General features: G+C 31.7%; 1 long non-coding RNA gene across 2 annotated transcripts; it reads left to right on the top strand.

The window, feature by feature from the left end:
- Positions 1-12,697: 12,697 nt before the first annotated feature.
- LOC128079808 (uncharacterized) lies at positions 12,698-45,876 on the top strand. 2 transcript variants are annotated; one of them, XR_008206318.1, is made up of 3 exons: positions 12,698-12,727; positions 31,829-31,869; positions 45,514-45,876. It is a non-coding gene; the product is annotated as an uncharacterized LOC128079808 (long non-coding RNA). The 2 variants fall into 2 exon arrangements; XR_008206317.1 differs by lacking the exon at positions 12,698-12,727 and adding an exon at positions 21,699-21,732.
- The last annotated feature ends 5,297 nt before the right edge of the window (positions 45,877-51,173 follow it).

Here is a 51,173-nt window from a genome sequence, read left to right as displayed (position 1 = left end):
ATAAGAAGAGGGATTTCGTTGAAAATAAGCGATATTTTAGGGTAAAAACAGGGATTTCTATGAAAATAAGCGATATTTTAGGGGAAAAACAGGGATTTCTATGAAAATAAGCGATATTGAAGGGGAAAAACAGGGATTTCTATGAAAATAAGCAATATTTAAGGGAAAAACAGGGATTTCTATGAAAATAAGCGATATTGAAGGGGAAAAACAGGGATTTCTATGAAAATAAGCGATATTTCAGGGGAAAAACTGGGATTTCTATGAAAATAAGCGATGTTGAAGGGGAAAAACAGGGATTTCTTTCTAAATAAGCAATAATTCAGGGGAAAAAGAGGGATTTCTATGAGAATAAGCAATATTTAAGGGGAAAAACAGGGATTTCTATGAAAATAAGCGATATGTTATGGTTAAAAGCTGGGATTTCTATAAAAATAAGCGATATTTTAGGGGAAAAACAGGGATTTTCATGAAAATAAGTGATATTTTAGGGTTAAAAACAGGGATTCCTTGGAAATAAGCGATGTTTGAGGTTAAAAACAGGGATTTCTGTGAAAATAAGCGATGTTGAAGGGGAAAACAGGGATATCTATGAAAAGAAGCGATATTTTAGTGTTAAAAACAGGGATTTCTATGAAAATAAGCGGTATTTAAGGTGAAAAAGAGGGATTTCCATGAAAATAATTGATGTTGAAGGGAATAACAGGGATTTCTATGAAAATAAGCGATACTGAAGGATAAGAAGAGGGATTTCGTTGAAAATAAGCGATATTTTAGGGGAAAAACAGGGATTTCTATGAAAATAAGCGATATTTCAGTGCTAAAAACAAGGATTTCTATGAAAATAAGCGATATTTAATGGGGAAAACAGGGATTTATGTGAAAATAAGCGGTGTATTAGGTTAGAAACTGGGTTTTCTATGAAAATAAGTGATGTTTGAGGTTAAAAACAAGGATTTCTATGAAAATGAGCGATATTTCAGGGGAAAAACAGGGATTTATGTGAAAATAAGTGATATTTAACGGGAAAAACAGGGATTTCTATGAAAATAAGTGATATTTAATGGGAAAAACAGGGATTTCTATGAAAATAAGCGACATTTAAAGGGAAAAACAGGGATTTCAGTGAAAATAAGCGATATTGAAGGGGAAAATCAGGGATATCTATGAAAATAAGGGATATTTTAGGGGAAAAACAGGGATTTCTATGAAAATAAGCAATAATTCAGGGGAAAAACAGGGATTTCAATGAGAATAAGCGATAATTCAGGGGAAAAACAGGGATTTCTATGAAAATAAGCGATATTTTGAAGGGGAAAAACAGGGATTTCTATGAAAATAAGCGATATTTAAGGGGAAAAACAGGGATTTCTATGAAAATAAGCGATATTTTAGGGGAAAAACAGGGATTTCTATGAAAATAAGCGATATGTTGAAGGGGAAAAACAGGGATTTCTATGAAAATAAGCGATATTTTAGGGGAAAAACAGGGATTTCTATGAAAATAAGCGATATTTTAGGGGAAAAACAGGGATTTCTATGAAAATAAGCGATATTTTAGGGGAAAAACAGGGATTTCTGTGAAAATAAGCGATATTTGAAGGGGAAAAACAGGGATTTCTATGAAAATAAGCGATATTTTAGGGGAAAAACAGGGATTTCTATGAAAATAAGCGATATTTCAGGGGAAAAACAGGGATTTCTATGAAAATAAGCGATATTTAATGGGGAAAACAGGGATTTATGTGAAAATAAGCGGTGTATTAGGTTAGAAACTGGGTTTTCTATGAAAATAAGTGATGTTTGAGGTTAAAAACAAGGATTTCTATGAAAATGAGCGATATTTCAGGGGAAAAACAGGGATTTATGTGAAAATAAGTGATATTTAACGGGAAAAACAGGGATTTCTATGAAAATAAGTGATATTTAATGGGAAAAACAGGGATTTCTATGAAAATAAGCGATATTTGAGGAAAAACAGGGATTTCTGTGAAAATAAGCGATGTTGAAGGGGAAAACAGGGATATCTATGAAAAGAAGCGATATTTTAGTGTTAAAAACAGGGATTTCTATGAAAATAAGCGGTATTTAAGGGTGAAAAAGAGGGATTTCCATGAAAATAATTGATGTTGAAGGGAATAACAGGGATTTCTATGAAAATAAGCGATACTGAAGGATAAGAAGAGGGATTTCTATGAAAATAAGCGATATTTTAGGGGAAAAACAGGGATTTCTATGAAAATAAGCGATATTTCAGTGCTAAAAACAAGGATTTCTATGAAAATAAGCGATATTTAATGGGGAAAACAGGGATTTATGTGAAAATAAGCGGTGTATTAGGTTAGAAACTGGGTTTTCTATGAAAATAAGTGATGTTTGAGGTTAAAAACAAGGATTTCTATGAAAATGAGCGATATTTCAGGGGAAAAACAGGGATTTATGTGAAAATAAGTGATATTTAAGGGAAAAACAGGGATTTCTATGAAAATAAGCGACATTTAAAGGGAAAAACAGGGATTTAGTGAAAATAAGCGATATTTCAGGGGAAAAACAGGGATTTCTATGAAAATAAGCGATGTTGAAGGGGAAAAACAGGGATTTCTTTCAAAATAAGCAATAATTCAGGGGAAAAAGAGGGATTTCTATGAGAATAAGCAATATTTAAGGGGAAAAACAGGGATTTCTATGAAAATAAGCGATATGTTATGGTTAAAAGCTGGGATTTCTATAAAAATAAGCGATATTTTAGGGGAAAAACAGGGATTTTCATGAAAATAAGTGATATTTTAGGGTTAAAAACAGGGATTCCTTGGAAATAAGCGATGTTTGAGGTTAAAAACAGGGATTTCTGTGAAAATAAGCGATGTTGAAGGGGAAAACAGGGATATCTATGAAAAGAAGCGATATTTTAGTGTTAAAAACAGGGATTTCTATGAAAATAAGCGGTATTTAAGGTGAAAAAGAGGGATTTCCATGAAAATAATTGATGTTGAAGGGAATAACAGGGATTTCTATGAAAATAAGCGATACTGAAGGATAAGAAGAGGGATTTCGTTGAAAATAAGCGATATTTTAGGGGAAAAACAGGGATTTCTATGAAAATAAGCGATATTTCAGTGCTAAAAACAAGGATTTCTATGAAAATAAGCGATATTTAATGGGGAAAACAGGGATTTATGTGAAAATAAGCGGTGTATTAGGTTAGAAACTGGGTTTTCTATGAAAATAAGTGATGTTTGAGGTTAAAAACAAGGATTTCTATGAAAATGAGCGATATTTCAGGGGAAAAACAGGGATTTATGTGAAAATAAGTGATATTTAACGGGAAAAACAGGGATTTCTGTGAAAATAAGTGATATTTAATGGGAAAAACAGGGATTTCTATGAAAATAAGCGACATTTAAAGGGAAAAACAGGGATTTCAGTGAAAATAAGCGATATTGAAGGGGAAAATCAGGGATATCTATGAAAATAAGGGATATTTTAGGGGAAAAACAGGGATTTCTTTCAAAATAAGCAATAATTCAGGGGAAAAACAGGGATTTCTTTCAAAATAAGCAATAATTCAGGGGAAAAACAGGGATTTCTATGAAAATAAGCGATGTTGAAGGGGAAAAACAGGGATTTCTATGAAAATAAGCAATATTTAAGGGGAAAAACAGGGATTTCTATGAAAATAAGCGATATTTTAGGGGAAAAACAGGGATTTCTATGAAAATAAGCGATATTTAAGGGGAAAAACAGGGATTTCTATGAAAATAAGCGATATTTTAGGGGAAAAACAGGGATTTCTATGAAAATAAGTGATATTTTAGGGAAAAACAGGGATTTCTATGAAAATAAGCGATATTTAAGGGGAAAAACAGGGATTTCTATGAAAATAAGCGATGTTGAAGGGGAAAAACAGGGATTTCTATGAAAAGAAGCGATATTTTAGTGTTAAAAACAGGGATTTCTATGAAAATAAGCGATATTTCAGGGGAAAAACAGGGATTTCTATGAAAATAAGCGATGTTGAAGGGGAAAAACAGGGATTTATGTGAAAATAAGCGATATTAGGGGAAAAAGAGGGATTTCTAGAGACTATGAAAATAAGTATTTAAGGGGAAAAACAGGGATTTCTATGAAAATAAGCGATATGTTCAGTGGAAAAACAGGGATTTATGTGAAAATAAGTGATATTTAGGGGAAAAACAGGGATTTCTATGAAAATAAGTGATATTTTAGGGAAAAACAGGGATTTCTATGAAAATAAGCGATATTTTAGGGTAAAAACAGGGATTTCTGTGAAAATAAGCGATGTTGAAGGGGAAAAACAGGGATATCTATGAAAAGAAGCGATATTTTAGTGTTAAAAACAGGGATTTCTATGAAAATAAGCGGTATTTAAGGTGAAAAAGAGGGTATTTCCATGAAAATAATTGATGTTGAAGGGAATAACAGGGATTTCTATGAAAATAAGCGATACTGAAGGATAAGAAGAGGGATTTCGTTGAAAATAAGCGATATTTTAGGGGAAAAACAGGGATTTCTATGAAAATAAGCGATATTTCAGTGCTAAAAACAAGGATTTCTATGAAAATAAGCGATATTTAATGGGGAAAACAGGGATTTATGTGAAAATAAGCGGTGTATTAGGTTAGAAACTGGGTTTTCTATGAAAATAAGTGATGTTTGAGGTTAAAAACAAGGATTTCTATGAAAATGAGCGATATTTCAGGGGAAAAACAGGGATTTATGTGAAAATAAGTGATATTTAACGGGAAAAACAGGGATTTCTATGAAAATAAGTGATATTTAATGGGAAAAACAGGGATTTCTATGAAAATAAGCGATATTTTAGGGGAAAAACAGGGATTCCATGAAAATAAGCGATATTTTAGGGGAAAAACAGGGATTTCATGAAAATAAGCGAATAATTCAGGGGAAAAACAGGGATTTCTATGAAAATAAGCGATATTTAAAGGGAAAAACAGGGATTTCTATGAAAATAAGCGATATTTTAGGGGAAAAACAGGGATTTCTATGAAAATAAGCGATATTTAGGGGAAAAACAGGGATTTCTATGAAAATAAGCGATATTTTAGGGGAAAAACAGGGATTTCTATGAAAATAAGCGATATTTCAGGGAAAAACAGGGATTTCTATGAAAATAAGCGATATTTAAGGGGAAAACAGGGATTTATGTGAAAATAAGGGTGTATTAGGTTAAAACAGGGATTTTCTATGAAAATAAGTGATGTTTGAGGTTAAAAACAAGGGATTTCTATGAAAATGAGCGATATTTCAGGGGAAAAACAGGGATTTATGTGAAAATAAGTGATATTTAACGGGAAAAACAGGGATTTCTATGAAAATAAGTGATATTTAATGGGAAAAACAGGGATTTCTATGAAAATAAGCGATATTTTAGGGGAAAAACAGGGATTGCCATGAAAATAAGCGATGTTGAAGGGGAAAACAGGGATTTCTATGAAAATAAGCGATATTTTAGGGGTTAAAAACAGGGATTTCTATGAAAATAAGCGATATTTAAGGGAAAAACAGGGATTTCCATGAAAATAATTGATGTTGAAGGGAAAAACAGGGATTTCTATGAAAATAAGCGATATTTTAAGGGGAAAAAACAGGGATTTCTATGAAAATAAGCGATATTTTAGGGGAAAAACAGGGATTTCTATGAAAATAAGCGATATTTTAGGGGAAAAACAGGGATTTCTAGTGAAAATAAGCGATATTAAGGGGAAAAACAGGGATTTCTATGAAAATAAGCGATATTTAAGGGGAAAAACAGGGATTTCTATGAAAATAAGCGATATTTTAAGGGGAAAAACAGGGATTTCATGAAAATAAGCGATATTTCAGGGGAAAAACTGGGATTTCTATGAAAATAAGCGATGTTGAAGGGGAAAAACAGGGATTTCTTTCAAAATAAGCAATAATTCAGGGGAAAAAGAGGGATTTCTATGAGAATAAGCAATATTTAAGGGGAAAAACAGGGATTTCTATGAAAATAAGCGATATGTTATGGTTAAAAGCTGGGATTTCTATAAAAATAAGCGATATTTTAGGGGAAAAACAGGGATTTTCATGAAAATAAGTGATATTTTAGGGTTAAAAACAGGGATTCCTTGGAAATAAGCGATGTTTGAGGTTAAAAACAGGGATTTCTGTGAAAATAAGCGATGTTGAAGGGGAAAACAGGGATATCTATGAAAAGAAGCGATATTTTAGTGTTAAAAACAGGGATTTCTATGAAAATAAGCGGTATTTAAGGTGAAAAAGAGGGATTTCCATGAAAATAATTGATGTTGAAGGGAATAACAGGGATTTCTATGAAAATAAGCGATACTGAAGGATAAGAAGAGGGATTTCGTTGAAAATAAGCGATATTTTAGGGGAAAAACAGGGATTTCTATGAAAATAAGCGATATTTCAGTGCTAAAAACAAGGATTTCTATGAAAATAAGCGATATTTAATGGGGAAAACAGGGATTTATGTGAAAATAAGCGGTGTATTAGGTTAGAAACTGGGTTTTCTATGAAAATAAGTGATGTTTGAGGTTAAAAACAAGGATTTCTATGAAAATGAGCGATATTTCAGGGGAAAAACAGGGATTTATGTGAAAATAAGTGATATTTAACGGGAAAAACAGGGATTTCTATGAAAATAAGTGATATTTAATGGGAAAAACAGGGATTTCTATGAAAATAAGCGAAAAATAAGCGATATTGAAGGGGAAAATCAGGGATATCTATGAAAATAAGGGATATTTTAGGGGAAAAACAGGGATTTCTTTCAAAATAAGCAATAATTCAGGGGAAAAACAGGGATTTCAATGAAAATAAGCGATAATTCAGGGGAAAAACAGGGATTTCTATGAAAATAAGCGATATGTTGAAGGGGAAAAACAGGGATTTCTATGAAAATAAGCAACACTGAAGGGGAAAAACAGGGATTTCTATGAAAATAAGCGATATTTTAGGGGAAAAACAGGGATTTCTATGAAAATAAGCGATATTGAAGGGGAAAAACAGGGATTTCTATGAAAATAAGCGATATTTTAGGGGAAAAACAGGGATTTCTATGAAAATCAGTGATATTTAGGGGAAAAACAGGGATTTCTGTGAAAATAAGCGATATTTCAGGGGAAAAACAGGGATTTCTATGAAAATAAGCGATATTTAAGGGGAAAAACAGGGATTTCTATGAAAATAAGCGATATTTTAGGGTTAAAAACAGGGATTTCTATGAAAATAAGCGATATTTCAGGGGAAAAACAGGGATTTCTATGGAAAATAAGCGATATTTACAGGGGAAAACAGGGATTTATGTGAAAATAAGCGGTGTATTAGGTTAGAAACTGGGTTTTCTATGAAAATAAGTGATGTTTGAGGTTAAAAACAAGGATTTCTATGAAAATGAGCGATATTTCAGGGGAAAAACAGGGATTTATGTGAAAATAAGTGATATTTAACGGGAAAAACAGGGATTTCTATGAAAATAAGTGATATTTAATGGGAAAAACAGGGATTTCTATGAAAATAAGCGATATTTCAGGGGAAAAACAGGGATTTCTGTGAAAATAAGCGATATTTTGAAGGGGAAAAACAGGGATTTCTATGAAAATAAGCGATATTTTAGTGTTAAAAACAGGGATTTCTATGAAAATAAGCGATATTTAAGGGGAAAAACAGGGATTTCTATGAAAATAAGTGATGTTGAAGGGAAAAACAGGGATTTCTATGAAAATAAGCGATATTTTAGGGGAAAAACAGGGATTTCTATGAAAATAAGCGATATTTTAGGGGAAAAACAGGGATTTCTATGAAAATAAGCGATATTTCAGTGCTAAAAACAGGGATTTCTATGAAAATAAGCGATATTTAATGGGGAAAACAGGGATTTATGTGAAAATAAGCGGTGTATTAGGTTAGAAACTGGGTTTTCTATGAAAATAAGTGATGTTTGAGGTTAAAAACAAGGATTTCTATGAAAATGAGCGATATTTCAGGGGAAAAACAGGGATTTATGTGAAAATAAGTGATATTTAACGGGAAAAACAGGGATTTCTATGAAAATAAGCGACATTTAAAGGGAAAAACAGGGATTTAAGTGAAAATAAGCGATATTTCAGGGGAAAAACAGGGATTTCTATGAAAATAAGCGATATTTTGAAGGGGAAAAACAGGGATTTCTTTCAAAATAAGCAATAATTCAGGGGAAAAACAGGGATTTCTATGAGAATAAGCAATATTTAAGGGGAAAAACAGGGATTTCTATGAAAATAAGCGATATTTTAGGGGAAAAACAGGGATTTCTGTGAAAATAAGCGATATTTTAGGGGAAAAACAGGGATTTTCATGAAAATAAGTGATATTTTAGGGTTAAAAACAGGGATTCCTTGGAAATAAGCGATGTTTGAGGTTAAAAACAGGGATTTCTGTGAAAATAAGCGATGTTGAAGGGGAAAACAGGGATATCTATGAAAAGAAGCGATATTTTAGTGTTAAAAACAGGGATTTCTATGAAAATAAGCGGTATTTAAGGTGAAAAAGAGGGATTTCCATGAAAATAATTGATGTTGAAGGGAATAACAGGGATTTCTATGAAAATAAGCGATACTGAAGGATAAGAAGAGGGATTTCGTTGAAAATAAGCGATATTTTAGGGGAAAAACAGGGATTTCTATGAAAATAAGCGATATTTCAGTGCTAAAAACAAGGATTTCTATGAAAATAAGCGATATTTAATGGGGAAAACAGGGATTTATGTGAAAATAAGCGGTGTATTAGGTTAGAAACTGGGTTTTCTATGAAAATAAGTGATGTTTGAGGTTAAAAACAAGGATTTCTATGAAAATGAGCGATATTTCAGGGGAAAAACAGGGATTTATGTGAAAATAAGTGATATTTAACGGGAAAAACAGGGATTTCTGTGAAAATAAGTGATATTTAATGGGAAAAACAGGGATTTCTATGAAAATAAGCGAAAAATAAGCGATATTGAAGGGGAAAATCAGGGATATCTATGAAAATAAGGGATATTTTAGGGGAAAAACAGGGATTTCTTTCAAAATAAGCAATAATTCAGGGGAAAAACAGGGATTTCAATGAGAATAAGCGATAATTCAGGGGAAAAACAGGGATTTCTATGAAAATAAGCGATATTTTGAAGGGGAAAAACAGGGATTTAAGTGAAAATAAGCAACACTGAAGAGGAAAAACAGGGATTTCTATGAAAATAAGCGATATTTTAGGGGAAAAACAGGGATTTCTATGAAAATAAGTGATATTTAAGGGGAAAATCAGGGATTTCTATGAAAATAAGCGATATTTTAGGGAAAAACAGGGATTTCTATGAAAATAAGCGATATTTTAGGGTTAAAAACAGGGATTTCTGTGAAAATAAGCGATATTTTAGGGGAAAAACAGGGATTTCTATGAAAATAAGCGATATTTGAAGGGGAAAAACAGGGATTTCTATGAAAATAAGCGATATTTTAGGTTAAAAACAGGGATTTCTATGAAAATAAGCGATATTTCAGGGGAAAAACAGGGATTTCTATGAAAATAAGCGATATTTAAGGGGAAAACAGGGATTTATGTGAAAATAAGCGTTGTATTAGGTTAGAAACTGGGTTTTCTATGAAAATAAGTGATGTTTGAGGTTAAAAACAAGGATTTCTATGAAAATGAGCGATATTTCAGGGGAAAAACAGGGATTTATGTGAAAATAAGTGATATTTTAGGGAAAAACAGGGATTTCTGTGAAAATAAGTGATATTTAATGGGAAAAACAGGGATTTCTATGAAAATAAGCGATATTTCAGGGGAAAAACAGGGATTTCTGTGAAAATAAGCGATGTTGAAGGGGAAAAACAGGGATTTCTATGAAAATAAGCGATATTTTAGGGGAAAAACAGGGATTTCTATGAAAATAAGCGATATTTAAGGGGAAAAACAGGGTTTTCCATGAAAATAAGTATTTAAGGGGAAAAACAGGGATTTCTATGAAAATAAGCGATATTTTAGGGGAAAAACAGGGATTTCTATGAAAATAAGCGATATTTTAGGGGAAAAACAGGGATTTCTATGAAAATAAGCGATATTTCAGGGGAAAAACAGGGATTTCTATGAAAATAAGCGATATTTAATGGGGAAAACAGGGATTTATGTGAAAATAGGCGGTGTATTAGGTTAGAAACTGGGTTTTCTATGAAAATAAGTGATGTTTGAGGTTAAAAACAAGGATTTCTATGAAAATGAGCGATATTTCAGGGGAAAAACAGGGATTTATGTGAAAATAAGTGATATTTAACGGGAAAAACAGGGATTTCTATGAAAATAAGTGATATTTAATGGGAAAAACAGGGATTTCTATGAAAATAAGCGATATTTTAGGGGAAAAACAGGGATTTCATGAAAATAAGCAATATTCAGGGGAAAAACAGGGATTTCAAAATAAGCGATAATTCAGGGGAAAAACAGGGATTTCTATGAAAATAAGCGATATTTTAGGGGAAAAACAGGGATTTCTATGAAAATAAGCGATATTTTAGGGGAAAAACAGGGATTTCATGTGAAAATAAGCGATATTTTAGGGGGAAAAACAGGGATTTCTATGAAAATAAGCGATATTTTAGGGTTAAAAACAGGGATTTCTGTGAAAATAAGCGATATTTTAGGGGAAAAACAGGGATTTCTATGAAAATAAGCGATATTACAGGGGAAAAACAGGGATTTATGTGAAAATAAGCGATATTTTAGGTTAGAAACTGGGTTTTCTATGAAAATAAGTGATGTTTGAGGTTAAAAACAGGATTTCTATGAAAATAAGCGATATTTCAGGGGAAAAACAGGGATTTATGTGAAAATAAGTGATATTTTAGGGGAAAAACAGGGATTTCTGTGAAAATAAGTGATATTTAATGGGAAAAACAGGGATTTCTATGAAAATAAGCGATATTTTAGGGGAAAAACAGGGATTTCCATGAAAATAAGCGATATTCAGGGGAAAAACAGGGATTTCTATGAAAATAAGCGATATTTTAGGGGAAAAACAGGGATTTCTATGAAAATAAGCGATATTTTAGGGAAAAACAGGGATTTCATGAAAATAAGCGATATTTTAGAGGAAAAACAGGGATTTCTATGAAAATAAGCGATATTTTAGGGGAAAAACAGGGATTTCTATGAAAATAAGCGATATTTTAGGGAAAAACAGGGATTTCTATGAAAATAAGGGATATTTTAGGGGAAAAACAGGGATTTCTATGAAAATAAGCGATATTTTAGGGGAAAAACAGGGATTTCTATGAAAATAAGCGATATTTTAGGGGAAAAACAGGGATTTCTATGAAAATAAGCGATATTTTAGGGGAAAAACAGGGATTTCTGTGAAAATAAGCGATATTTTAGGGGAAAAACAGGGATTTCTATGAAAATAAGCGATATTTTAGGGGAAAAACAGGGATTTCTTTGAAAATAAGCAGATAATTCAGGGGAAAAACAGGGATTTCTATGAGAATAAGCGATATTTAAGGGGAAAAACAGGGATTTCTATGAAAATAAGCGATATTTTAGGGGAAAAACAGGGATTTCCATGAAAATAAGCGATATTTTAGGGGAAAAACAGGGATTTCTATGAAAATAAGCGATATTTTAGGGTTAAAAACAGGGATTCCTTGGAAATAAGCGATGTTTGAGGTTAAAAACAGGGATTTCTGTGAAAATAAGCGATGTTGAAGGGGAAAACAGGGATTTCTATGAAAATAAGCGATATTTTAGTGTTAAAAACAGGGATTTCTATGAAAATAAGCGGTATTTAAGGGGAAAAACAGGGATTTCCATGAAAATAATTGATGTTGAAGGGAATAACAGGGATTTCTATGAAAATAAGCGATACTGAAGGATAAGAAGAGGGATTTCGTTGAAAATAAGCGATATTTTAGGGGAAAAACAGGGATTTCTATGAAAATAAGCGATATTTCAGTGCTAAAAACAGGGATTTCTATGAAAATAAGCGATATTTAATGGGGAAAACAGGGATTTATGTGAAAATAGGCGTTGTATTAGGTTAGAAACTGGGTTTTCTATGAAAATAAGTGATGTTTGAGGTTAAAAACAAGGATTTCTATGAAAATGAGCGATATTTCAGGGGAAAAACAGGGATTTATGTGAAAATAAGTGATATTTAACGGGAAAAACAGGGATTTATGTGAAAATAAGTGATATTTAATGGGAAAAATAGGGATTTCTATGAAAATAAGCGAAAAATAAGCGATATTGAAGGGGAAAATCAGTATTTCAGGGGAAAAACAGGGATTTCTTTCAAAATAAGCAATAATTCAGGGGAAAAACAGGGATTTCAATGAGAATAAGCGATAATTCAGGGGAAAAACAGGGATTTCTATGAAAATAAGCGATATTTTAGTGCTAAAAACAGGGATTTAAGTGAAAATAAGCAACACTGAAGAGGAAAAACAGGGATTTCTATGAAAATAAGCGATATTTTAGGGGAAAAACAGGGAATTATGTTAAAATAAGTGATATTTAAGGGGAAAAATCAGGGATTCCTATGAAAATAAGTGATATTTAATGGGAAAAACAGGGATTTCTATGAAAATCAGCGGATATTTTAGGGGAAAAACAGGGATTTCTGTGAAAATAAGCGATATTTTATGGGGAAATAGAGGGATTTCTATGAAAATCAGCGATATTTTAGGTGAAAAACAGGGATTTTCATGAAAATAAGGGATATTTTAGGTTAAAAGCAGGCATTTCCATGAAAATAAGCGATATTTCAGGGGAAAAACAGGGATTTCTATGAAAATAAGCGATATTACAGGGGAAAACAGGGATTTATGTGAAAATAGGCGTTGTATTAGGTTAGAAACTGGGTTTTCTATGAAAATAAGTGATGTTTGAGGTTAAAAACAAGGATTTCTATGAAAATGAGCGATATTTCAGGGGAAAAACAGGGATTTATGTGAAAATAAGTGATATTTAACGGGAAAAACAGGGATTTATGTGAAAATAAGTGATATTTAATGGGAAAAACAGGGATTTCTATGAAAATAAGCGATATTTCAGGGGAAAAACAGGGATTTCTTTCAAAATAAGCAATAATTCAGGGGAAAAACAGGGATTTCTATGAAAATAAGCGATATTTCAGGGGTTAAAAACAGGGATTTCTATGAAAATAAGCGATATTTTAGGGGAAAAACAGGGATTTCATGAAAATAAGCGATATTTTAGGGGAAAAACAGGGATTTCTATGAAAATAAGCGATATTTTAGGGGAAAAACAGGGATTTCTATGAAAATAAGCGATATTTTAGGGGAAAAACAGGGATTTCTATGAAAATAAGCGATATTTTAGGGGAAAAACAGGGATTTCTATGAAAATAAGCGATATTTAATGGGGAAAACAGGGATTTATGTGAAAATAGGCGTTGTATTAGGTTAGAAACTGGGTTTTCTATGAAAATAAGTGATGTTTGAGGTTAAAAACAAGGATTTCTATGAAAATAAGCGATATTTTAGGGGAAAAACAGGGATTTATGTGAAAATAAGTGATATTTAACGGGAAAAACAGGGATTTCTATGAAAATAAGTGATATTTTAGGGAAAAACAGGGATTTCTATGAAAATAAGCGATATTTTAGGGGAAAAACAGGGATTTCTGTGAAAATAAGCGATATTTTAGGGGAAAAACAGGGATTTCTATGAAAATAAGCGATAATTCAGGGGAAAAACAGGGATTTCTATGAAAATAAGCGATATTTTAGGGGAAAAACAGGGATTTCTATGAAAATAAGCGATATTTTAGGGGAAAAACAGGGATTTCTATGAAAATAAGCGATATTTTAGGGGAAAAACAGGGATTTCTATGAAAATAAGTGATATTTTAGGGTTAAAAACAGGGATTTCTATGAAAATAAGCGATATTTTAGGGAAAAACAGGGATTTCTGTGAAAATAAGCGATATTTTGAAGGGGAAAAACAGGGATTTCTATGAAAATAAGCGATATTTTAGTGTTAAAAACAGGGATTTCTATGAAAATAAGCGGATATTTAAGGGGAAAAACAGGGATTTCCATGAAAATAATTGATGTTGAAGGGAATAACAGGGATTTCTATGAAAATAAGCGATATTTTAAGGATAAGAACAGGGATTTCGTTGAAAATAAGCGATATTTTAGGGGAAAAACAGGGATTTCTATGAAAATAAGCGATATTTCAGGGGAAAAACAGGGATTTCTATGAAAATAAGCGATATTTAATGGGGAAAACAGGGATTTATGTGAAAATAGGCGTTGTATTAGGTTAGAAACTGGGTTTTCTATGAAAATAAGTGATGTTTGAGGTTAAAAACAAGGATTTCTATGAAAATGAGCGATATTTCAGGGGAAAAACAGGGATTTATGTGAAAATAAGTGATATTTAACGGGAAAAACAGGGATTTATGTGAAAATAAGTGATATTTAATGGGAAAAACAGGGATTTCTATGAAAATAAGCGAAAAATAAGCGATATTGAAGGGGAAAATCAGGGATTTCTATGAAAATAAGGGATATTCAGGGGAAAAACAGGGATTTCTTTCAAAATAAGCAATAATTCAGGGGAAAAACAGGGATTTCAATGAGAATAAGCGATAATTCAGGGGAAAAACAGGGATTTCTATGAAAATAAGCGATATTTTAGGGGAAAAACAGGGATTTAAGTGAAAATAAGCAACACTGAAGGGAAAAACAGGGATTTCTATGAAAATAAGCGATATTTTAGTGCTAAAAACAGGGATTTCTATGAAAATAAGCGATATTTTAGGGGAAAAACAGGGATTTCTATGAAAATAAGCGATATTTTAGGGGAAAAACAGGGATTTCTATGAAAATAGCGATATTTTAGGGGAAAAACAGGGATTTCTATGAAAATAAGCGATATTTTAGGGGAAAAACAGGGATTTCTATGAAAATAAGCGATATTTTAGGGGAAAAACAGGGATTTCTATGAAAATAAGCGATATTTTAGGGTTAAAAACAGGGATTTCTATGAAAATAAGCGATATTTTAGGGGAAAAACAGGGATTTCTATGAAAATAAGCGATATTTAAGGGGAAAACAGGGATTTATGTGAAAATAAGCGTTGTATTAGGTTAGAAACAGGGTTTTCTATGAAAATAAGTGATTTTGAGGTTAAAAACAGGATTTCTATGAAAATAAGCGATATTTTCAGGGGAAAAACAGGGATTTATGTGAAAATAAGTGATATTTAGGGAAAAACAGGGATTTCTATGAAAATAAGTGATATTTAATGGGAAAAACAGGGATTTCTATGAAAATAAGCGATATTTTAGGGGAAAAACAGGGATTTCTATGAAAATAAGCGATATTTTAGGGGAAAAACAGGGATTTCTATGAAAATAAGCGATATTTTAGTGAAAAACAGGGATTTCTATGAAAATAAGCGATATTTTAGGGGAAAAACAGGGATTTCCATGAAAATAAGCGATATTTTAGGGGAAAAACAGGGATTTCTATGAAAATAAGCGATATTTTAGGGGAAAAACAGGGATTTCTATGAAAATAAGCGATATTTTAGGGGAAAAACAGGGATTTCTATGAAAATAAGCGATATTTCAGGGGAAAAACAGGGATTTCTATGAAAATAAGCGATATTACAGGGGAAAACAGGGATTTATGTGAAAATAGGCGTTGTATTAGGTTAGAAACTGGGTTTTCTATGAAAATAAGTGATGTTTGAGGTTAAAAACAAGGATTTCTATGAAAATGAGCGATATTTCAGGGGAAAAACAGGGATTTATGTGAAAATAAGTGATATTTAACGGGAAAAACAGGGATTTATGTGAAAATAAGTGATATTTAATGGGAAAAATAGGGATTTCTATGAAAATAAGCGAAAATAAGCGATATTTTAAGGGGAAAAACAGGGATTTCTATGAAAATAAGCGATATTTTAGGGGAAAAACAGGGATTTCTATGAAAATAAGCAATAATTCAGGGGAAAAACAGGGATTTCAATGAGAATAAGCGATAATTCAGGGGAAAAACAGGGATTTCTATGAAAATAAGCGATATTTTAGGGGAAAAACAGGGATTTCTATGAAAATAAGCAACACTGAAGGGGAAAAACAGGGATTTCTATGAAAATAAGCGATATTTTAGTGCTAAAAACAGGGATTTCTATGAAAATAAGCGATATTTTAGGGGAAAAACAGGGATTTCTATGAAAATAAGCGATATTTTAGGGGAAAAACAGGGATTTCTATGAAAATCAGCGATATTTTAGGGGAAAAACAGGGATTTCTGTGAAAATAAGCGATATTTCAGGGGAAAAACAGGGATTTCTATGAAAATAAGCGATATTTTAGGGGAAAAACAGGGATTTCTATGAAAATAAGGGATATTTTAGGGGAAAAACAGGGATTTCTATGAAAATAAGCGATATTTTAGGGTTAAAAACAGGGATTTATGAAAATAAGCGATATTTTAGGGGAAAAACAGGGATTTCTGTGAAAATAAGCGATATTTTAGGGAAAAACAGGGATTTATGAAAATAAGCGATATTTTAGGGGAAAAACAGGGATTTCTGTGAAAATAAGCGATATTTTAGGTTAAAAACAGGGATTTCTATGAAAATAAGCGATATTTTAAGAGAAAAAACAGGGATTTCTATGAAAATAAGCGATATTTTAAGGGGAAAAACAGGGATTTCCATGAAAATCAGCGATATTTTAGGGGAAAAACAGAGATTTCTATGAAAATCAGCGATATTTTAGGGGAAAAACAGGGATTTCTATGAAAATAAGCGATATTTTAGGGGAAAAACAGGGATTTCTGTGAAAATAAGCGATATTTTAAGGGGAAAAATCAGGGATTTCTATGAAAATAAGCGATATTACAGGGGAAAACAGGGATTTATGTGAAAATAGGCGTTGTATTAGGTTAGAAACTGGGTTTTCTATGAAAATAAGTGATGTTTGAGGTTAAAAACAAGGATTTCTATGAAAATGAGCGATATTTCAGGGGAAAAACAGGGATTTATGTGAAAATAAGTGATATTTAACGGGAAAAACAGGGATTTATGTGAAAATAAGTGATATTTAATGGGAAAGGGATTTCTATGAAAATAAGCGATATTTTAGGGGAAAAACAGGGATTTCTATGAAAATAAGCGATATTTCAGGGGAAAAACAGGGATTTCTTTCAAAATAAGCAATAATTCAGGGGAAAAACAGGGATTTCAATGAGAATAAGCGATAATTCAGGGGAAAAACAGGGATTTCTATGAAAATAAGCGATATTTTAGTGCTAAAAACAGGGATTTAAGTGAAAATAAGCAACGATGAAGGGGAAAAACAGGGATTTCTATGAAAATAAGCGATATTTTAGGGGAAAAACAGGGATTTCTATGAAAATAAGTGATATTTAATGGGAAAAACAGGGATTTCTATGAAAATAAGCGATATTTTAGGGGAAAAACAGGGATTTCTATGAAAATCAGCGATATTTTAGGGGAAAAACAGGGATTTCTGTGAAAATAAGCGATATTTTAGGGGAAAAACAGGGATTTCTATGAAAATAAGCGATATTTTAGGGGAAAAACAGGGATTTCTATGAAAATAAGGGATATTTTAGGTTAAAAACAGGGATTTCTATGAAAATAAGCGATATTTTAGGGGAAAAACAGGGATTTCTGTGAAAATAAGCGATATTACAGGGGAAAAACAGGGATTTATGTGAAAATAAGGGATATTAGGGGAAAAACAGGGATTTCTATGAAAATAAGCGATGATGTTTGAGGTTAAAAACAAGGATTTCTATGAAAATGAGCGATATTTCAGGGGAAAAACAGGGATTTATGTGAAAATAAGTGATATTTAACGGGAAAAACAGGGATTTCTATGAAAATAAGCGATATTTAGGGGAAAAACAGGGATTTCCATGAAAATAAGCGATATTTTAGGGTTAAAAACAGGGATTTCCATGAAAATAAGTGATGTTTAGGTTAAAAACAGGGATTTCTATGAAAATAAGCGATATTTCAGGGGAAAAACAGGGATTTCTATGAAAATAAGCGATATTTTAGGGGAAAAACAGGGATTTCTATGAAAATAAGCGATATTTTAGGGAAAAACAGGGATTTCTATGAAAATAAGCGATATTTTAGGGGAAAAACAGGGATTTCTATGAAAATAAGGGATATTTTAGGGTTAAAAACAGGGATTTCCTATGAAAATAAGCGATATTTTAGGGGAAAAACAGGGATTTCTATGAAAATAAGCGATATTTTAGGGGAAAAACAGGGATTTCTATGAAAATAAGCGATATTTTAGGGGAAAAACAGGGATTTCTTTGAAAATAAGGATATTTTAGGGGAAAAACAGGGATTTCCATGAAAATAAGCGATATTTTAGGGGAAAAACAGGGATTTCTATGAAAATAAGCGATATTTTAGGGGAAAAACAGGGATTTCTATGAAAATAAGCGATATTTTAGGGGAAAAACAGGGATTTCTATGAAAATAAGCGATATTTTAGGGGAAAAACAGGGATTTCCATGAAAATAAGCGATATTTTAGGGGAAAAACAGGGATTTCTATGAAAATAAGCGATATTTAATGGGAAAAACAGGGATTTCTATGAAAATAAGCGATATTTTAGGGTTAAAAACAGGGATTTCTATGAAAATAAGCGATATTTTAGGGGAAAAACAGGGATTTCTATGAAAATCAGCGATATTTTAGGGGAAAAACAGGGATTTCTATGAAAATAAGCGATATTTTAGGGGAAAAACAGGGATTTCTGTGAAAATAAGCGATATTTTAGGGGAAAAACAGGGATTTCTATGAAAATAAGCGATATTTCAGGGAAAAACAGGGATTTCTATGAAAATAAGCGATATTATAGGGGAAAAACAGGGATTTCTATGAAAATAAGCGATATTTTAAGGGGAAAAACAGGGATTTCTATGAAAATAAGCGATATTTTAGGGTTAAAAACAGGGATTTCTATGAAAATAAGCGATATTTTAGGGGAAAAACAGGGATTTCTATGAAAATAAGCGATATTTTAGGGGAAAAACAGGGATTTCTTGTGAAAATAAGCGATATTTCAGGGGAAAAACAGGGATTTCTATGAAAATAAGCGATATTTTAGGGGAAAAACAGGGATTTCTATGAAAATAAGCGATATTTTAGGGTAAAAACAGGGATTTCTGATGAAAATAAGCGATATTTTAGGGGAAAAACAGGGATTTCTATGAAAATAAGCGATATTTTAGGGGAAAAACAGGGATTTCTATGAAAATAAGTGATATTTTAGGGGAAAAACAGGGATTTCTATGAAAATAAGCGATATTTTAGGGGAAAAACAGGGATTTCTATGAAAATAAGCGATATTTTAGGGGAAAAACAGGGATTTCTATGAAAATAAGCAATATTTTAGGGAAAAACAGGGATTTCTGTGAAAATAAGCGATATTTTAGGGGAAAAACAGGGATTTCTATGAAAATAAGCGATATTTTAGGGGAAAAACAGGGATTTCTATGAAAATAAGCAATATTTAAGGGGAAAAACAGGGATTTCTATGAAAATAAGCGATATTTTAGGGTTAAAAACAGGGATTTCTATGAAAATAAGCGATATTTTAGGGTTAAAAACAGGGATTTCTATGAAAATAAGCGATATTTTAGGGGAAAAAAAGGGATTTCTATGAAAATCAGCGATATTTTAGGGGAAAAACAGGGATTTCTGTGAAAATCAGTGATATTTTAGGGGAAAAACAGGGATTTCCATGAAAATAAGCGATATTTTAGGGGAAAAACAGGGATTTCTATGAAAATAAGCGATATTTTAGGGTTAAAAACAGGGATTTCTATGAAAATAAGCGATATTTTAGGGGAAAAACAGGGATTTCATGAAAATAAGCGATATTTTAGGGTTAAAAACAGGGATTTCCATGAAAATAAGCGATATTTTAGGGGAAAAACAGGGATTTCTGTGAAAATAAGCGATATTTTTGGGTTAAAAACAGGGATTTCTATGAAAATAAGCGATATTTTAGGGGAAAAACAGGGATTTCTGTGAAAATAAGGGATGCTTTAGGGTTAAAAACAGGGATTTCTATGAAAATAAGCGATATTTTAGGGTAAAAACAGGGATTTCTGTGAAAATAAGCGATATTTTAGGGTTAAAAACAGGGATTTCCATGAAAATAAGCGATATTTTAGGGTTAAAAACAGGGATTTCTGTGAAAATAAGGATATTTTAGGGTTAAAAACAGGGGAATTCCATGAATATAAGGGATATTTTAGGGGAAAAAACAGGGATTTCTATGAAAATAAGGGATATTTTAGGGTTAAAAACGGGGATTCCATGAATAAGGGATATTTTAGGGTTAAAAACAGGGATTTCTGTGAAAATAAGCGATATTTTAGGTGAAAAACAGGGATTTCCATGAAAATAAGGGATATTTTAGGATAAAAGCAGGGATTTCCATGAAAATAAGCGATATTTTAGAGGAAGAACGGATTTCCATGAAAAAAAGCGATATTTTAGGGTTAGAAACAGGGATTTCTATTAGAATAAGCGATATTTTAGTGCTAAAAACAGGGATTTCCAAGAAAAAATAGCGATATTTTAGGTTAAAAACAGGGATTTCCATGAAAATAAGCGATATTTTAGAGGAAGAACGGATTTCCATGAAAAAAAGCGATATTTTAGGGTTAGAAACAGGGATTTCTATGAGAATACGCGATATTTTAGGGTTAAAAACAGGGATTTCCAAGAAAAAATAGCGATATTTTAGGTTAAAAACAGGGATTTCTATGAAAATAAGGGATATTTTAGGGGAAAAACAGGGATTTCTATGAAAATAAGCGATATTTTAGGGGAAAAACAGGGATTTCTGTGAAAATAAGGGATATTTTAGAGGAAAAACAGGGATTTCTGTGAAAATAAGTGATATTTTAGGGGAAAATCAGGGATTTCTATGAAAATAAGCGATATTTTAGGTTAAAAACAGGAATTTCTATGAAAATAAGCGATATTTTAGGGGAAAAACAGGGATTTCTATGAAAATAAGCGATATTTTAGGGGAAAAACTAGGATTTCATGGAAAATAAGGGATATTTTAGGGGAAAAACAGGGATTTCTATGAAAATAAGGGATATTTTAGGGGAAAAACAGGGATTTCTGTGAAAATAAGCGATATTTTAGGGGAAAAACAGGGATTTCCATGAAAATAAGGGATATTTTAGGGGAAAAACAGGGATTTCCATGAAAATAAGCGATATTTCAGGGGAAAAACAGGGATTTCCATGAAAATAAGCGATATTTTAGGGGAAAACAGGGATTTCCATGAAAATAAGCGATATTTTAGGAGAAAACAGGGATTTCTATGAAAATAAGCGATATTTTAGGTGAAAAACAGGGATTTCCATGAAAATAAGCGATATTTTAGGTTAAAAACAGGGATTTCTATGAAAATAAGCGATATTTTAGGGGAAAAACAGGGATTTCCATGAAAATAAGGATATTTTAGTGTTAAAAACAGGGATTTCTATGAAAATAAGGGATATTTTAGGGTTAAAAACAGGGATTTCCATGAAAATAAGCGATATTTTAGGGGAAAAACAGGGATTTCCATGAAAATAAGCGATATTTTAGGAGAAAACAGGGATTTCTATGAAAATCAGCGATATTTTAGGTGAAAAACAGGGATTTCCATGAAAATAAGGGATATTTTAGGTTAAAAGCAGGCATTTCCATTAAAATAAGCGATATTTAAGGGGAAAAACAGGGATTTCCATGAAAAAAAAGGATATTTTAGTGTTAAAAACAGGGATTTCTATGAAAATAAGCGATATTTTAGGGTTAAAAACAGGGATTTCCATGAAAATAAGTGATATTTTAGGTTAAAGGCAGGCATTTCCATGAAAATAAGCGATATTATAGGGGAAAAACAGGGATTTCCATTGAAAAAAGCAATATTTTAGGGTTAGAAACAGGGATTTCTATGAGAATAAGGGATATTTTAGGGTTAAAAACAGGGATTTCCATGAAAAAAAGCGATATTTTAGGGTTAGAAACAGGGATTTCTATGAAAATAAGGGATATTTTAGGGTTAAAAACAGGGATTCCATGAAAATAAGCGATATTTTAGGGTTAAAAACAGGGATTTCTGTGAAAATAAGGGATATTTTAGGGTTAAAAACAGGGATTTCCATGAAAATAAGCGATATTTTAGGGGAAAAACAGGGATTTCTATGAAAATAAGCGATATTTTAGGGGAAAAACAGGGATTTCTATGAAAAAAGCGATATTTTAGGGTTAGAAACAGGGATTTCTATGAAAATAAGCGATATTTTAATGGGTTAAAAACAGGGATTTCTATGAAAATAAGCGATATTTTATGGTTAAAAACAGGGATTTCTATGAAAATAAGCGATATTTTAGGGGAAAAACAGGGATTTCTATGAAAATAAGCGATATTTTAGGGGAAAAACAGGGATTTCTTTGAAAATCAGTGATATCTTAGGGGAAAAACAGGGATTTCGATGAAAATAAGCTATGTTGAAGGGGAAAATCAGGGATTTCTATGAAAATAAGCAATATTTTAGGGGAAAAACAGGGATTTCTATGAAAATAAGCGATATTTAGGGGGAAAAACAGGGATTTCTTGGAAAATAAGCGATATTTTAGGGGAAAACAGGGATTTATGAGAAAATAGGTGGTGTATTAGGTTAGAAACTGGGTTTTCTATGAAAATAAGTGATGTTTGAGGTTAAAAACAAGGATTTCTATGAAAATGAGCGATATTTCAGGGGAAAAACAGGGATTTCCGTGAGAATAAGGGATATTTTAGGGGAAAAACAGGTATTTCCGTGAAAATAAGGGATATTTTAGGGTTAAAAACAGGGATTTCCATGAAAAAATGCGATATTTTAGGGTTAAAAACAGGGATTTCCATGAAAATAAGGGATATTTTAGGGGAAAAACAGGGATTTCTGTGAAAATAAGCGATATTTTAGGAGAAAACCAGGGATGTCTGTGAAAATAAGCGATATTTTAGGGGAAAAACAGGGATTTCTATGAAAATAAGCGATATTTTAGGGTTAAAAACAGGGATTTCTATGAAAATAAGCGATATTTTAGGGGAAAAACAGGGATTTCTATGAAAATAAGCGATATTTTAGGGTTAAAAACAGGGATTTCTATGAAAATAAGCGATATTTTAGGGAAAAACAGGGATTTCTGTGAAAATAAGCGATATTTTAGGGGAAAAACAGGGATTTCATGGAAAATAAGGGATATTTTAGTTTAAAAGCAGGCATTTCCATTAAAAGGCGATATTTCAGGGGAAAAACGGGGATTTCCATGAAAATAAGGGATATTTTAGGGTTAAAAACAGGGATTTCTATGAAAATAAGCGATATTTTAGGGTTAAAAACAGGGATTTCCATGAAAATAAGTGATATTTTAGGTTAAAGGCAGGCATTTCCATGAAAATAAGCGATATTTTAGGGGAAAAACAGGGATTTCCATTGAAAAAAGCGATATTTTAGGGTTAGAAACAGGGATTTCTATGAAAATAAGCGATATTTTAGGGTTAAAAACAGGGATTTCATGAAAATAAGGGATATTTTAGGGTTAAAAACAGGGATTTCTATGAAAATAAGGGATATTTTAGGGTTAAAAACAGGGATTTCCATGAAAATAAGCGATATTTTAGGGGAAAAACAGGGATTTCCATGAAAATAAGCGATATTTTAGAGGAAGAACGGATTTCCATGAAAAAAAGCGATATTTTAGGGTTAGAAACAGGGATTTCTATGAGAATAAGGGATATTTTAGGGTTAAAAACAGGGATTTCCATGAAAAAATAGCGATATTTTAGGTTAAAAACAGGGATTTCTATGAAAATAAGCGATATTTTAGGGGAAAAACAGGGATTTCTATGAAAATAAGCGATATTTTAGGTTAAAAACAGGGATTTCTGTGAAAATAAGGGATATTTTAGAGGAAAAACAGGGATTTAAGTGAAAATAAGCGATATTGAAGGGGAAAATCAGGGATTTCTATGAAAATAAGCGATATTTTAGGTTAAAAACAGGGATTTCTATGAAAATAAGCGATATTTTAAGAGAAAAAAAGGGATTTCTATGAAAATAAGCGATATTTAAGGGGAAAAACAGGGATTTCTGTGAAAATAAGCGATATTTTAGGGGAAAAACAGGGATTTCTATGAAAATAAGCGATATTTGAAGGGGAAAAACAGGGATTTCTATGAAAATAAGCGATATTTTAGGGGAAAAACAGGGATTTCTATGAAAATAAGCGATATTTAGGGGAAAAACAGGGATTTCTGTGAAAATAAGCGATATTTTAGGGGAAAAACAGGGATTTCTTTGAAAATCAGTGATATTTTAGGGGAAAAACAGGGATTTCGATGAAAATAAGCTATTTGAAGGGGAAAATCAGGGATTTCTATGAAAATAAGCAATATTTCAGGGGAAAAACAGGGATTTCTATGAAAATAAGCGATATTTAGGGGGAAAAACAGGGATTTCTTGGAAAATAAGCGATATTTAATGGGGAAAACAGGGATTTATGTGAAAATAGGTGGTGTATTAGGTTAGAAACTGGGTTTTCTATGAAAATAAGTGATGTTTGAGGTTAAAAACAAGGATTTCTATGAAAATGAGCGATATTTCAGGGGAAAAACAGGGATTTCCGTGAGAATAAGGGATATTTTAGGGGAAAAACAGGTATTTCCGTGAAAATAAGGGATATTTTAGGGTTAAAAACAGGGATTTCCATGAAAAAATGCGATATTTTAGGGTTAAAAACAGGGATTTCCATGAAAATAAGGGATATTTTAGGTTAAAGGCAGGCATTTCCATGAAAATAAGGGATATTTTAGGGGAAAAACAGGGATTTCTGTGAAAATAAGCGATATTTTAGGAGAAAACCAGGGATGTCTGTGAAAATAAGCGATATTTTAGGAGAAAATCAGGGATTTCTATGAAAATAAGCGATATTTTAGGGTTAAAAACAGGGATTTCTATGAAAATAAGCGATATTTTAGGGGAAAAACAGGGATTTCTATGAAAATAAGCGATATTTTAGGGTTAAAAACAGGGATTTCTATGAAAATAAGCGATATTTTAGGGGAAAAACAGGGATTTCTGTGAAAATAAGCGATATTTTAGGGGAAAAACAGGGATTTCTGTGAAAATAAGGGATATTTTAGGTTAAAAGCAGGCATTTCCATTAAAATAAGCGATATTTTAGGGGAAAAACAGGGATTTCCATGAAAATAAGGATATTTTAGGGTTAAAAACAGGGATTTCTATGAAAATAAGGGATATTTTAGGGTTAAAAACCGGGATTTCCATGAAAATAAGTGATATTTTAGGTTAAAGGCAGGCATTTCCATGAAAATAAGCGATATTTTAGGGGAAACAGGGATTTCCATTGAAAAAAGCGATATTTTAGGGTTAGAAACAGGGATTTCTATGAGAATAAGGGATATTTTAGGGTTAAAAACAGGGATTTCCATGAAAAAAAGCGATATTTTAGGTTAAAAACAGGGATTTCTATGAAAATAAGGGATATTTTAGGGGAAAAACAGGGATTTCTGTGAAAATAAGCGATATTTTAGGGGAAAAACAGGGATTTCTATGAAAATAAGCGATATTTTAGGTTAAAAACAGGGATTTCTATGAAAATAAGCGATATTTTAAGAGAAAAAAAGGGATTTCTATGAAAATAAGCAATATTTTAGGGGAAAAACAGGGATTTCTATGAAAATAAGCGATATTTAAGGGGAAAAACAGGGATTTCTGTGAAAATAAGCGATATTTTAGGGGAAAAACAGGGATTTCTATGAAAATAAGCGATATTTAAAGGGGAAAAACAGGGATTTCTGTGAAAATAAGCGATGTTGAAGGGGAAAATCAGGGATTTCTATGAAAATAAGCAATATTTCAGGGGAAAAACAGGGATTTCTATGAAAATAAGCGATATTTAGGGGGAAAAACAGGGATTTCTTGGAAAATAAGCGATATTTAATGGGGAAAACAGGGATTTATGTGAAAATAGGCGTTGTATTAGGTTAGAAACTGGGTTTTCTATGAAAATAAGTGATGTTTGAGGTTAAAAACAAGGATTTCTATGAAAATGAGCGATATTTCAGGGGAAAAACAGGGATTTATGTGAAAATAAGTGATATTTTAGGGGAAAAACAGGTATTTCCGTGAAAATAAGGGATATTTTAGGGTTAAAAACAGGGATTTCCATGAAAAAATGCGATATTTTAGGGTTAAAAACAGGGATTTCCATGAAAATAAGGGATATTTTAGGTTAAAGGCAGGCATTTCCATGAAAATAAGCGATATTTTAGGGGAAAAACAGGGATTTCTGTGAAAATAAGCGATATTTTAGGAGAAAACCAGGGATTTCTGTGAAAATAAGCGATATTTTAGGGGAAAAACAGGGATTTCTATGAAAATAAGCGATATTTTATTTTAGGGGAAAAACAGGGATTTCTATGAAAATAAGCGATATTTTAGGGTTAAAAACAGGGATTTCATGAAAAATAGCGATATTTTAGAAAAACAGGGATTTCTGTGAAAATAAGCGATATTTTAGGTGAAAAACAGGGATTTCTGTGAAAATAAGGGATATTTTAGGTTAAAAGCAGGCATTTCCATGAAAATAAGCGATATTTTAAGGGGAAAAACAGGGATTTCCATGAAAAAAAAAGGGATATTTTAGGGTTAAAAACAGGGATTTCTATGAAAATAAGCGATATTTTAGGGTTAAAAACAGGGATTTCCATGAAAATAAGTGATATTTTAGGTTAAAGGCAGGCATTTCCATGAAAATAAGCGATATTTTAGGGGAAAAACAGGGATTTCCATTGAAAAAAGCGATATTTTAGGGTTAGAAACAGGGATTTCTATGAGAATAAGGGATATTTTAGGGTTAAAAACAGGGATTTCCATGAAAATAAGCGATATTTTAGGGTTAAAAACAGGGATTTCTATGAAAATAAGCGATATTTTAGGGGAAAAACAGGGATTTCTGTGAAAATAAGCGATATTTTAGGGGAAAAACAGGGATTTCTATGAAAATAAGCGATATTTCAGGTTAAAAACAGGGATTTCTATGAAAATAAGCGATATTTTAAGAGAAAAAAAGGGATTTCTATGAAAATGAGCAATATTTAAGGGGAAAAACAGGGATTTCCATGAAAATAAGCGATATTTTAGGGGAAAAACAGGGATTTCTGTGAAAATAAGCGATATTTTAGGGGAAAAACAGGGATTTCTATGAAAATAAGCGATATTTTAAAGGGAAAAACAGGGATTTCTGTGAAAATAAGCGATGTTGAAGGGGAAAATCAGGGATTTCTATGAAAATAAGCGATATTTCAGGGGAAAAACAGGGATTTCTATGAAAATAAGCGATATTTAGGGGAAAAACAGGGATTTCTTGGAAAATAAGCGATATTTTAGGGGAAAACAGGGATTTATGTGAAAATAGGCGTTGTATTAGGTTAGAAACTGGGTTTTCTATGAAAATAAGTGATGTTTGAGGTTAAAAACAAGGATTTCTATGAAAATAAGCGATATTTCAGGGGAAAAACAGGGATTTATGTGAAAATAAGTGATATTTAACGGGGAAAAACAGGGATTTATGTGAAAATAAGTGATATTTTAGGGTTAAAAACAGGGATTTCTATGAAAATAAGCGATATTTTAGGGGAAAAACAGGGATTTCCATGAAAATAAGGGATATTTTAGGTTAAAAACAGGGATTTCCATGAAAATAAGCGATATTTTAGGGGAAAAACAGGGATTTCTATGAAAATAAGCGATATTTTAGGGGAAAAACAGGGATTTAAGTGAAAATAAGCGATATTTTAGGGGAAAAACAGGGATTTCTATGAAAATAAGCGATATTTTAGGTTAAAAACAGGGATTTCTATGAAAATAAGCGATATTTTAGGGGAAAAACAGGGATTTCTATGAAAATAAGCGATATTTTAGGGAAAAACAGGGATTTCCATGAAAATAAGCGATATTTTAGGGGAAAAACAGGGATTTCTGTGAAAATAAGCGATATTTTAGGGGAAAAACAGGGATTTCTATGAAAATAAGGGATATTTTAGGTTAAAAGCAGGCATTTCCATTAAAATAAGCGATATTTAAGGGACAAACAGGGATTTCCATGAAAAAAAAGGATATTTTAGGGTTAAAAACAGGGATTTCTATGAAAATAAGGGATATTTTAGGGTTAAAAACAGGGATTTCCATGAAAATAAGTGATATTTTAGGTTAAAGGCAGGCATTTCCATGAAAATAAGCGATATTTTAGGGGAAAAACAGGGATTTCCATTGAAAAAAGCGATATTTTAGGGTTAGAAACAGGGATTTCTATGAGAATAAGGGATATTTTAGGGTTAAAAACAGGGATTTCCATGAAAATAAGCGATATTTTAGGGTTAAAAACAGGGATTTCTATGAAAATAAGCGATATTTTAGGGGAAAAACAGGGATTTAAGTGAAAATAAGCGATATTTTAGGGTTAAAAACAGGGATTTCTATGAAAATAAGCGATATTTTAGGGGAAAAACAGGGATTTCTATGAAAATAAGCGATATTTTAGGGAAAAACAGGGATTTCTATGAAAATAAGCGATATTTTAGGGGAAAAACAGGGATTTCTATGAAAATAAGCGATATTTTAGGGGAAAAACAGGGATTTCATGGAAAATAAGCGATATTTTAGGGGGAAAAACAGGGATTTCTATGAAAATAAGGGATATTTTAGGGAAAAACAGGGATTTCATGAAAATAAGCGATATTTTAAGGGGAAAATCAGGGATTTCTATGAAAATAAGCGATATTTTAGGGGAAAAACAGGGATTTCTATGAAAATAAGCGATATTTTAGGGGAAAAACAGGGATTTCTATGAAAATAAGCGATATTTTAGGGTTAAAAACAGGGATTTCTATGAAAATAAGCGATATTTTAGGGGAAAAACAGGGATTTCTGTGAAAATAAGGATATTTTAGGGTTAAAAACAGGGATTTCTATGAAAATAAGCGATATTTTAGGGTTAAAAACAGGGATTTCTGTGAAAATAAGCGATATTTTATGTTAAAAACAGGGATTTCTATGAAAATAAGGAATGTTTTAGGGTTAAAAACGGGGAATTCCACGAATATAAGGGGAATTTTAGGGGAAAAAACAGGGATTTCTATGAAAATAAGCGATATTTTAGGGGAAAAACAGGGATTTCTGTGAAAATAAGCGATATTTTAGGTGAAAAACAGGGATTTCCATGAAAATAAGGGATATTTTAGGATAAAAGCAGGGATTTCCATTAAAATAAGCGATATTTTAGAGGAAGAACGGATTTCCATGAAAAAAAGCGATATTTTAGGGTTAGAAACAGGGATTTCTATGAGAATAAGCGATATTTTAGGGTTAAAAACAGGGATTTCCAAGAAAAAATAGCGATATTTTAGGTTAAAAACAGGGATTTCCATGAAAATAAGCGATATTTTAGAGGAAGAACGGATTTCCATGAAAAAAAGCGATATTTTAGGGTTAGAAACAGGGATTTCTATGAGAATACGCGATATTTTAGGGTTAAAAACAGGGATTTCCAAGAAAAAATAGCTATATTTTAGGTTAAAAACAGGGATTTCTATGAAAATAAGGGATATTTTAGGGGAAAAACAGGGATTTCTATGAAAATAAGCGATATTTTAGGGGAAAAACAGGGATTTCTGTGAAAATAAGGGATATTTTAGAGGAAAAACAGGGATTTCTGTGAAAATAAGCGATATTTTAGGGGAAAAACAGGGATTTCTATGAAAATAAGCGATATTTTAGGTTAAAAACAGGAATTTCTATGAAAATAAGCGATATTTTAGGGGAAAAACAGGGATTTCTATGAAAATAAGCGATATTTTAGGGGAAAAACAGGGATTTCATGTGAAAATAAGGGATATTTTAGGGGAAAAACAGGGATTTCTATGAAAATAAGCGATATTTAAGGGGAAAAACAGGGATTTCTATGAAAATAAGCGATATTTTAGGGGAAAAACAGGGATTTCTATGAAAATAAGCGATATTTAGGGGAAAAACAGGGATTTCCATGAAAATAAGCGATATTTTAGGGGAAAAACAGGGATTTCCATGAAAATAGGCGTTGTATTAGGTTAGAAACTGGGTTTTCTATGAAAATAAGTGATGTTTGAGGTTAAAAACAAGGATTTCTATGAAAATAGCGATATTTCAGGGGAAAAACAGGGATTTCCATGTGAAAATAAGCGATATTTTAGGGGAAAAACAGGGATTTATGTGAAAATAAGTGATATTTTAGGGTTAAAAACAGGGATTTCTATGAAAATAAGGGATATTTTAGGGTTAAAAACAGGGATTTCCATGAAAATAAGGGATATTTTAGGTTAAAGGCAGGCATTTCCATGAAAATAAGCGATATTTTAGGGGAAAAACAGGGATTTCCATTGAAAAAAGCGATATTTTAGGGTTAGAAACAGGGATTTCTATGAGAATAAGGGATATTTTAGGGTTAAAAACAGGGATTTCCATGAAAATAAGCGATATTTTAGGTTAAAAACAGGGATTTCTATGAAAATAAGCGATATTTTAGGGGAAAAACAGGGATTTCTATGAAAATAAGCGATATTTTAGGGTTAAAAACAGGGATTTCTGTGAAAATAAGCGATATTTTAGGGTTAAAAACAGGGATTTCCATGAAAATAAGCGATATTTTAGGGGAAAAACAGGGATTTCCATGAAAATAAGCGATATTTTAGAGGAAAAACGGATTTCATGAAAAAAAGCGATATTTTAGGGTTAGAAACAGGGATTTCTATGAGAATAAGCGATATTTTAGGGTTAAAAACAGGGATTTCCATGAAAAAATAGCGATATTTTAGGTTAAAAACAGGGATTTCTATGAAAATAAGCGATATTTTAGGGGAAAAACAGGGATTTCTATGAAAATAAGCGATATTTTAGGGGAAAAACAGGGATTTCTGTGAAAATAAGCGATATTTTAGGGGAAAAACAGGGATTTCTGTGAAAATAAGCGATATTTTAGGGGAAAAACAGGGATTTCTATGAAAATAAGCGATATTTTAGGGGAAAAACAGGGATTTCTATGAAAATAAGCGATATTTTAGGGGGAAAAACAGGGATTTCTATGAAAATAAGCGATATTTTAGGGGAAAACAGGGATTTATGAAAATAGGCGGTGTATTAGGTTAGAAACTGGGTTTTCTATGAAAATAAGTGATGTTTGAGGTTAAAAACAAGGATTTCTATGAAAATGAGCGATATTTCAGGGGAAAAACAGGGATTTCTATGAAAATAAGCGATATTTTAGGGGAAAAACAGGGATTTCCGTGAAAATAAGCGATATTTTAGGGTTAAAAACAGGGATTTCCATGAAAATAATGCGATATTTTAGGGGAAAAACAGGGATTTCCATGAAAATAAGGGATATTTTAGGGGAAAAACAGGGATTTCCATGTGAAAATAAGCGATATTTTAGGGAAAAACAGGGATTTCTATGAAAATAAGCGATATTTTAGGGGAAAAACAGGGATTTCTATGAAAATAAGCGATATTTTAGGTTAAAAACAGGGATTTCTATGAAAATAAGCGATATTTTAGGGGAAAAACAGGGATTTCATGAAAATAAGCGATATTTTAGGGTTAAAAACAGGGATTTCATGAAAATAAGCGATATTTTAGGGGAAAAACAGGGATTTCTATGAAAATCAGCGATATTTTAGGTGAAAAACAGGGATTTCCATGAAAATAAGGGATATTTTAGGTTAAAAGCAGGCATTTCCATGAAAATAAGCGATATTTTAGGGGAAAAACAGGGATTTCCATGAAAATAAGGGATATTTTAGGGTTAAAAACAGGGATTTCTATGAAAATAAGGGATATTTTAGGGTTAAAAACAGGGATTTCCATGAAAATAAGTGATATTTTAGGTTAAAGGCAGGCATTTCCATGAAAATAAGCGATATTTTAGGGGAAAAACAGGGATTTCCATTGAAAAAAGCGATATTTTAGGGTTAGAAACAGGGATTTCTATGAGAATAAGGGATATTTTAGGGTTAAAAACAGGGATTTCCATGAAAATAAGGGATATTTTAGGGTTAAAAACAGGGATTTCTGTGAAAATAAGGGATATTTTAGGGTTAAAAACAGGGATTTCCATGAAAATAAGCGATATTTTAGGGGAAAAACAGGGATTTCCATGAAAATAAGCGATATTTTAGAGGAAGAACGGATTTCCATGAAAAAAAGCGATATTTTAGGGTTAGAAACAGGGATTTCTATGAGAATAAGGGATATTTTAGGGTTAAAAACAGGGATTTCCATGAAAAAATAGCGATATTTTAGGTTAAAAACAGGGATTTCTATGAAAATAAGCGATATTTTAGGGGAAAAACAGGGATTTCTATGAAAATAAGCGATATTTTAGGGGAAAAACAGGGATTTCTGTGAAAATAAGGGATATTTTAGAGGAAAAACAGGGATTTAAGTGAAAATAAGCGATATTGAAGGGGAAAATCAGGGATTTCTATGAAAATAAGCGATATTTTAGGGAAAAACAGGGATTTCTATGAAAATAAGCGATATTTTAGGGGAAAAACAGGGATTTCTATGAAAATAAGCGATATTTTAGGGGAAAAACAGGGATTTCTGTGAAAATAAGCGATATTTTAGGGGAAAAACAGGGATTTAAGTGAAAATAAGCGATATTTTAGGGGAAAAACAGGGATTTCTATGAAAATAAGCGATATTTTAGGGAAAAACAGGGATTTCTATGAAAATAAGCGATATTTAAGGGGAAAAACAGGGATTTCTGTGAAAATAAGCGATATTTTAGGGGAAAAACAGAGATTTCTTTGAAAATCAGTGATATCTTAGGGGAAAAACAGGGATTTCTGTGAAAATAAGCTATGTTGAAGGGGAAAATCAGGGATTTCTATGAAAATAAGCAATATTTCAGGGGAAAAACAGGGATTTCTATGAAAATAAGCGATATTTAGGGGGAAAAACAGGGATTTCTTGGAAAATAAGCGATATTTAATGGGGAAAACAGGGATTTATGAGAAAATAGGTGGTGTATTAGGTTAGAAACTGGGTTTTCTACGAAAATAAGTGATGTTTGAGGTTAAAAACAAGGATTTCTATGAAAATGAGCGATATTTCAGGGGAAAAACAGGGATTTCCGTGAGAATAAGGGATATTTTAGGGGAAAAACAGGTATTTCCGTGAAAATAAGGGATATTTTAGGGTTAAAAACAGGGATTTCCATGAAAAAATGCGATATTTTAGGGTTAAAAACAGGGATTTCCATGAAAATAAGGGATATTTTAGGTTAAAGGCAGGCATTTCCATGAAAATAAGGGATATTTTAGGGGAAAAACAGGGATTTCTGTGAAAATAAGCGATATTTTAGGAGAAAACCAGGGATGTCTGTGAAAATAAGCGATATTTTAGGAGAAAATCAGGGATTTCTATGAAAATAAGCGATATTTTAGGGGAAAAACAGGGATTTCTATGAAAATAAGCGATATTTTAGGGGAAAAACAGGGATTTCCATGAAAATAAGCGATATTTTAGGTTAAAAACAGGGATTTCCATGAAAATAAGCGATATTTTAGGGGAAAAACAGGGATTTCTGTGAAAATAAGCGATATTTTAGGTGAAAAACAGGGATTTCCATGAAAATAAGGGATATTTTAGGTTAAAAGCAGGCATTTCCATTGAAAATAAGCGATATTTTAGGGGAAAAACAGGGATTTCCATGAAAAAAAAGGATATTTTAGGGTTAAAAACAGGGATTTCTATGAAAATAAGGGATATTTTAGGGTTAAAAACAGGGATTTCCATGAAAATAAGTGATATTTTAGGTTAAAGGCAGGCATTTCCATGAAAATAAGCGATATTTTAGGGGAAAAACAGGGATTTCCATTGAAAAAAGCGATATTTTAGGGTTAGAAACAGGGATTTCTATGAGAATAAGGGATATTTTAGGGTTAAAAACAGGGATTTCCATGAAAAAAAGCGATATTTTAGGTTAAAAACAGGGATTTCTATGAAAATAAGGGATATTTTAGGGGAAAAACAGGGATTTCTGTGAAAATAAGCGATATTTTAGGGTTAAAAACAGGGATTTCTATGAAAATAAGCGATATTTTAGGGTTAAAAACAGGGATTTCTATGAAAATAAGCGATATTTTAAGAGAAAAAAAGGGATTTCTATGAAAATGAGCAATATTTAGGGGAAAAACAGGGATTTCCATGAAAATAAGCGATATTTTAGGGGAAAAACAGGGATTTCCATGAAAATCAGCGATATTTTAGGGGAAAAACAGGGATTTCTATGAAAATAAGCGATATTTAAAGGGAAAAACAGGGATTTCTGTGAAAATAAGCGATGTTGAAGGGGAAAATCAGGGATTTCTATGAAAATAAGCGATATTTTAGGGGAAAAACAGGGATTTCTATGAAAATAAGCGATATTTTAGGGGAAAAACAGGGATTTCTATGAAAATAAGCGATATTTTAGGGGAAAAACAGGGATTTATGTGAAAATAAGCGATATTTAGGGAAAAACAGGGATTTCTATGAAAATAAGCGATATTTTAGGGTTAAAAACAGGGATTTCTATGAAAATAAGCGATATTTCAGGGGAAAAACAGGGATTTCTATGAAAATAAGCGATATTTTAGGGGAAAAACAGGGATTTCTATGAAAATAAGTGATATTTTAGGGAAAAACAGGGATTTCTATGAAAATAAGCGATATTTTAGGGGAAAAACAGGGATTTCTATGAAAATAAGCGATATTTTAGGGGAAAAACAGGGATTTCTATGAAAATAAGCGATATTTTAGGGGAAAAACAGGGATTTCCATGAAAATAAGGGATATTTTAGGGGAAAAGCAGGCATTTCCATGAAAATAAGCGATATTTTAGGGGAAAAACAGGGATTTCCATGAAAAAAAGCGATATTTTAGGGTTAGAAACAGGGATTTCTATGAGAATAAGCGATATTTTAGGGTTAAAAACAGGGATTTCCAAGAAAATAGCGATATTTTAGGTTAAAAACAGGGATTTCCATGAAAATAAGCGATATTTTAGGGGAAAAACAGGGATTTCCATGAAAATAAGCGATATTTTAGGGTTAAAAACAGGGATTTCTATGAAAATAAGCGATATTTTAGGGTTAAAAACAGGGATTTCATGTGAAAATAAGCGATATTTTAGGGGAAAAACAGGGATTTCTATGAAAATAAGCGATATTTTAGGGGAAAAACAGGGATTTCTGTGAAAATAAGCGATATTTTAGGGGAAAAACAGGGATTTCTATGAAAATAAGCGATATTTTAGGGGAAAAACAGGGATTTCTGTGAAAATAAGCAATATTTTAGGGTTAAAAACAGGGATTTCTATGAAAATAAGCGATATTTTAGGGAAAAACAGGGATTTCTGTGAAAATAAGCGATATTTTAGGGGAAAAACAGGGATTTCTGTGAAAATAAGGGATATTTTAGGTTAAAAACAGGGATTTCCATGAAAATAAGTGATATTTTAGGTTAAAGGCAGGCATTTCCATGAAAATAAGCGATATTTTAGGGGAAAAACAGGGATTTCCATGAAAAAAAGCGATATTTTAGGGTTAGAAACAGGGATTTCTATGAGAATAAGCGATATTTTAGGGTTAAAAACAGGGATTTCCAAGAAAAAATAGCGATATTTTAGGTTAAAAACAGGGATTTCCATGAAAATAAGCGATATTTTAGAGGAAGAACGGATTTCCATGAAAAAAAGCGATATTTTAGGGTTAGAAACAGGGATTTCTATGAGAATAAGGCGATATTTTAGGGTTAAAAACAGGGATTTCCAAGAAAAAATAGCGATATTTTAGGTTAAAAACAGGGATTTCTATGAAAATAAGGGATATTTTAGGGGAAAAACAGGGATTTCTATGAAAATAAGCGATATTTTAGGGGAAAAACAGGGATTTCTGTGAAAATAAGCGATATTTTAGAGGAAAAACAGGGATTTCTATGAAAATAAGCGATATTTTAGGGTTAAAAACAGGGATTTCTATGAAAATAAGCGATATTTTAGGTTAAAAACAGGGATTTCTATGAAAATAAGCGATATTTTAGGGGAAAAACAGGGATTTCTATGAAAATAAGCGATATTTTAGGGGAAAAACAGGGATTTCTGTGAAAATAAGGGATATTTTAGGGGAAAAACAGGGATTTCTGTGAAAATAAGCGATGTTGAAGGGGAAAATCAGGGATTTCTATGAAAATAAGCGATATTTTAGGGGAAAAACAGGGATTTCTATGAAAATAAGCGATATTTAGGGGAAAAACAGGGATTTCTTGGAAAATAAGCGATATTACAGGGGAAAACAGGGATTTATGTGAAAATAGGCGTTGTATTAGGTTAGAAACTGGGTTTTCTATGAAAATAAGTGATGTTTGAGGTTAAAAACAAGGATTTCTATGAAAATGAGCGATATTTCAGGGGAAAAACAGGGATTTATGTGAAAATAAGTGATATTTAACGGGAAAAACAGGGATTTATGTGAAAATAAGTGATATTTTAGGGTTAAAAACAGGGATTTCCATGAAAATAAGCGATATTTTAGGGGAAAAACAGGGATTTCCATGAAAATAAGCGATATTTTAGGGGAAAAACAGGGATTTCTATGAAAATAAGCGATATTTTAGGGGAAAAACAGGGATTTCATGAAAATAAGCGATATTTTAGGGGAAAAACAGGGATTTCCATGAAAATAAGCGATATTTTAGGGAAAAACAGGGATTTCATGAAAATAAGGATATTTTAGGGGAAAAACAGGGATTTCTATGAAAATAAGCGATATTTTAGGGTTAAAAACAGGGATTTATGAAAATAAGGATATTTTAGGGGAAAAACAGGGATTTCTGTGAAAATAAGCGATATTTTAGGGGAAAAACAGGGATTTCTATGAAAATAAGGGATATTTTAGGAAAAACAGGGATTTCTATGAAAATAAGCGATATTTTAGGGGAAAAACAGGGATTTCATGAAAATAAGCGATATTTTAGGGTTAAAAACAGGGATTTCTATGAAAATAAGCGATATTTTAGGGTTAAAAACAGGGATTTCCATGAAAATAAGGGATATTTTAGGGTTAAAAACAGGGATTTCCATGAAAATAAGCGATATTTTAGGGGAAAAACAGGGATTTCCATTGAAAAAAGCGATATTTTAGGGTTAGAAACAGGGATTTCTATGAGAATAAGGGATATTTTAGGGTTAAAAACAGGGATTTCATGAAAATAAGGGATATTTTAGGGTTAAAAACAGGGATTTCTGTGAAAATAAGGGATATTTTAGGGTTAAAAACAGGGATTTCCATGAAAATAAGCGATATTTTAGGGGAAAAAGCAGGGATTTCCATGAAAATAAGCGATATTTTAGAGGAAGAACGGATTTCCATGAAAAAAAGCGATATTTTAGGGTTAGAAACAGGGATTTCTATGAGAATAAGGGATATTTTAGGGTTAAAAACAGGGATTTCCATGAAAAAATAGCGATATTTTAGGTTAAAAACAGGGATTTCTATGAAAATAAGCGATATTTTAGGGGAAAAACAGGGATTTCTATGAAAATAAGCGATATTTTAGGGTTAAAAACAGGGATTTCTATGAAAATAAGCGATATTTTAGGGAAAAACAGGGATTTCTATGAAAATAAGCGATATTTTAGGGGAAAAACAGGGATTTCTATGAAAATAAGCGATATTTTAGGGGAAAAACAGGGATTTCTGTGAAAATAAGCGATATTTTAGGGGAAAAACAGGGATTTCTGTGAAAATAAGCGATATTGAAGGGGAAAATCAGGGATTTCTATGAAAATAAGCGATATTTTAGGGAAAAACAGGGATTTCTATGAAAATAAGCGATATTTAGGGGAAAAACAGGGATTTCTATGAAAATAAGCGATATTTTAGGGGAAAAACAGGGATTTCTTTGAAAATCAGTGATATTTTAGGGGAAAAACAGGGATTTCTGATGAAAATAAGCTATGTTGAAGGGGAAAATCAGGGATTTCTATGAAAATAAGCGATATTTTAGGGGAAAAACAGGGATTTCTATGAAAATAAGCGATATTTAGGGGGAAAAACAGGGATTTCTTGGAAAATAAGCGATATTTAGGGGAAAACAGGGATTTATGTGAAAATAGGCGTTGTATTAGGTTAGAAACTGGGTTTTCTATGAAAATAAGTGATGTTTGAGGTTAAAAACAAGGATTTCTATGAAAATGAGCGATATTTCAGGGGAAAAACAGGGATTTCCATGTGAAAATAAGCGATATTTTAGGGGAAAAACAGGGATTTCCGTGAAAATAAGGGATATTTTAGGGTTAAAAACAGGGATTTCCATGAAAAAATGCGATATTTTAGGGTTAAAAACAGGGATTTCCATGAAAATAAGCGATATTTTAGGTTAAAAACAGGGATTTCTATGAAAATAAGCGATATTTTAGGGGAAAAACAGGGATTTCTATGAAAATAAGCGATATTTTAGGGGAAAAACAGGGATTTCTATGAAAATAAGCGATATTTTAGGGGAAAAACAGGGATTTCTATGAAAATAAGCGATATTTTAGGGGAAAAACAGGGATTTCTATGAAAATAAGCGATATTTTAGGGGAAAAACAGGGATTTCTGTGAAAATAAGCGATATTTTAGGGTTAAAAACAGGGATTTCATGGAAAATAAGCGATATTTTAGGGGAAAAACAGGGATTTCTGTGAAAATAAGCGATATTTTAGGTGAAAAACAGGGATTTCCATGAAAATAAGGGATATTTTAGATATTTTAGGGTTAAAAACAGGGATTTCTGTGAAAATAAGGGATATTTTAGGGTTAAAAACAGGGATTTCCATGAAAATAAGTGATATTTTAGGTTAAAGGCAGGCATTTCCATGAAAATAAGCGATATTTTAGGGGAAAAACAGGGATTTCCATTGAAAAAAGCGATATTTTAGGGTTAGAAACAGGGATTTCTATGAGAATAAGGGATATTTTAGGGTTAAAAACAGGGATTTCTGTGAAAAAAAAGGGATATTTTAGGTTAAAAACAGGGATTTCTATGAAAATAAGGGATATTTTAGGGGAAAAACAGGGATTTCTGTGAAAATAAGCGATATTTTAGGGTTAAAAACAGGGATTTCTATGAAAATAAGCGATATTTTAGGGTTAAAAACAGGGATTTCTATGAAAATAAGCGATATTTTAGGGGAAAAAAAGGGATTTCTATGAAAATAAGCGATATTTTAGGGGAAAAACAGGGATTTCCATGAAAATAAGGGATATTTTAGGGGAAAAACAGGGATTTCCATGAAAATAAGCGATATTTTAGGGGAAAACAGGGATTTCTATGAAAATAAGCGATATTTTAGGGAAAAACAGGGATTTCTGTGAAAATAAGCGATATTTTGAAGGGGAAAAACAGGGATTTCTATGAAAATAAGCGATATTTTAGGGGAAAAACAGGGATTTCTATGAAAATAAGCGATATTTTAGGGAAGAAACAGGGATTTCCATGAAAATAAGCGATATTTTAGGGGAAAACAGGGATTTCTATGAAAATAGCGATATTTTAGGGTTAAAAACAGGGATTTCCATGAAAATAAGCGATATTTTAGGTTAAAAACAGGGATTTCTATGAAAATAAGCGATATTTCAGGGGAAAAACAGGGATTTCCATGAAAATAAGCGATATTTTAGGGGAAAAACAGGGATTTCTGTGAAAATAAGGGATATTTTAGGGTTAAAAACAGGGATTTCCATGAAAATAAGCGATATTTTAGGGTTAAAAACAGGGATTTCTATGAAAATAAGCGATATTTTAGGGGAAAAACAGGGATTTCTATGAAAATAAGGGATATTTTAGGGGAAAAACAGGGATTTCTATGAAAATAAGCGATATTTTAGGGGAAAAACAGGGATTTCTATGAAAATAAGCGATATTTTAGGGGAAAAACAGGGATTTCTATGAAAATAAGCGATATTTTAGGGAAAAACAGGGATTTCTATGAAAATAAGCGATATTTTAGGGGAAAAACAGGGATTTCCATGAAAATAAGCGATATTTTAGGGGAAAACAGGGATTTCCATGAAAATAAGCGATATTTTAGGGAAAAACAGGGATTTCTATGAAAATCAGCGATATTTTAGGTGAAAAACAGGGATTTCCATGAAAATAAGGGATATTTTAGGTTAAAAGCAGGCATTTCCATTAAAATAAGCGATATTTAAGGGGAAAAACAGGGATTTCCATGAAAAAAAAGGATATTTTAGTGTTAAAAACAGGGATTTCTATGAAAATAAGGGATATTTTAGGGTTAAAAACAGGGATTTCCATGAAAATAAGTGATATTTTAGGTTAAAGGCAGGCATTTCCATGAAAATAAGCGATATTTTAGGGGAAAAACAGGGATTTCCATTGAAAAAAGCGATATTTTAGGGTTAGAAACAGGGATTTCTATGAGAATAAGGGATATTTTAGGGTTAAAAACAGGGATTTCCATGAAAAAAAAATAGCGATATTTTAGGTTAAAAACAGGGATTTCTATGAAAATAAGGGATATTTTAGGGGAAAAACAGGGATTTCTGTGAAAATAAGCGATATTGAAGGGGAAAATCAGGGATTTCTATGAAAATAAGCGATATTTTAGGTTAAAAACAGGGATTTCTATGAAAATAAGCGATATTTTAAGAGAAAAAAAGGGATTTCTATGAAAATAAGCTATATTTAAGGGGAAAAACAGGGATTTCCATGAAAATAAGGGATATTTTAGGGGAAAAACAGGGATTTCCATGAAAATAGCGATATTTTAGGGGAAAAACAGGGATTTCTATGAAAATAAGCGATATTTTAGGGAAAAACAGGGATTTCTGTGAAAATAAGCGATATTTTAGGGGAAAAACAGGGATTTCTATGAAAATAAGCGATATTTTAGGGGAAAAACAGGGATTTCTATGAAAATAAGCGATATTTCAGGGGAAAAACAGGGATTTCTATGAAAATAAGGGATATTTTAGGGTTAAAAACAGGGATTTCTATGAAAATAAGCGATATTTTAGGGGAAAAACAGGGATTTCTATGAAAATAAGCGATATTTTAGGGGAAAAACAGGGATTTCTATGAAAATAAGCGATATTTTAGGGGAAAAACAGGGATTTCTATGAAAATAAGCGATATTTTAGGGGAAAAACAGGGATTTCTGTGAAAATAAGGGATATTTAATGGTTAAAAACAGGGATTTCTATGAAAATAAGCGATATTTTAGGGGAAAAACAGGGATTCCATGAAAATAAGCGATATTTTAGGGTTAAAAACAGGGATTTCCATGAAAATAAGGGATATTTTAGGGTTAAAAACGGGGAGTTTCCATGAATATGAGCGATATTTTAGGAGAAAAACAGGGATTTCTATGAAAATAAGCGATATTTTAGGGGAAAAACAGGGATTTCTATGAAAATAAGGGATATTTTAGGGTTAAAAACCGGGATTTCCATGAAAATAAGTGATATTTTAGGGGAAAAGCAGGGATTTCCATGAAAATAAGCGATATTTTAGAGGAAGAACGGATTTCCATGAAAAAAAGCGATATTTTAGGGTTAGAAACAGGGATTTCTATGAGAATAAGCGATATTTTAGGGTTAAAAACAGGGATTTCCAAGAAAAAATAGCGATATTTTAGGTTAAAAACAGGGATTTCCATGAAAATAAGCGATATTTTAGAGGAAGAACGGATTTCCATGAAAATAAGCGTATTTTAGGGTTAAAAACAGGGATTTCTATGAGAATAAGCGATATTTTAGGGTTAAAAACAGGGATTTCTATGAAAATAAGCGATATTTTAGGGGAAAAACAGGGATTTCTATGAAAATAAGCGATATTTTTGGGGAAAAACAGGGATTTCTGTGAAAATAAGGGATATTTTAGAGGAAAAACAGGGATTTCTATGAAAATAAGCGATATTTTATGGGGAAAAGCTGGGATTTCTGTGAAAATAAGCAATATTTTAGGGTTAAGAACAGGGATTTCATGGAAAATAAGGGATATTTTCGAGGAAAAACAGGGATTTCTGTGAAAATCAGCGATATTTTCGGTAAAAAACAGGGATTTCCATGAAAATAAGGGATATTTTAGAGTTAAAAACAGGGATTTCCATGAAAATAAGTGATATTTTAGGTTAAAGGCAGGCATTTCCATGAAAATAAGCGATATTTTAGGGGAAAAACAGGGATTTCCATTGAAAAAAAGCGATATTTTAGGGTTAGAAACAGGGATTTCTATGAGAATAAGCGATATTTTAGGGTTAAAAACAGGGATTTCCAAGAAAAAATAGCGATATTTTAGGTTAAAAACAGGGATTTCCATGAAAATAAGCGATATTTTAGAGGAAGAACGGATTTCCATGAAAAAAAGCGATATTTTAGGGTTAGAAACAGGGATTTCTATGAGAATAAGCGATATTTTAGGGTTAAAAACAGGGATTTCCAAGAAAAAATAGCGATATTTTAGGTTAAAAACAGGGATTTCTATGAAAATAAGCGATATTTTAGGGGAAAAACAGGGATTTCTATGAAAATAAGCGATATTTTTGGGGAAAAACAGGGATTTCTGTGAAAATAAGGGATATTTTAGAGGAAAAACATGGATTTAAGTGAAAATAAGCGATATTGAAGGGGAAAATCAGGGATTTCTATGAAAATAAGCGATATTTTTTGGTTAAAAACAGGGATTTCTATGAAAATAAGCGATATTTTAGGGGAAAAACAGGGATTTCTATGAAAATAAGCGATATTTTATGGGGAAAAACTGGGATTTCTGTGAAAATAAGCAATATTTTAGGGTTAAGAACAGGGATTTCATGGAAAATAAGGGATATTTTAGAGGAAAAACAGGGATTTCTGTGAAAATCAGCGATATTTTCGGTAAAAAACAGGGATTTCCATGAAAATAAGGGATATTTTAGAGTTAAAAACAGGGATTTCCATGAAAATAAGTGATATTTTAGGTTAAAGGCAGGCATTTCCATGAAAATAAGCGATATTTTAGGGGAAAAACAGGGATTTCCATTGAAAATAAGCGATACTTTAGGGTTAGAAACAGGGATTTCTATGAGAATAAGAGATATTTTAGGGTTAAAAACAGGGATTTCTGTGAAAGAAAAATAGCGATATTTTAGGTTAAAAACAGGGATTTCTATGAAAACAAGCGATATTTTAGGGGAAAAACAGGAATTCTATGAAAATAAGGGATATTTTAGAGGAAAAACAGGGATTTAAGTGAAAATAAGCGATATTGAAGGGGAAAATCAGGGATTTCTATGAAAATAAGCGATATTTAATGGGAAAAACAGGGATTTCTATGAAAATAAGCGATATTTTAAGAGAAAAAAAGGGATTTCTATGAAAATAAGCTATATTTAAGGGGAAAAACAGGGATTTCCATGAAAATAAGGGATATTTAATGGGGAAAAACAGGGATTTCCATGAAAATAAGCGATATTTTAGGAGAAAACAGGGATTTCTATGAAAATCAGCGATATTTTAGGTGAAAAACAGGGATTTCCATGAAAATAAGGGATATTTTAGGTTAAAAGCAGGCATTTCCATTAAAATAAGCGATATTTAACGGGAAAAACAGGGATTTCTATGAAAAAAAAAGGATATTTTAGTGTTAAAAACAGGGATTTCTATGAAAATAAGGGATATTTTAGGGTTAAAAACAGGGATTTCCATGAAAATAAGTGATATTTTAGGTTAAAGGCAGGCATTTCCATGAAAATAAGCGATATTATAGGGGAAAAACAGGGATTTCCATTGAAAAAAGCGATATTTTAGGGTTAGAAACAGGGATTTCTATGAGAAGAAGGGATATTTTAGGGTTAAAAACAGGGATTTCCTAGAAAAAAAGGGATATTTTAGGTTAAAAACAGGGATTTCTTTGAAAATAAGGGATATTTTAGGGTTAAAAACAGGGAATTCCATGAAAATAAGGGATATTTTAGGGTTAAAAACAGGGATTTCTGTGAAAATAAGCGATATTTTAGGGTTAAAAACAGGGATTTCCATTGAAAAAAAGCGATATTTTAGGGTTAGAAACAGGGATTTCTGTGAAAATAAGCGATATTTTAGGGTTAAAAACAGGGATTTCCATGAAAATAAGCGATATTTTAGGGGAAAAGCAGGGATTTCCATGAAAATAAGCGATATTTTAGAGGAAGAACGGATTTCCATGAAAAAAAGCGATATTTTAGGGTTAGAAACAGGGATTTCTATGAGAATAAGCGATATTTTAGGGTTAAAAACAGGGATTTCCAAGAAAAAATAGCGATATTTTAGGTTAAAAACAGGGATTTCTATGAAAATAAGCGATATTTTAGGGGAAAAACAGGGATTTCTATGAAAATAAGTGATATTTTAGGGTTAAAAACAGGGATTTCTATGAAAATAAGGGATATTTTAGGGTTAAAAACAGGGATTTCTAAGTGAAAATAAGCGATATTGAAGGGGAAAATCAGGGATTTCTATGAAAATAAGCGATATTTTTGGGGAAAAACAGGGATTTCTATGAAAATAAGCGATATTTTAGGGGAAAAACAGGGATTTCTATGAAAATAAGCGATATTTTATGGGGAAAAACTGGGATTTCTGTGAAAATAAGCAATATTTTAGGGTTAAGAACAGGGATTTCATGGAAAATAAGGGATATTTTAGAGGAAAAACAGGGATTTCTGTGAAAATCAGCGATATTTTCGGTAAAAAACAGGGATTTCCATGAAAATAAGGGATATTTTAGAGTTAAAAACAGGGATTTCCATGAAAATAAGTGATATTTTAGGTTAAAGGCAGGCATTTCCATGAAAATAAGCGATATTTTAGGGGAAAAACAGGGATTTCCATTGAAAAAAAGCGATATTTTAGGGTTAGAAACAGGGATTTCTATGAAAATAAGGGATATTTTAGGGTTAAAAACAGGGATTTCCGTGAAAAAAAAATAGCGATATTTTAGGTTAAAAACAGGGATTTCCATGAAAATAAGCGATATTTTAGGGGAAAAACAGGGATTTCCATGAAAAAAAGCGATATTTTAGGGTTAAAAACAGGGATTTCTGTGAAAATAAGGGATATTTTAGGGTTAAAAACAGGGATTTCCATGAAAATAAGCGATATTTTAGGTTAAAAACAGGGATTTCTATGAAAATAAGCGATATTTTAGGGGAAAAACAGGGATTTCTATGAAAATAAGCGATATTTTAGGGTTAGAAAAACAGGGATTTCTGTGAAAATAAGGGATATTTTAGAAAATAAGCGATATTTTAGGGGAAAATCAGGGATTTCTATGAAAATAAGCGATATTTTAGGTTAAAAACAGGGATTTCTATGAAAATAAGCGATATTTTAGGGGAAAAACAGGGATTTCTATGAAAATAAGCGATATTTTAGGGGAAAAACAGGGATTTCTATGAAAATAAGCGATATTTTAGGGGAAAAACAGGGATTTCTATGAAAATAAGGGATATTTTAGGGAAAAACAGGGATTTCCATGAAAATAAGCGATATTTTAGGGGAAAAACAGGGATTTCCATGAAAATAAGGGATATTTTAGGGTTAAAAACAGGGATTTCCATGAAAATAAGGGATATTTTAGGGGAAAATCAGGGATTTCCATGAAAATAAGCGATATTTTAGGGGAAAAACAGGGATTTCCATGAAAAAAAGCGATATTTTAGGGTTAGAAACAGGGATTTCTATGAAAATAAGCGATATTTTAGGGTTAAAAACAGGGATTTCCATGAAAATAAGCGATATTTTAGGTTAAAAACAGGGATTTCCATGAAAATAAGCGATATTTTAGAGGAAGAACGGATTTCCATGAAAAAAAGCGATATTTTAGGGTTAAAAACAGGGATTTCTATGAGAATAAGCGATATTTTAGGGGAAAAACAGGGATTTCTGTGAAAATAAGGGATATTTTAGAGGAAAAACATGGATTTCTATGAAAATAAGCGATATTTTAGGGGAAAAACAGGGATTTCTATGAAAATAAGCGATATTTTTTGGGTTAAAAACAGGGATTTCTATGAAAATAAGCGATATTTTAGGGGAAAAACAGGGATTTCTACGAAAATAAGCGATATTTTATGGGGAAAAACTGGGATTTCTGTGAAAATAAGCAATATTTTAGGGTTAAGAACAAGGATTTCATGGAAAATAAGGGATATTTTAGAGGAAAAACAGGGATTTCTGTGAAAATCAGCGATATTTTCGGTAAAAAACAGGGATTTCCATGAAAATAAGGGATATTTTAGAGTTAAAAACAGGGATTTCCATGAAAATAAGGGATATTTTAGGTTAAAGGCAGGCATTTCCATGAAAATAAGCGATATTTTAGGGGAAAAACAGGGATTTCCATTGAAAATAAGCGATACTTTAGGGTTAGAAACAGGGATTTCTATGAGAATAAGAGATATTTTAGGGTTAAAAACAGGGATTTCTGTGAAAAAAAAATAGCGATATTTTAGGTTAAAAACAGGGATTTCTATGAAAACAAGCGATATTTTAGGGGAAAAACAGGAATTCTATGAAAATAAGGGATATTTTAGAGGAAAAACAGGGATTTAAGTGAAAATAAGCGATATTGAAGGGGAAAATCAGGGATTTCTATGAAAATAAGCGATATTTAATGGATAAAACAGGGATTTCTATGAAAATAAGCGATATTTTAAGAGAAAAAAAGGGATTTCTATGAAAATAAGCTATATTTAAGGGGAAAAACAGGGATTTCCATGAAAATAAGGGATATTTTAGGGGAAAAACAGGGATTTCCATGAAAATAAGCGATATTTTAGGAGAAAACAGGGATTTCTATGAAAATCAGCGATATTTTAGGTGAAAAACAGGGATTTCCATGAAAATAAGGGATATTTTAGGTTAAAAGCAGGCATTTCCATTAAAATAAGCGATATTTAACGGGAAAAACAGGGATTTCTATGAAAATAAGCGATATTTTAGGGTTAAAAACAGGGATTTCCATGAAAATAAGTGATATTTTAGGTTAAAGGCAGGCATTTCCATGAAAATAAGCGATATTATAGGGGAAAAACAGGGATTTCCATTGAAAAAAGCGATATTTTAGGGTTAGAAACAGGGATTTCTATGAGAAGAAGGGATATTTTAGGGTTAAAAACAGGGATTTCCTGGAAAAAAAGGGATATTTTAGGTTAAAAACAGGGATTTCTTTGAAAATAAGGGATATTTTAGGGTTAAAAACAGGGAATTCCATGAAAATAAGCGATATTTTAGGGTTAAAAACAGGGATTTCTGTGAAAATAAGGGATATTTTAGGGTTAAAAACGGGATTTCTATGAAAATAAGCGATATTTTAGGGGAAAAACAGGGATTTCTGTGAAAATAAGGGATATTTTAGGGTTAAAAACCGGGATTTCCATGAAAATAAGCGATATTTTAGGGGAAAAGCAGGGATTTCCATGAAAATAAGCGATATTTTAGAGGAAGAACGGATTTCCATGAAAAAAAGCGATATTTTAGGGTTAGAAACAGGGATTTCTATGAGAATAAGCGATATTTTAGGGTTAAAAACAGGGATTTCCAAGAAAAAATAGCGATATTTTAGGTTAAAAACAGGGATTTCCATGAAAATAAGCGATATTTTAGAGGAAGAACGGATTTCCATGAAAATAAGTGGTGTTTTAGGGTTAGAAACAGGGATTTCTATGAGAATAAGCGATATTTTAGGGTTAAAAACAGGGATTTCTATGAAAATAAGCGATATTTTAGGTTAAAAACAGGGATTTCTATGAAAATAAGCGATATTTTTGGGGAAAAACAGGGATTTCTGTGAAAATAAGGGATATTTTAGAGGAAAAACAGGGATTTCTATGAAAATAAGCGATATTTTATGGGGAAAAGCTGGGATTTCTGTGAAAATAAGCAATATTTTAGGGTTAAGAACAGGGATTTCATGGAAAATAAGGGATATTTTAGAGGAAAAACAGGGATTTCTGTGAAAATCAGCGATATTTTCGGTAAAAAACAGGGATTTCCATGAAAATAAGGGATATTTTAGAGTTAAAAACAGGGATTTCCATGAAAATAAGTGATATTTTAGGTTAAAGGCAGGCATTTCCATGAAAATAAGCGATATTTTAGGGGAAAAACAGGGATTTCCATGAAAAAAAGCGATATTTTAGGGTTAGAAACAGGGATTTCTATGAGAATAAGCGATATTTTAGGGTTAAAAACAGGGATTTCCAAGAAAAAATAGCGATATTTTAGGTTAAAAACAGGGATTTCCATGAAAATAAGCGATATTTTAGAGGAAGAACGGATTTCCATGAAAAAAAGCGATATTTTAGGGTTAGAAACAGGGATTTCTATGAAAATAAGGGATATTTTAGGGTTAAAAACAGGGATTTCCAAGAAAAAATAGCGATATTTTAGGTTAAAAACAGGGATTTCTATGAAAATAAGCGATATTTTAGGGGAAAAACAGGGATTTCTATGAAAATAAGCGATATTTTTGGGGAAAAACAGGGATTTCTGTGAAAATAAGGGATATTTTAGAGGAAAAACATGGATTTAAGTGAAAATAAGCGATATTGAAGGGGAAAATCAGGGATTTCTATGAAAATAAGCGATATTTTTTGGTTAAAAACAGGGATTTCTATGAAAATAAGCGATATTTTAGGGGAAAAACAGGGATTTCTACGAAAATAAGCGATATTTTATGGGGAAAAACTGGGATTTCTGTGAAAATAAGCAATATTTTAGGGTTAAGAACAAGGATTTCATGGAAAATAAGGGATATTTTAGAGGAAAAACAGGGATTTCTGTGAAAATCAGCGATATTTTCGGTAAAAAACAGGGATTTCCATGAAAATAAGGGATATTTTAGAGTTAAAAACAGGGATTTCCATGAAAATAAGTGATATTTTAGGTTAAAGGCAGGCATTTCCATGAAAATAAGCGATATTTTAGGGGAAAAACAGGGATTTCCATTGAAAATAAGCGATATTTTAGGGTTAAAAACAGGGATTTCTATGAAAATAAGCGATATTTTAGGGTTAAAAACAGGGATTTCTATGAAAATAAGCGATATTTTAGGTTAAAAACAGGGATTTCTATGAAAATAAGGGATATTTTAGGTTAAAAACAGGGATTTCTATGAAAATAAGGGATATTTTAGGGTTAAAAACAGGGATTTCTGTGAAAATAAGGGATATTTTAGGGTTAAAAACCGGGATTTCCATGAAAATAAGCGATATTTTAGGGGAAAAGCAGGGATTTCCATGAAAATAAGCGATATTTTAGAGGAAAAACAGGATTTCCATGAAAAAAAGCGATATTTTAGGGTTAGAAACAGGGATTTCTATGAGAATAAGGGATATTTTAGGGTTAAAAACAGGGATTTCCATGAAAAAATAGCGATATTTTAGGTTAAAAACAGGGATTTCGATGAAAATAAGCGATATTTTAGGGGAAAAACAGGGATTTCTATGAAAATAAGCGATATTTTAGGGGAAAAACAGGGATTTCTGTGAAAATAAGGGATATTTTAGAGGAAAAACAGGGATTTAAGTGAAAATAAGCGATATTGAAGGGGAAAATCAGGAATTTCTGTAAAAATAAGCGATATTTAATGGGAAAAACAGGGATTTCTATGAAAATAAGCGATATTTTAAGAGAAAAAAAGGGATTTCTATGAAAATAAGCGATATTTTAAGGGGAAAAACAGGGATTTCTGTGAAAATAAGCGATATTTTAATGGGGAAAAACAGGGATTTCTGTGAAAATAAGCTATGTTGAAGGGGAAAATCAGGGATTTCTATGAAAATAAGCGATATTTTAGGTGAAAAACAGGGATTTCCATGAAAATAAGCGATATTTTAGGGGGAAAAACAGGGATTTCCATTAAAATAAGCGATATTTAACGGGAAAAACAGGGATTTCTATGAAAAAAAAAGGATATTTTAGTGTTAAAAACAGGGATTTTCTATGAAAATAAGGGATATTTTAGGGTTAAAAACAGGGATTTCTATGAAAATAAGTGATATTTCAGGGGAAAAACAGGGATTTCCATGAAAATAAGCGATATTTTAGGGGAAAAACAGGGATTTCCATTGAAAATAAGGGATATTTTAGGGTTAAAAACAGGGATTTCTATGAGAAGAAGGGATATTTTAGGGTTAGAAACAGGGATTTCTGTGAAAATAAGGGATATTTTAGGGTTAAAAACCGGGATTTCCATGAAAATAAGTGATATTTTAGGGGAAAAGCAGGGATTTCCATGAAAATAAGCGATATTTTAGAGGAAGAACGGATTTCCATGAAAAAAAGCGATATTTTAGGGTTAGAAACAGGGATTTCTATGAGAATAAGCGATATTTTAGGGTTAAAAACAGGGATTTCCAAGAAAAAATAGCTATATTTTAGGTTAAAAACAGGGATTTCTATGAAAATAAGCGATATTTTAGGGGAAAAACAGGGATTTCTATGAAAATAAGCGATATTTTTGGGGAAAAACAGGGATTTCTGTGAAAATAAGGGATATTTTAGAGGAAAAACATGGATTTAAGTGAAAATAAGCGATATTGAAGGGGAAAATCAGGGATTTCTATGAAAATAAGCGATATTTTTTGGTTAAAAACAGGGATTTCTATGAAAATAAGCGATATTTTAGGGGAAAAACAGGGATTTCTACGAAAATAAGCGATATTTTATGGGGAAAAACTGGGATTTCTGTGAAAATAAGCAATATTTTAGGGTTAAGAACAAGGATTTCATGGAAAATAAGGGATATTTTAGAGGAAAAACAGGGATTTCTGTGAAAATCAGCGATATTTTCGGTAAAAAACAGGGATTTCCATGAAAATAAGGGATATTTTAGAGTTAAAAACAGGGATTTCCATGAAAATAAGTGATATTTTAGGTTAAAGGCAGGCATTTCCATGAAAATAAGC

Source organism: Tympanuchus pallidicinctus, unplaced genomic scaffold (genome assembly GCF_026119805.1).
Source record: "Tympanuchus pallidicinctus isolate F22 unplaced genomic scaffold, pur_lepc_1.0 scaffold190, whole genome shotgun sequence".
Classification (NCBI taxonomy): Eukaryota; Metazoa; Chordata; class Aves; order Galliformes; family Phasianidae; genus Tympanuchus; species Tympanuchus pallidicinctus.
The sequence above is the reverse complement of the archived record's forward strand: the minus strand, read 5'-3'. Positions and strand labels throughout refer to the sequence as shown.